A 72,089-nucleotide genomic window follows, 5' to 3' on the forward strand; every position below is an offset into this window, starting at 1 on the left:
ACAAGTTTGAAAACAGAGGTTCTGAAGTGCCTGAGTTTGTGGGATTCATCACAAGTTGTTCTATGCAGGAAGCTGAACTTGAGAAAGAGAGAGACAAAGCACACACTGGGCCTATTAAATATGTAGATGCTTTTCTCATTTGCAAATGGAAAAGTAGCATATTTCTATAAATACAAAGGATTGGCACAACATTTTAATGCCAAGTCAAACATCAGACAGCTGGTCCTGCCTTGGGGGAAAGGGTGGCATAGGGTGGCTTCTTTAGGTACCTCTGTTTGATTTCCTATGATTCAGGAAAGCCTCACAAAACTGACTTTAGCATGTTAATCTCTTGCTAAGCAGCAAATGAGTGGACACAGCAAGGTGAACCGTGGACATGACTTTTTCCACAGTATGCAAAGTTTCTAAATATTTAGGGTAATGACTGAAAGAAGCAAAACTCCACATTACCTGATTTTTAGAACGCTACCGATTTACCACAACAAACCCATTATTATCTCAGTGTTGCTCAACTTGTAATGATTTTGAAAAATACTGCTTTTAAGATACTAATCAAGTTGTTAAGGAGGTAGAATTAACTATACAGAACATTTCTGCAATGGTAGAGTAACATGAAGCCTTGTTGGCCACACAAAGCCCTTTTCTATTTTTCTCCCTTCGTGCCAGCAGCTGTACATTGTGATATCCTCCTGGCCAGAGGGAAACTTGGAAGAGCATTTCACAGCTCTGCAGAAAACCCTCCTTCTGGCACTTTTCTGACTCTTAGTACACCCAGCTACAGATTATCTGAAAGAATTTAATGAATATTCCAGTTTCTGCAATTAGATATTGTTATTCACACCTAGGGAATCCAGAGTGCATACGTATTGAGCAGAAATTAATATTTATGCTTGTAAGGATAATTATTCTGAAACATGAAGAAAAAGATATGAAGATATTATTTGATTATTGACCCAACAAGACCCAACTCAAAAGCTAACCACTTCACATATTTCAGGGCATGGACTTAATTTGTGAGAAAAATAGGATTTGTCATCTCATATTATAAACCAGACAATTTGGCTTAAGTGTTGTTCAAAATGCCCCAGCCTTTAAAGCGTGGAAAGCATTTCAGCCTCAGCACTGACAAGTGTTCCTCCTCAGGGTAGACCTTTTATTAGTTTAGTCCTTCCCAGGCACTCATCTCAGAGAATTTTACCTGTTTACAACAGACTCATTTCTTTTTGGCTCGGGGAATAACTGCCCAATGTTTTCCAGCTTTTTATCCATCTCTGGCTGGAGGGATTCAGCCCCTCAACTTCCATGCAGGGATGCACAGGGAAATGGTGTCAGGGCTTGCTAATCCTGTGCTACTGCAGTGGGTAGCACAGCAGCAGAGCCACCACCCTGTGCCTTTCTCATTCCTCTTTCCTAGGAGAATACAGTCATTCCTGCCAGGGAGTCCTGAGCACCCCCAAATTCAACCCTGTTTGACAAAAAGCCTTGGTCAGTGGAGCTTTTGGTACTTGTAGCAAGTTATCCATTGTGGGAAACGCTGGGAAAGGGTCACAAGACTATTTGGAGAAGCTGAGGAGGCCACCTGTGAGCCAGGAAATCACTCCCTCAGTCCTGATGTGGTTTCTCCTCTTTCAGCCAGCCAAGCCAGCCTCCCTCCATCCCACTGCAACAGCTGGATGTCAGCATCCCCTTTTCAAACCCTGCTTTAAGTTTTTATTAGCAACCTGCACAGGGCAAGGCTGACAGAAAGGGACAGCCAGAAGCCTCGCTGCAAAACTGTGAGAACACAAAGCACCTGCACGCCCACGGCTGCAGAACACAGGGGCTGCCCTGCAGGCAGAATTACAGAGTGCTCTGGCTCTGCACCTCGTGGACAGCTGTCCTGAGGGCTGATAAGGAGCCAGCTCCAATTGCAGGCTCTCCCTGCTTTTGGAGCCTTCCTAACATCTCTGTCTGTGCTGATTCTTTTATAGTGGAAAAGGGTCTGAGCTCTCCATAAAGCCTCATCCTCAAGAGTGCTCACAGGGACTTTTACCTGGCCACCTACTCTTGTGAGATCCACAGTTAATTGTCTCTGAGACCCTTCTGCCAGCTGGGCTGAACTCACTCAGTGGACTCAGATCATTGAGGAGTGAGGGATAAAGGAAATATACCTTCAGTGTTGGTTCTTTAGGAGATAAGGCTAAAAATGGAACCCTTGCCATAATAGGAAGAAATAGATTTTCTACTCTTGTAATAAATAAAGTCTCACAGGATGAAGAATAGCAGTATCAATTCCTATTTTAACAAATTCAGTTCCAGGAGATTTAATTTTTTATCCAAAGACACATCAGAGAAAATTAAAAGTCATTGATCTTGTTCCTCTACCTCCCTTTTCTCCCTCCCTCCCAGTTTCAGATTTCAAGCACTTACCAAGAAAATTAAACACAGTCATTAAGGCAGCGCTAGAAATCGCTTGCCTCTCAGCATCTTATTTCCTAGAAAGAAGCCCATCAAAGAACCCTTTGAAAAGCAACAAAACACCCACCTCCCAGCCCCCAGAGCTTTCATTGTTCTGGGAAAGTTGTGGCCGGTGCCTCCCCCTGTGCCCTCTTTAACTCCAGGATTCACAAGTGTGCTGACCCTCAATTATTCCCCAGGGCCTCCTGTGTCATGTTGTTTAATTTGATTTTGTTACCCACTTATGGCACAGATAACAGGGCTGAGGATTTCTTTTTAATCTCTCTCACTCAACGGACTCAATCTGGAGAAAAACAATTATTTGTTTCTGACCCGTTTTTTATGAGTTGATCAAAAGAAGGGCGGTTTTCAGCTTTTTAAAGTTAAAAAATAAAAGAAACGAGGAAGAGTGTCTTCTCTTCTCCAAGCAAAAATCAGACTGATTTAAGCACTAATGTGAATTTAGAGTCAAACCTATAAGGGAACCATTTTCAGTTCTATCTCTTGAATTGCACAAGAATGCACTTTTAATAGCTTCTATTAAAAATTTCTTTACCAAAAAGAAATATTGTTGTCATCGAATATCTGCTCATTTAGATAACTTCTGTGTGTACATTCCATTTTTTTTTTCCTGTCCCTAACAAAAAACTCAATTACAGCACTGAACATTTGGGCAAGATCTCAAATTACCTGGAATACACATCCTTGGAGAAATCAGCTGTGCATAATGAACTTCAGGACAACACTGAAAAAGCATCTTCCAGCTGAGTAAGCTTTTGCATTTCGAGGTGGTTTTTCTTTTTTTTACCCCTACTTGTTCCTCTGAACGTGTCAAGGTGTTCCTGTGTCAGATAAGGGGGAAAATGGGCCAGGTTGCTGAGAAACACCTTACAAAGCAAGTTGGTAATAAAAATGGAACAAGAGAATTCTGAGGATCAGATTTTTTTCTTGGAAATTGAGCTGGATCCTGTTAGATCCAGGTGATTGAATATGAACCTGAGAAACTTCTGCAATGCCATCAAATCAAGTTATTCCAGCTTCTGGCAACAGCAACCAAAAATAGAAGCCTTATACACAATAAAGTGAAGAAAGGGATGATGTGGAGGGTCTGTTCTGCCTTTTACAGATGGGATTTTTATCGAGGGCAGAACACCAGGAGATCCTGTGATTAAAACAGCAAAAGGTTTTTAAACTCTAAGCTAAAACAGAAGAATTCCATTTGCACATTTGCCCTAGAAAGCTTTTTGTAATCAACCTAAAATTATTTTATTTTCGATTACTCTGAATAGAGTATTTTGAATATTTTTAACTGCAAAGGTAAAATGTTTCTTTAATGCATGTTCATTTTGCAGCTAGATGCTAGGAAAAGTATCGTTTTATTTCACTGTGAAAAGTGAATATAAAATTGTATTTGAGATTTAAAATTACTTTTTTATTTTTACTAAATTATATTGCCAGAATATGGCTGGAAACCCTTTGCATATTCAGTAGAAGGCTATGTAAGGTCACAGCTACTCACTGAAATAACAAAAATACCACATGAAAATCCACAGAATATGTTAAAAACCTAAAAACTAGTACCAGGAGTGTGGCAATCACTAGTTTGTAGCTAAATAGATGACTGAGGAAAATCAGCATTATACTTTTGTCTCAGCAGCAATGCTGAGAAGAGGTTAAAGGTTGTGGAAAGCATTAGGTAGAGATCCATTAGGTTGAGCAAATATCCAGAGCTTTTCCAACGAAACAAAACAGGGAAAATGTTAGTAATTACTTTTTTTTCCAAATTAAGAACACCTACAGCTTATCTGCAAAGGGAAATTAAGACTCAACATTTATTACAGCTAAAAATATGAAGGATACAAATAGCAAAGCATCCCATAAATCCAGGAAGGATGGCCAGGTGTTATCAGAGGTGAAAACATCCACTCTGCCCTTCTGGAGACTCAGCAAGAAGGAGGGACATGACCCAGGAAAATCCTCTGTGTCATTACAGAGTCACCAATTTTAGAATTAATGAATCACAATATTAAAAAAAATAATTAACTTCCTAATTAACCATGTCACAAAGCAGCATGTTCAGTCTTCCATCTCCAGGACATACTCTCTGCAGATGGAAGACTCCCAAAGATCTCTTTGATGCTGAAGCTACATTGACTTCAGTGGGAGTTTGGTTCTTAAATTCAGCTGTATCCAGGCCTGAGTCATGAAGGACTTTGCATCCTTTAGGCAGAGGCATGTGCTGGCTTGTCTGACAGCACAAGCACAGAGCACACAGTCCAGGGAAGTAAAAAATGCTCTTTTGCATGCAGGAGTCATACAGAAGAACTGGGAGAGAAATTCTGTAAAAAATTTATCAAAAGTGTCGAAAAATCACTCTCTCAAGTGAGGCTGGGCTGCTCGCCTCCCTTCTCACTGAGGGTGAATTGGTGGAGAAATGAACACATATTATCTGTTTTATCTTCAGGTTGGTTTTCCCCTTCCCCCAGAAGGGCAGTGTTCTACTGACAAAAAAAAATTAAATCAAAGAGAAACGAGTCGTCAATGCAGCCATAGCTTGAAGCCAGGTTTGATGGTCCTCAGAAGAATAACAGTCCATTTTTTCCCACCAAATACCTGAAGGACAAGTATTCCAGTATTTTTGTGGCAGTCTGTCCCTGGGAGAGATGTCCCCCACATCTGCTCATCCTTGGCCTAGACCCAGGCTGACCATGGGGTACTGGCAGGACCCTGAACATGAAGATTCCTTGGAGAAACCTCCTGACAGTCCTGCAAGCCCCACTGCTGAGGGTCCTTCTACAGGGCAGGAGTGATGGAGAGATGTGTTCCAGGAGACTCTTTAGGTCCACTCAGTTAGTTTGGGGTTACCTCATTAAGGTACCATTGTGAAGAAGCACCTCACCTACAAGTTCCTTCACTAGCCCTGGCCAAGGACCAGCCCACACGAGCATCCCAAAACCTTTTGGCTGATTCTCTTTGGCAGTGGAAGCAAATGAGAACAGCCCATGTGATGGCTGACCCTTTGTGATATGGTTTAGTGGCCATGGTCGGGTTCGGTCAAAGGTTGGACTTGATGATGTTCAAGGTCTATTCTTAATGATTCCATGATTCTGTTCTATGTCTGGTGAGAGTTCCTGTGTGTGCCCTCATTGCAGCTCCTCCAGTTTAAGTCCATGTTGCTCTCAGCCATGGCACTGGGTATGGGCACGTCAGGCCACACGGAGAAGATGCAGCTGCCCCAGCACCTTCTGTATGGTTTGTGGATGTGCTGCTCAGCACAGCTGAGAACTGTGTGAGAACACAACGTTCTCACTGCAAAACCCACTCAAGAAACAGCAAATTAGTGCAGGACCAAACCCACAACCCTGTACATACAAGTGCTGTGCAGAAAACAATCAGCAAAGGACGATGCACCGTAACATAAGTGGGAAACTGCCCTGCTGTTAAATAGGGGTTTGCATTCACTTTTTAAAATTAGCCTCAATTCCCATCACTGGATAACAGAGAATGAGCATGGGAGCAGTACGATTTTGTTATAATACCTGGGTTTTGATAGTACATGTATTCAGAATTATTCCTTTGGAGGAAAAGGGCCTCTAAACACGTAACTGTTCAGCTTTATTAACTAACAGATAATTATGTATCAAAATGCACTGAGATTGCATTGTAATTTTTACATAAACTACAATGTAATTACAGCCTTTGTAGTGTAAAGTATGACTATAACACAATAATGAATTAAAGATGAGAAATAAGCATATAGACTAGTTTGTGTTTAGAGTAGACATCTCCACAGTATTCCCCTTGTGGATTCACTTTCAGGAATGTGGTCTAACTTTCCTTTACGCCTACTGGGCTAAGCTTTGGGAACCACCAATCTGTAAATGAGGGACAGAAGAAGACTGGTGCTCTGGGCAGCCAAACACCATGTGTTTGTCCTGTTACCAGTTTCCTGAACAGCCCTAACAGGGGTAATGTCTCCCTGCTCTGCATTTCCCCTTTGGAAACAGCTTCCCAGATAATTTGAGGCTGGCAGTTCTCCCCACCACAGTGCAAGCATGAATGGAAACTGCTGGTGTAACAGTGCTACTTGTTAGGCAAATGTGTCAAATTATATTTTTTAAGTGGAAGAGACATTATATAAAAAGTTGGGCTTTTTTCCCCCCCATTTGGTACAAATATTCCAGTGTATCCCAACTAACTCTTCAGCTAAATTCAAAAAATGTGCTTTGCCAAGAATTTTAACTGCCTGTGCAAATCTTTGCCATCTGTTGCACCCTCTAACTGCAGAGACAAACCCAGCATAATTTGCCACTGTAGCATAATAACATTAGATGGATGATTTATGGGGCCCTGAACGTTCTTTCCTCAGAGCTGTGTGCTTTTGTTGGCCTTTGCACCTCTTCCAAATACAAACTCCAACACAGAGCTGCTCTCTCCCTCTGCTGCAGGCTCCTCATGTCAAACACAAATCCTCTAATATCAGATACCATATCACTGTGCATGCAATCCCCAGCTCACAGTGTAACAAATCCAGGGAAAGGATCTTATTAAACTCTGCTATCTTGGAACACATATAAATAATTCACACCTTTCTTATAAATATTTATCCCTGTAACCTCAATAGTCATTCAAATAAAGGTTACATCTTCATCCATGTCCATTTTCCACATGCAAACCTAATAATCTGAATGTTTCAACTATCTTCTCTACTTAATTTATATTTTCTTAAAATTCAGGTGTAAAAGTTTTCTCATAGCAGTTAAAAAAAAGTCTCCTAATTTTTTCTCTGTCTTTTTCCTTTTCACTAGTGTTTATTCTTTGGCTTCAATGGAACTGCTGTGGGTTTACATGAAAATGAGAGCCAAGTCTGGGATTGCATCCTTCTCTTAGCATCCCATGGCTTTAAATAAAAACATCACGTTATTATAATTATGGCTGCATGGTACAAACATATCTGAACGGCAACCTAGGAGATGGAAAATATCCATGAACTTTCCACATCTCCCCTAAATGCTAAACTGACACAAACTTGTTTTTTATTTCACCTGCAGTCTCTTCCCTTATCTCTTGAAAAAGAGAACACTCACAAAAAAAAACAAAACAAACAACACCAAACCCAAAAACAAGAACAACAACAACAAAAAATACCACCAAGAAAGAAAATCTCCCAAACAAACCATCCTTAAATGTGGCAGCTTTAGCAGCCAAAATTAGACATTTATCTATTTTCATCACCTTGGGAAGAAGGAAGGGGAAACAGGGAAGAGAAGCAATGCTCATAAGCAAGAAGAGAGCAGTCAATCAGTTACAAAATGACTCCCTGCAGGCTGCAGCAGTTTGGTTTTGCCAAAAAGTCATCACCAAAAAAGCATCCTGGGAGAGGAAAATTCCTCTAAGTGGCCAGCTTTTCGCTGAGGAGAGATATTATGAACCATAAAAATTATGTGCTGCTTCTGTTTCATGAACATTACATAATGGCAGGACTAAATAGCCAGAATAAACAGAGAACAGGCATTTTTACTAGGCTTCAGAAGAGTAAAGCCATAAAGAAAATAACTCCATGAAATTTACAGGAGAGACCCATTTCAGACCATATGTTGGGAAGGAGCTTCATCCAAATGTGTGAGTCAATGTGCTGGAGAAGTGTTGCATGTGGAGTTCATGGGCTTGGGAATGTGGAGGTTTGGGTTTCTCAGTGTTTTCATGCTGATCTGCTTTTATCCTCCAAAACATGACACATCCACTTGTCTTTCTGCAGCAGGAATTTTTCCCCACTCTGCACTGTGGGTCTGAAGAGAGGAGAAAAATTAAAAGTATTTAACTTGCCCATGGTATGGACATTTCAGCATGAGTGTAATTCTTTTTTCAGCTCCAGAGTCTTAACTGGTTGATTTAGGCTTGACAGGCATGACAGGCTGAGAAAGTTGGGGTTGCTCAGCCTGGAGAAGGTTGCATGGAGATCTCACAGCACCTTCCAGTATCTGAGGGGGTTACAAGGAAGCTGGAGAGGGACTGTGCACCAGGAACAGTAGTGACAGGAAAAGGAGTAATGGGTACAAATTGGAAGAGGGGAAATTTGGGTTAGGTACAGGAGAAATTCTTCCTCTTGAGGGTGGGGGGGCCCTGGCACAGCTTGCCCAGAGGAGCTGTGGCTGCCCCATCCCTGGAAGTGTCCAAGGCCAGGTTGGACAGGGCTTGGAGCAACCTGAGCTAGTGGAAGGTGTCCCTGCCCATGGCAGGGGGTTGGAACTGAGTGAGATTTAAGGTCCCTGCCAACCCAAAGCATTCTATGGTTCTATTTTGCAATCCTGTAAGTATGTAGCACAGTTATAGTCAGGGCTGACTGCAGTCTGAGTCTATCCAGGTATTCTGTAATCCAGATGCCTAACTTTTTTTCTCTGTTGTTTTCTGACTAGACACTTGTCTCTTCATTTATTTTTATGGTGTGATTTATACACCGTATAAAAATATTATTTCAAACCTGCCTGTAAGCAACAGCTGTATGACTGTATAATTACCACTAAAAGATGGCAATGCTAGGAGAAGATACTCTCACACAAAAAACCTCATCTGGCATAATCAGCCATTTATTTGTTTAATAGATGAAATTAGTGAGAGAACAGAACACGGACAATAATGAGGATGTTACAGACTTTGCCAAGTGCTGCCCCCCAGCTCAGCATCCCCCAACTTGAACAGAAACTGCCAAGTACAGCTGGCCCAAAAATGACTGTTCTGTTTTACAAGCTAAAATCTGCTTTTCTTCCATACTGAATAGTGGAACTTTTCAGATATATTCTTTTGTGAAACAGTAAATGCAGGAATGTTCATTAGATATGGAGAAAGAAACACTGTCAGGGGGTTGATTTGGGAAACGTTTCTTTCAGCAATTTAAAATCTAGGATAAACCTCCAAACCTCATCATTAAATTGGGAGCTGGGGGGTAAAGGATGAGCTCACTTGGGTTATGTGGTCATTGATAGCAGTCACTTAAGTGCCCTCTCACACCACTGGTGGCTCCTGCCACCAAATCATTGGTGTCCTCACAGGAGCTGTGAGTCCAACCACTGGAGCTCAGATGGCCAGAGAAGGCTGAGGGCCAGAGGTACCAAGAGGGCAAAGATGACCTGGAGGCAGCAAGGTCTGTCCCTTCATTGAATGCACCAAACGTGGTTAAAGGGAGCACATTACACTGAGAACAGTCCCACAGCTCATCCCACTGCCCCAACCAGAAATACAGATTTTTTTTCTACCTTTCCCAGCATCCTATGGGATGTTTCAGGTGCCATTTCCAGCTGCCCTCCACTCTTTGAGGTTGGCTGATTCTGTGGCTGGAAAAGTGGGCTCTAGTTTTTCTATTTGCACAGAAAGGCAAGTTTTTAATAAATAATAACTCAAAAATGTGTGCACTTGTTCTATAGCTTGTGTGACTAAATGCTGAGGATGACAGACATAAGCAGAGTACTTGACTTGCCTAATTTGGGCATTAAGCCTTTTATCTCAAAACTGAGTATCAAGAGAAAGAGAAAACACTCAGTCTTGTTTTCTAATGTGAAGTCATTTCACTGACAAATAATTCCAGCTTTGTCTGTGTCTCTGTTTCAGCTCCTTGAAATCCTTACATTCAGTCTGGATTAAGGGAATTTTATTTGCAAAACTGAAAATACCACTTGAAACATCCTAACATGTTTTCCATCCACACTTACCAACAGAAAGCAAGTAAAACCTTCCTTACAATGGACCAAAAGCTTCCTGAAGCCACTGCACATCAGGTGACTGTGGTAGTTAACTAATGGGGGCTTTTCCAAATTATTTTGACTGTTGCAAATATTCACAGCATCAATGACAAAAACACCCCAAAGTGTTACTTGGAAGCCAAGCTTTTACTGACAAGGTAGAGCACAGGATCTGGCAAATATGCTGAGGAAGAAAACATGCCAGAATCACAGTCCCCTCCTGCCTGTGTGGCTCCAAGCTCTGGTTCACTCCATCAATATTGTGCTCCCTCCTGTTAATTACTTCTCGGGTTAACAAGCCAGGTACTGAGCTGGAAGAGACAGATTCATCTCCCAGCACCTGAATTAGAAACACAAGGGTTTACCCACCTGAAACTTAGACAGGTGGATATGAAAGAATTATTCAGGACTGACATTGCATGAAGGTGGAAAGGCTGCAAAGGAAATGATGGGAAGGGCTGACCAGAGCTGTTCAAATCCCCAGCAAAGAGCTCCTGTAGTGGCCCTGGGACTTAAATAAGTCACTCAGCATCTGATGATACGGGGATATTTTTAATTCTAACCCAAAAAGTAAAGGAAAGATTCACTTGCTGAAAGGAATGGTGAGAGCCAATGTTTGCCAGCTGCCCCTGCTGGCCCAGGAGAGGGACTGTGGACTGGAGGAGAGTGTGGCAAGAGGAAACCTGGGCAGGGCTGAGGTGGTGCAGGCAGGGAAGGAAGGATGCACGGGGCCCTCAGGCAGAAAGGGTGTCAAACACTGGATCCTCGGGTCCAGCAGCACTTTCCAGATTGGTGTTTTCAGATCTGCTCAGAATTAATGAATTAGCAACCAAAGCACATCACCTGGCCCACACATCCTACCTTTCCAAAATGCTGCTATCACCTCCAAGTGGGACACTGCTTATTGTGGTTCCCAATATAGTTCCACTGATCTACTCCATTCAAAAAAAAAAAAAACAAAACAAAACAAAGAAAACAAAGCCAGCCAGACCCGGAACTCAGCTTTTTCTCCCACTCAGACTGCTCTCAAAGCAGTGTTACTGCTCTCAAAGAGCAGTTCTTGCAACCATGACTTCCACAGTGCTTCAGTTTGAGCCATGCCAGGCTGTACCTGTGGGACAGGTGTTCTACTTCCTCCTGACAAAATGTGCTTTATGGCAAGTCATCCCAATCAAGATAAAATCTTATGCCTGGAGGGTGCTGTTGGATCAGTCATTACTGAAGCACATCCAGAAATGACAATACATCTTGTCAAAGGAAGTGCCCTTTCCTAAATGGGTGGAAAAGTTTCTGTTCAGAAATAAGATGAATGTTTGCTCTTCAAACTCACATTTCAGAATTTGTGAGAGTTCAGGAATATTTTTTTTTCTCAGAAAGGGCATTGCTTATCTCATCTTTCTTGTTTTTAAGGTTTTGCTTCAGCAGGCTTCAAGGCAAAAAAAGAAAAAAAAAAAAGTATTGGAAACAGTACTGCAAGAAAACAATAAACATGAATAAAGCACTACTCCTTCAAAGAAGGACATGTGTGGTTTATCTAACCTGAATACTGAGTCAATCTGGAGCCTGGCAGCTGAAAGAAAATATAGGAAGCAAAAGGGAAAATCCAGCAGGAGAAAATAAGAAATATATTTGGGGCACTTAGTCCCTGATGTCAGATGTGTGACACAGTTACGTTTTATTCCAAGCAAAAATTCACATCTGTGAAGTTCTTAGAGCGACAGAAAGTGCCGTGAAAAGCAGAGTAAACTCAATTCCTGCCCGCCCTCGTCTCCTCACAGCTGCACGTGGTGAGATCAATGCTCTGCTCTCTGCTGGGGCAGGAAACCAAGGGAAGTTTCCTGGATCCCCAGCAGAGCCAGGAGCCCCTGGCTGGGGAAGCTGCAGGAGCCAGGCAAGTTTGCACCTGCCTGTGGAACCTGAAATCAGGAACCATCCCGGGATCTGTGAGCACAAAACACTGCAGGTGTTTTCCAGGACAGCATCCATGGAAGGCAAAGTGCAATGCCTGCTATCCCATGAGCTGGGGCCACTCTCCTGCCTTGGAGGGACCCAATCCTTGAAAAAGTTCCATGCTGAGGCAGGTCTCACATACTCTTATCGACTTAAACAGGTTGTTCTTTTTCTATAGCAAGCATAATGCCACAGTTGTGCTATATTTTGCCATTTTTGTCCATTTTCAGTTCTTTTTTTAACCTTTAACTTAATGACACAGTGTGTGTTACCACACACGTAGCACTGTGGGAGATAAAAGGGTCTTTTGTTTGTTTCTAGTTTGCCTTAATCCAATTTATAGGCAAAAATCAGCAGATAAATGTTCTGTTAAATCCCCCCTCATCTGTGCTAAAGTTGAACTTGTGAACATGACAAAATAAAAGCAATTTCTAAATTTGTGCATTCATACACTGCGGTAGTTTTAAATAGCACGATCTTTATCGTATTTGATACAAGTCTACAGTTTGTGGGATTTTTCTTTCATTTTTAACATTGGGGGAAATTCACGTTTATGTTCCTGAATGGCTTGAAATGTCTCAGTGTTTTCAGAATCTCTGCTGCCCAGGGAAAAAAAAATATCTGCAAGCATTTGGTGCTATTTCCTTTTGAAAGGGCATAACACTGAGTGCCCTTCTGGCAGAAGGATGGGGTGTGTACCAGCACTCAGTTACCTTCATGAATGATTGAGAGAGGAGCACAAACTTGGGCAACAGTGACCAAGGAAAACAAATTAAGTAGCAGCAACATTACATAGCAAACGATAGGAGAGACAGAAAACCTTTCCTGCCTCCCTGAGACAAGTGTAAATTAAGATTGTGTGGAAAACATGGCAAATAGACAAATTGCCCATTCTCAAGGCACCACCAGGCTTGGCCCACGGTCCAGTACAACAAACCCTGAAGGCAGCAGATACAAACAGTTTTCCCAGCAAGCCTGACACGCAGTCTATCCATCATCCATAGCACCTTGTTTCCCAGGGAAAGCTGCTGATGAAGAAACCCCACCTTTAAGTAAGGAGAAAGGGCAGAATTAATTGCTGCTGCTGCTGCAAACCCCTCTGTACAGATCACAGGGGGTGTTCTGCAACCTCAGGGCCTGGATCACCACACAGGGTGGTGATCAAAGGACAGGACCTCAGCTGCATGAATTACAACTATCAATGTACAGTTTCTATACATTTCTCACCAGTCAACTACTATTCTACAAGGGATTTTGGTCATGATTTCTCTGGGGGCAACAGCAAGACTCGTGGTACCAGGAAAAACAAAACTTTGACAAAAATCAGCCAGGAATGTTGTTTGCAGTCTGTCACTAAATAACTGGTTCAGTAGGTGGAGTATTTGCTGTATGGAAATGGATCCAAGTTTGTTTCTTTGAGTCAATAATTAAGGCTTTTTTGAGATGTATTTTGTTGGGTTTTTTTTACCTTCTTCCCTCCTCTCCCCTCTGATCCACTGTCCTCTGGACTAATGGATATTTTTGAGAGAGAAGAGTGGATTTTGGATCTGTTACTTCATGGCAGATGGTATAAAGGACTACCAGCAAGGAGCACTCCTTACTTAGAGGTCAGAGGACACCTTCCCATCCCTTTAAATGGCTTAACAGCTCTGTAAGAATAACAAATCTGCTTAAAATAGGAAATCAGAAGGAAATAAAGCTGTGTCAGGCAACATTAACACTCCCATGAGCAATTTGACCTTGGACAGCTCGTCAGATCTCTTGTTCAGCTCATTCATCATTATTCTGAGCTGTCACCATGAACACCCTTGCTCATTAATTATACATTAACCTCATTCATGACTTTTAATCTATAATGGGTCAGGATGTTTAAAAATAATTAAATAAGAACGTGCAAAGGTAATACAGATAATACCTGTGCTGGAGTTTAGGACATCTGACTGCAAATCAAAAATAGGTGATGCTGAACAATTAAGTGGGAAATGAAACTAAAACAAGAAAGGAGAGAGGTCTCCAAATCTCCAACCTTGCATTTAGAACAGTATTAGTGTTAAAAGACTCCTGAAATATTCAGCTTGTGGACTTAGGGCAATTTTTTTAACTTAAAAAACGAGCATAAATTTTCAAAGTAAGGAAATAGGATCTGCTGTAAGCAGATTAGTGGATCAAACTGTTAGGCACCAGCTCAGATAAAACAGGGGTGTGCTCTTGACAATATTCAGGCCCTCTCCTGCTGCTGAAGTGCCCACCCTCCCAGGGGTGGGTGCCTGCACTGGGTGGGGTGTTCTGGCTGCAGGAGGTGACATTGTTTTCAGAGCACACTGTGTTCCCACAGGCTGACACATCCTCCATCTCCTGGAGGTCGAGCCAGTTCTCAGTGGGTCTTCTAACCTATGCAGTGGCCTGATTTCCCAGCAACCTGGGATTAGAGCAATCCTCTGAATCTGTCAGTCACTCCTCTGCTCTGAATATTGGATTCAACAGAGGATTTACCTCTGTGTTTCCAGCACTGATAATGCTTTAATTCTGAAATTATCATATATTGTTCCTTCCTGTAATTAAATGAGTTTTCACATCACACAGCACTGGGGCACCTTGCTTTCCAATATCACAAAGGACTTTTCATCCTGTGGCAGTTGACTGCAGCAAGCTGAGAGTGCCAAGGTTTCCAAAACAGGCTTGAAGCAGAAATAAAATTTTATACCCAAGGAAGAATTACTACATGCCACACAACACAACATTTCAAGCTAAAATAATGTTTCATCAAAGATTTAGGGAACAAGGATTAGTTTTTTAAACCTGGCTAAGTCAATGAATCTTGTATCCCATATACTGCTATACATTATGTTCTGGAGAGATTTCATGATGCAGCTCGAGGCTGTTCTAGTGAGGTTGATTCAAAGAAAAAAAACCTCTACAGAGAGGACATTTCACTGACCTAGTTTAAAAGAACTTGTGAAACCCACCAGCACAAGGATATCCAAAAAAGTGGTCACAGAATATTACACTGCCTGTGAAGCACTTAGTGAATTGTAGGATGGTAATTTATTGAGGTCACAAATGATAAATTATGGAGCCTGAAATATATACAGAAAGGTTTACCTTAAAGAAAAAACATGTCCCAGTTCTAAGTGGATGCCATTTGAAGTATCCAGTCTACGCTTTTTTATTTCCTGAAAATCTAAAAGGGTTTTATAAATGAGTTTTTACCAGATTCAGGATTTTCAAAGGACTACAAAAAAGTTAGGGCTGGTGTCTGGTGAGCTTCAACAGAGGCTGGGTACCTGACTACCTTGGGGTGCCAGGAAAATCCCTGTCTCTTTGAACAGCTGGATTCTGCTCAGCTCCAGCAAAATACATGTATTTCATATATTTTCCGTAGGATTTTAACCTTAAAAATGTCGAAGTGGAAGGGTAGGTGCTTAGTCTGATTGCCTGCTGAGGACTCTGCAGGACTCTGCCTATGGCATTAATTAGCAACACCTTTGTGTGGTTCACTGGTTCCAGGTCCCTGTTGTGTGACATCCCCGGGAGTGTGTGTGGGTGTTAAAACCCACCCCCACAGCCCTGCCCTTCTCCCTCCACTGCAGCAGCTCAGGCTTTTGACTCCAGCCATCTCCAGGGCAGGTTAGCCAAGGCAGTCATCATCAGTATTTACACCTACAAACTACCTTTTCCTGACGGTCTCAAAGCACTTCACATCCTTTAATTAAACTCTAAGGGCTGGGTATTAGGTTGAGATGAATATTTTCTGCTGTCCCTCAGGTAAAAGAGCTGTTTCACTTAAACATGAGCAGCAATTGGCTTTAAACCTAGAGAATCTGTTTTTATGAGCAATCACTGATTTGGATGTAGTAAAAGGTATGATTAGGTGGGATAGACTGTTTGTGCTGAAATGGGAAAGGAGATTACTTTTCCATTCAAATTACCCTTATGCTAACGTATTTCTTTCTTAAAATGAAGTGAGCATATTGGGCTATTTATTCTCAAATGGAATTCCAGCAATTGAGGTTACTGAGGATTCAGTCCCTGAATTTTATTTTTAACTTATATCTGTTTCAGAAAATCCTATTCCATGTATGATCAGAATCACAGTTAAAGGGCTTGTGAGTATATGTAATACATCCAAGTTGACACTTCAATGTAAAATCAATCCAATACCAGCAAAGCAACAGGAGTATTTTTTTTTAAGGGATATTCCTTTCCTATCCCAAGCCCACACTCAGACCAGCTGTGACCTGTTGAGCACGACCAGTGTAGCCATGGTCAGCATTTCACCTTCTCTGGGTTTACTTCTTCTGTTTGAACACAGAGTGTTTTTTCTTAATTATTTCTGGCTTATCATGCAGCATGCTATAAGCTCCTTATGAAGCAGAGAAAATAAATAATTCAACTTCCACTTATTCCAGGAGGAGCCTGGCTGTTCTAATCTACCCTTGGAGAACAAACAAGCTGGCTGTTCACACACAGCTTGTTAGAGCACGACAAACAAACATGTGCACGATACCGCAATGAAAAAAAGGATGGGGAACACCACAACTGCATTTTGGGCTGGAAGTCTGAGGCTGGGACCATTTCCAGTTCTCTCCCTGGGGCTTGGAAGTTTGGTTACACTTTTGCCTGTAGCTGCAAGCCAGAGACTGGGAACAACTGTCAGTGCAATAAGGAGTGAGGAGGGAAGGACGGAGCCAGGGAGGGTGTCAGAGTGTGGATTAATTCCCCATCATGAGCATGCTCTGGGCTGTGAGCAGTGTTTGGGGAGAGCTCTCCAATGAGCTGCAAGTCTGAGGGAGAAATACGGTTCCCTGGCCACCCAGGAGCAAGACTGTCTGGTTGGAGTTTAGAGGAGTCTGTTGGAAATATTAATGTGTTAGGGCAGCACCTGGGAAAGCTGCACCTGCTTTAGAGAAACCTTTCAAAGCACATATTACTTGCTGCCTCCAGGAATGTTCCTGTTTTACTTGGAAAAAGCGTGGGATGAAACACTTGCAGCAGTTTGGAACCAAAATCTAAGTTTTCCCCCTTTCCTAGGGATGGGGTCTCCGAATCTTTCATGCTTTCTGTCTGGCCTTATGAATCCTGAATTTCAGGATCCTTGCTGAAGGATGATCCTGGAGGAGCCCACAGGCTGATGGATCAGGTGAAAGACAAGAAATGAGCTTGCACCCCTTGAATCCCAAGTAAGAGGACTCATATCTAAGCCCTGGCACACCGACTACAGTGGAACAACACAGAATAACTTCCCTGGCAAAGTCTCCCTGAGGGTTCACTGCACCAGCACCTGGCTGGTGCCTCAGGAGCCTGGCAGAGCTGTGGAGCATCAGCCTTGCAAGGAGGCTGGGTTTGGCACTGAAGGCTGCAGCTCACCTACACCACCACCAGAACAACTGGGGCCATTGTCCTAATTTGAAAACGGTTCAGTAAAACATAAAACCTTTGTATTCTTTCCCCTGAAACAGTAAAATCTGCAGTTGGGTTGGAGTTGACTTTGTCCACAGGAGGTATCTGACAATCTTACTCGATGAGAGAGTTGCATGTGTCACCAGACAGAAAGATTGAATGTCTGAAGAAGAGGAAACCATCCATCTTGCCACCCTGACCTTTCTGATAGCCAGCTGGTAGAATGGGCTGAGCTCCACCGATCACTTCAGAGTTTATTGTTCTGTTACTCCTCTCTGACTGACAGGCAACCTAATGGATAATAAATTACTTCCCTCCACTTGGACTGGGGGCTGCCTGCATGTTGCTAACGCTGGTGTTTCAGAACCTACTATCACTCACTCTCTCTGCTTGTGCCATTTAAAGGGATGCAAGTTCAGAGACAATAAATAAATACAGAGGGCTGGGATCTCGAGGGTACGTGTGGGGAATTAACAGCACGGTGCCCTCTGAATTTCAGTGTGACACAGGCTCCCACATCCCTTGGGTCCTTTTAAAAACCTTGCAGCTTTACTTCTGTGCCTGCTGCAAACCCAGAGTCCTCTCCCCCAGGCACCTGGGGGTGGGAGAGCAAAGCCACTTTCCTTGGCTTCTCCACAGATCCCTATAGCCACCATTGGATTTCTTAGTTCTTCACCCACAAATCTGTCAATTTTTGGAAGGGATGTTTTTCCTTGCTTTTGTGAATATTTGCATCTCAGAAAATGTGGCCCAGTGGGGTTTGGTGCCTGTCTGCATCTCCAGCCCCTGCAACACTGCACATACTCAGAGCTTTCATTACATGCTCTCCTTTTCCCTCTCGGCTGAGGGAACAGTCAGATTTCCAGAACATGCTTATTTATGAAATCTGTGTTACTGGCTCCTATAACATTTATTTTTCTCTCTTTTTGGAAAGGACAGAAGTTCAACACAGGCCCTTAGAAATGCAGCTGCTGTTTCTTTTCAGCTGGGTGCTGCTATGTGGAGAGCATCTGAAAAAAGAGGCTGGAATGGAGGAAATTAGAAGCAAGTTTACATCACTTTGGAGAACAATACATGAAAGACTGTAGATTTTAATCCAAGATTTTTAATATGAATCTTTCATCCTGCAGCCTTTACAGTTGAATAGAGGTTTGGAAAAGTCTGTTTATGTACAGATCCATGGAGGAGAAGACAGTATTTACTCTTCTGATGGAAAGTCTGGCGGGTTACACAACAGCCCAACTTTATTTCCTCAGTTTAGGAATGTGCTGCGGCTGTTCATGAGGGCATTTATGTACCCCAGTGAACTCTAAGTGTAAGCCCAATGTTTAGCACATATTTCAGTGCTATTTTCACAGCAGGGTCTATAGGCAATGTGTTCCTTTTACCCATCCTTCTTACAATTCTGCATCCTTATATTACAGCTTATGGCTTAAAGAGAAGGCAACTATCTTGCTTTGTTTGCCAGTATCAAATATTTTTACTGAGAATAATTGTTTATCCAGGGTTTGCTTTTGTAAGAATTAAACACGGTATTCCATTAAAATTATTAAAAGTATCTTTCTATAGCTCTGCTCTCTCTGCTTCTCTTCTAATGTTCAGAATCACATAAAATAGTAATGAGCGTACATAGCCTTCTGCTGTTTTCATAGACAAGGCAGTAAAAGAGACAGTTGCTGTTCCCTTGAGTGCCAGCCCACGAATCAGAAAGTCTAATCAGCCACAGAGTCTGACACACTAGATAGTCCCTGTATTTCATTACTGCTATATTAAAATCTTTCCTATCTGAATTCGCTATTCTCTATTAAAAGAAGAGAGAAATAGAAGAGATAATCAAAAGAGGGCAATAAGAGAGGACTTAAAGAAAAGTAACTCTCTCTTAACTCTCTCAGCCTGATGCTTTGGAATTCTGCTTCCAGTGCAAGAGCTGGTCTGAAAAATACCTGGAGCAAGCACCTGGCATGCTGTGGCCCTAATATACCCCTGGGGCTGGCTTGTGAGGGTTCAGGTGTGGGTAGGACCCAGTGCTGGCTTGTGGCTGTGCCTTGCAGCAGCTGCTCAGTGAAGTCAAGGAGCAATGGGGTGTTCCCTGCTTGCCCTCCCCTCTTTCCCACTGTGCCTGTCCCTGCAACTCAATATTCGGGGTTCCCTTGGTTTGGCCTGAGCATGGCAGGGGGCAGATGTTCTGCACTGTGGGGCAAGGCAGAGGCAGTTTTCCTGGGAGAATCCACTGCTGGGCACTGCCAGCCTCTGGCTGTGCCCAGGGTGGGAGATGAGCATGGCTGCAGCCTCACCAGCAGCGTGGCTGGTGTGCAGGTGACATAAAAACAACATCTGCCAACACTCTGAAACAGGAGACACCTCTCTCTGTGCATCAGTCCACACTAATCTGTAAATTAGGCTGTGACAAAACAAATTAGATTTAATTTTGCATAGCTGTCCAATGGCATTACTACACGTGTCATTACCTAATTCTTTGAATCAATGATTTGACTTTGCCTGCTTGCACCTTATGAAACTGAGAAAGATGGTTCAATACCTGCAGGCAGTTGCTAAGAGTGGCACAGATGTTTATAATATCAAACAATAGATGTCACTGTTATGCCAATAAAAATGGGTTATATTTACAGTTATTGGTAGTTTCAACCTCCATTGCACAAAGCTGCTAAGTCAAAAGAGTAAAGCCAGGGCACTCACTGACACACAGTGCTTTTCTAAACATGAATTCTGCACCTCCTTGTGTTTTTTTCACCTATCATATTACACACAAAAATACTAAAATATTTTAAAAGCCAGTTTAAATAAAACAAAAAATATATTTCCCTATGCCTTTATGCAAATTGGTCACGCAAGAATAGCACCACTGCCCATAGGGTGCCATGAGTGGGAGAAAAAGGAAAAGGGATGTGGGAAGCTTAGAGGAGGAAACACAGAGTTGGAAACAGTTCTGCTTAGACTCCTTTCTTTCAAAAAAGGTGGGTGGTGTGTTTACTGTCCTCTCTTTGGAATGAGGATGGCACATAGGAGCTCTCCCAAAGGGAAGGACCAGGTTATAAGCAGTGATTTGCTGAGAGACAAGAAATGAGGGAGAGGCATCACAGGCAACATCCCACAGCAGCAGAAGACAGGGACAGTCTGCAGGAGGAGGGAATAAGTACCCAAGCAAAGTTTGGGCTCTAATGTCCTATTTCAAGAGGTCCCTAATAATGCTTGAATTTACATAAAAATATGAAAATTAGACTGTGGGCAATATAAGAAGCTCCAGACCAGCCTGGCACCCTTTTGCTCAGCTGTACAAGACCTGTGCAGAGTCAGCTCTCGGGTGATGAACAAAACCAGTGAAGTCTAACAAATGAGAATGAATTTAAACATCAACCTCAGGATGAGACACAGAGGAAACCAGACAGGTTATTACACAGCAGCTGTTCACCAGCCACCGTTCTACTCCTTAATATCAAGAACACAGCTCGTGGAGAGAAAATGTCTGTGCTCAGTAGTAGGAGCTCATTTGTAGCCACAGCAGAAGAAACAAAAATGCTTTTTTGTGATGAGCTGATTCAGGCAGAAAAGGTGGACAAGCATTTTGATGCATGGTCCTGTCACCAGCCAGTCCCCAGGAGGAGCAGGAGGTTTCTGATGTTTTGCTTCTAACTGTGAGTTTGGGAAACAGAAATTAATTCAAGCAAAACTGAAGTCTATTAAAAAAAAAAAAAAAAGAAAAAAGCCATATGGTAGTTTTTCATTAAACCTCTTTCCTCCAAAATGTGAGAGAGACCAATTATCATTTCTGGATAGAGCACCTGAACTGCACACACAAATGTGTGTTATTTCAAACAAACCCACTGATGTTCTGGACATAAATGCCAAATGTTTACCATGCAGATTTGATCACACCTACTCTGTAAAAACCCCATGAAGAGGGCAGCTCCTTCCCTCCAGTGTCTGAGGGAATCACCAGGAATTTTCTAGGCTACAGACAAGATTGTGCTTGCTATGTGGATAATACTACAATGCACATTTAAACATTTCTGTGCTTATTTAGCCAAGAACAGCAAGTTTAGCATGTAACCAGGTTCCTCACATCTAAGATTTTGTTTTTACTTGAAATCATGTCTTTCAATGTCACCTTCCAGGCTGTGGCTGAGGAAATGATTAGGAGGTCACAAGAAGAATAACTCAATAAAAAAAGTAGAAACAAGAGGAAACTTCAAGGAATAATCTGAGGAATAAGAGCATTGCCTTGTCACACATTTCTTCTAGTGCTGAAGGAGTGAGAGAGGCAGAAGAGCAGGTGAATTTACTACAAAACATAAAGTCTTTCAACATACCCTGTGAGGTATTGCCTGCTTCTGTAGAAAAATAAAAGGAAAATGATACAAATACCTCATAAATCATAGCTGAGGTGCATATTTCAAAGATTCAGGGGATTCTGGTACAAAGTGGGAAATGGGATGGTTTGCAATGTGACACTGCCTGATAGCACAGAGGAATCTCAGCCACTGGGAAAGGTAGGTATGAAAATCCAGTATTTTCCATGTACTTTTAAAGCACTGAGATAAAGCATGCTCGTGGACACAATGACATCGAGAATGCAGAATCTTAGCATCTGTGAAAGCACAGATATTGATGTGCATCACTAAACATATGCTGCTGACTGAAGCTATTATTAGTGACAAGTCATTCTCTACGCTGGAAAATCCCAGTTGCCTTGGGCTTTGTCTGAGCAGAAACCAGAGAAAAAATCTGAATAAAACCTTGTTAGCTAGCCTCGTGTTAACAGGCTGGGCTGTAATAGTCAGACAGTAATAAAGCCAAAAATACAGGGCTAAATTCAGCCATACTTGATGCTAAATTGAGCAAACTGCACAGTGCCTGCCGCAGAGGCACGACCAGAAGGTGTCTTGTTCTCCCAGATTGTCTTTGCAGGGTACAGATTATTTTGATCTGTTCATCACAGCTCCCATTTTGACTGACACCTCAGAAACTCCTGATGCTGCAGTTTGGGAAGTTGGGGGCTTTCTCATGGGTTGAACCTCACTTATTTCAGCTGCCTGTGGCACCCAGCTCTGCCCTTCCACCCTCCTGCAGCATCGTGGGCCCACCTCCCATCCCAGCTGCTTTGTGCCCCAGGTGAGCTCTTACACCACATCAAGATGTGGGTTTTCTGGGCCCTGAGCCCAGAAATATGTTGTTCTGTTGGACTTTCACAGAAACAGAGCCAAATAATGTCTTCAAACAGTCACCAAACTTCCTGGTTATCAGAGATATGAGGAAAGGGGTTATCCCTGCACAGGCTTGATCACAAGTGCCTGGGACAGCAAGGTTTAAGCAGAGTTGTACTGCCAAAGTCAAGCTTCTAAATGTCCTATTTCTGCTGCTAAAATTCACAAGACTGACTTTTTGTAAATATTTTTTCCACACCTAAATATTTCTTACAAGCTTTTAAATTGTATCTTTCCAAGTTTTTCTTCTGCTACCAGGAAGTCTAAAAGATTAATCAACCCCCACGCCTAAAAGTATGATTCTGACAACTGAATAATTCTAGAAGGTACAGTGGGAATGAAAAATCTTGTATTTTGCGAGACATGAGAGCTGGCAATGCTGGGAGAAATTTTGAAATGAAAGATTCTAAGATACATGGAACAATATTGCTGCTGATTGTCTGGTGTTGAGAGTCACAGCCAGAAAGGCAGTTTGAATGGGAGCAGAAGATGGGAAGGCAAATGGATGTGAGAGCAGAGGGTAAAGCCATTAAAAGCTTCAAAAATCTGGTGGATGAATCAATTTTTCTTTTTCAGCTGACACACATGTTATGGGTTGAACTGTCCTTCAGTTCAACCTTTGAGGACTGCATGAGGAGAACATGCAAGAGCTGGAACCAGTGATGAGGAAACCTAACCAGGATTTCAGCAGAGCCTGAATCAGGCTATGGAAGCACTGCAGACTGCTCTGGCAAAATTAAGTGGCAAAAGCTAGAGAATTGTGGAAAATAAGAATATATTTTACAGTCAAAGCTGTTCCCAGGTCAGAACTAGGAATTAGACCCACATATATTTGTCTGTCTGTCTGTCTATATATATAGTTGTTATGACTTGTTGGCAGAGAAGGTTCTGTGTTCAGGTCTTATGAAACACTGAAGTCAAGGAGAGGCATGTGAAGTAGGGGGGTTGTAGAACTCCTAAGTATAATGTCTCACTAGCAATAAAATCTTCCCTAGAAATGACACAGGCAGGAAGAGAATGGAGTATAACAGAACAGCAGTATTTATGGTTAATTATCAGGCATTAAATGATTAGATTAACCAGGTTCTATTTATACCATGGTTGCTTCTCTCGTTCATTCAGCTCCTTTGAGTTAGAAACAAAAACACATCCCATAAAAGTGCTTCAGTTGTTTAACAGGCTAAGTGAATGACCTCACTATAATTAATTAGGGATCTTTACCTAACTGAATATTTATGTGATGCAAACCTATACCCCAGTACCCTTCTCTGATGCTGGTTTCATTCCAAGGGCAAGCCTTGGCCACTAAAAATTAGAAGGAATTTTGATTGAATCTGTGAACCTTTATGGGTTGGGCCCTGTGGACACAAGTAAACTGCATTTTCAAACCCAAAATACAAGGGGGTATTCTGTGTCTACAGACTGGTGGAAACCGGGCAGAAATTGTTCTTAAAGTCCAGGTAAGGGAAAAAAATCCTCTCTACATACATAGGATATATGTTTAGAAAGCAAAGAAAAATCTGTAAATGCAGTTAATCAAAGAAGGAAAAGAGGTTAATCAACACTACATGTAACCACAAAAATCGGGGAGGGGGGGAAAGCTAATTTAATTAATTCCTTTTGCATGTGCTGTAAGAAGCAGTAGGGTGTGCTCATGAGTCACCTTCGGAGCTCAGTTGCAAGCAGGCTCCTGGATGTGTGACTGTGAACAAGGAGAGAATAAAATCCATTTTCCTACTCACTGCAAACCATCCCACCCTGGTATGACTTTGTTCCAGCTCATTAAAACTGTGTTTCTAGAGCTGTGCCCAACTCAATTAATTCATAGCCCCTTTTTGCCAAAGCAGTTCATGCCCATGATTTATAGCTAAGGCATGGCAACAGTGAGAACTTAGACCTGGAGTAAGGACCAGATCATGGGCAGCCAAAGGAGTGGAAAACACTTCCTACACCCAGATAAAAGGGTGTTGGCTTGGTAATCCCAGGCAAGGGATGATGGAGCCCATGTGGTTCTACTGTACCCCATGGTGGGGTACCAGGGCTTTACAACCTGCTGCCCTGTTACATCCAGCACCTCAAACACAAGAAGCCAAGAGAAATGCTAAGGAAGGAACTTCAAAGGGGGTTGTTTTCAGAAAGGAGAAAACCCTTTCACGGTAAATCCCCTGCTGGAAGCAACACATTTTTATCTTAATCTGGCAAGTGGCACCTGTGTCTCATTGCTGCTCCGAACACTCGGAGCTGCTGAAGCGAGGAGAACACCAAAGCAAGCAAGATGCCAATAAATGAATGCCTGTAAAGTGCACTGGAGCTGAAAAGCACAGCATATTATTACTAGGAGATGACCAACATTTAAACAGTATTTGGTGTCCCATAATTTCATCACTGAAAACAGATCTCTGGTTTGGTTCAAAGGCCGCTGAAGGTCTATCATTGGTTTCATCAGACTTCAGATGAGATATTTAAAATGTTTGCTGGCATAAACTGGTGACTGGGGCCAACAGCCAGAGTGAGCTCAGACAGCATGAGGAAATGGAGGGAGATTAGAATCAGTTAATTAGATATGATTTATACAGTTTAATTTCTTCCACTTCTTTGTTATCCTTTCTATGTTTTATACTAATTAATTTCCAAATGGAATAATAATCATAAATATGTGCCTGATGCTTTGACCTCACTGCTCAGAGCAGTTTTTGCAGGGTTTCCCATCAGGGATGATGCACCAGCCTGGGCAGTGCTGCTCTCACATGGATTCACGCTATCAGATGGTGCTTTGTTGGATGCAGCTTTTCTGACCCTTTGATCTGACAAATCTCCTCTCATCAGGCCTCTGATACAGGGCACTGACTCCCCTGCTTCCCTCAGCAAACCATGCAGGCACATCCTCTCCCCACTGGCCAGGCAATTGCCATCATCTCTAGTCTCATTTTTCTAAAGACAGGTTCCAGCATCCTTTAATGTTTCATAAGAAAATAGTTAAGACAGAAAGATAGCGAAGGAGAGATGGAATAACGTGAGCTGATGCTGTAAAAAACCCACTGCTTATGCTATGGCAAAATAACCCTCATTTCTCAAATGTATCCTGCTCTGAGATGACAGTGCTTTGCACTCTAACACCTTCTTAAATCACTCCAAATGCCTCCTGCCCTGAGAATAGCTTTGATTTCGGTGCAGTTTGACACAACCCTGGAGCAGGACCTGTCTGGGGAGCTTTGGGGGGAGTGGGGGTGTGTGCATCTTACAGGCAAGGGGAGGAAACCTGCTTAGATCAGGTGAGATACATTTTCTGTAAATTCTTGCCTTTTCCTGCAAGTTAGATCCTCACAACAGCCCAATTTTACTTTCTGCAGTGAAAAAATAACTGGAAACAACACTGTGCTATTTTCCTACATGTCTAACCTACTCCTTTCAAGTGCCAAGAAGGTTTTATTAATACCAGGCCCCTCCAGCCTGGTTTGCCTGTCTGCAGTGGAGATGTCAGTGCCTTGCTCATTCCCAGCCAAATCAATCATGGAAAACTTGGATACAAAATGCCCTCTCTTCTTGAGTATGGTCATGGCATAGCTCTGGGAGAACTGATTGTTGGCAGAGAGGTCTTGCCTGACATGTGACACTTACTACCCATTTCAATTAGCTTGATGACACCTTCCACACTGGTGACTTCTTTCTCCTGCAGCCCCACCACTTTGATCTGCTGTTTATCACCTTCAAGCACTCTCATCTGCTTCTTCCATTCCAGAGGGTCATACACTTCACTCCCATAAGTCTTGGTCATCAAAAGCATGGTCAAAGTGGAAGATCTGGTTGTCCAGGTACCACGTGAGGTCCATGTACCATCACTGTGTCCTTGCCAGGGCACTGTCACTGCATCCGAGTGGCTCTGATGCTGGTCATGGATGTGCTCTTTGGGGCCAGGTGAGGACTGAGGGCAAAGGCAAGCTGCACATCCACCTGTTTGCTCCTGTTGGCCCCTTTCTCAAGCCGCTCCACAGTGATGCTGGAAGTGCTTCCATGGGGCTCCACCACCAGTGCCAGGATGAGCCATCACTGTCTGATCTCCATGTAGGTGTCCAACTGGATGCCCCCAAACCGCCCAGCCAGGCTATCCCTGTGCCCTGCCCACAGATGTGGGGTGGAAGAGACCCCCTGGCTGAGGCAGGCAGGGCTGGAGCTTGCCCCTGGAGCAGTGGGCATCCCATGGGGCTCAGCACTGCCTATGCCCAGCACTGCCTGTGCCCAGCACTGTGTCACCGTGGGTCCCCGGGGGGCTGTGGAAAGAGTTCAGCTTCAAGGTTGAACACAGATGTGTTTTTAATCAGCTGCTGTGGGTGGAAGGAACACATAAAGCTGCCATCACCTGAAAAGGCCTCTCCAAGCTCCCAGACTGGCGTGCAGCTGCTGTGACACATCGTGTCTAATTAGATCAGTCACGTTGTGTTAAGCTAATGCTGGTGACACAAGAATTTATAGCAGTGACACAAGCACAGAGACTCAAGAGAGCCTCTTTGTCCTGCAGTGACCACACAAAAATGCCAAAAACACCACGTTGTTTTCACTTAGTTTGAACATAAGTTTGAAGTCTTTTAAAGGGTTTTTCATGCCTTGAAATTCTGCTTGGGAGAAAAGGGGCACAATAGAAAATGAATGAAAAATTCAGTTGCAGTGGGTACATCTGCATCCACGAGGAAGAACTTAATATCACTTTGATAACTGGAACAGCTGATGACATTTTTAATCCATTTCTGGAATGCTCTTCAGTCATCTGGCTCTCTGAATAGAGAATTTCAAAGTTCTGGCTACAGGAAATTTTATTTTAATATCTTGGCTTCCATAAGATTTTTGGTTCATTTTGGCAGGTAGATTTAGACCTCCAGGGATGAGGACTGCTATTTACAAAAATATTTAAGTGCTACAATAGCCCTAAGAATGCTTGCAGAAATCATGGTGAACTTACATAAACTTGAAGAAAATAAAACCAACTTAGAAGGTTTTTTTAGAAGATAATTAATTATCTCCATTTGCCTTTTGAATGCTAACTTCAGATGATGAGTTCACACAGTCTGAGACCACCAAAACTTAAAAATACAGAGAATCTTGGATGTCCTTATTTACCAACCCTCCTGTGGAGCCAAAACACTAATTAAGGTGTGTTATAATTTCCTGAAGGAGAGCAATTAATATTCACATTTTCTGTCTGGTGGTGAAGACATCATGACTACTCTTGCTTTCAACTATTTGTGCTTGAGTAAGTCCTCATGTGTTTGAATGAGCATTAAACGTAATTTCAAACATTTTTATATGGAGAAATTATGCCAGCAGAGAGATAGAGAGATCTAGTTCTTGGGTCCCCATCTGAAAATGCCAGCCAGATGAAGGATGCAGAGCAGTAAAACAGCATCTTGCTGGGCAGCTTTTGGAGCTAAAGGCCTGCCATGCACGCTGCTGGATAAGCTTGAAGAAATACAGAGGGCCAGGGATGCAGGATAGAGCAAAGCTGTGATTGCAAAAGCTTGTTCAGCTTTCCATGGCAACACTGTCAGTACAAGCCTTTGCTTGAATTCTTTCTTCAGATCCAGAGGTCAGGACACCTCAGAGTAGCAGGATGAGGCCGCGTCCCCGACCTGAAATCAATCCTCGTGGCAAACTGCCTCTTCTGCTCAACGTTTGGAGGCCTTTTTAGACTCTCAGGTGGGCACCACAGATCGGTCAAGCTCTTGCTTGAGGAATTTGACATTTGCTCTTGGGCAGCCTTGCAGCTTCTCTTCCTCTGCTGTTCCTGGAGGACACATATGCTGCAGCATGTGCTCGAGGAACCCCGCAGCCGTAGCCACCAAGCTGTGGAAGCAGTTGCTCATCTTGGTTTTAATTAGCGATATCGTCGGAAAAGATGACTCAATTTCATAAAAGTATTGAAATAGACCCAAATAACTGTAACAGAAACCTAATTTGGGGCTTGTAACTGGGCTTATTACAGCACTGCTCGGGGAAGGATGGCTTTTTAAAGGAGCTGGAGGGGTTGGGGGTTGCCACTGAATTTCAGTTACATGGAGATAATTTTTCCAGTGCTCTTAGAATAGACATTTTCAGCCCAAATAAATACTGAATTAAAACAAGGGACTTCCAAATACTGTCTGTTGTACATTTCCTATATAGAATGACAGAATGGTTTGGGTTGGAAGGGACCCTAAAGATCATCTAGTTCCAAACCCCCCGCAATGAGCAGGGACACCTTCCACTAGACCAGGTTGCTCTGAGTCCCATCCAAGCTCCCCTTGAACACTCCCAGGGATGGGGCAGCCACAGCTTCTCTGGGCAACCTGTGGCAATGTCTCATCACCATTACAGTAAAGAACTTCTTGCTAACATCTAACCTAAACCTACTCTCTTTCAGTGTGAAGCCATTCCCTCCTGTCCTGTCACTACAATTCCTGATAACAGTCCCTCTCCAGCTTCCTTCTAGGCCCCTTCAGAAACTGGAAGGTTGCTACGAGATCTCCACACAACCTTCTCTTCTCCAGGCTGAAGAATTCCAACTTCCTCAGCCTGAAAATGTAATATAACCCCAGTGTGGGGCTGGGGTCATTTTGGATCTATGATAATATACCTAGTAAAGAAGACAACCACATTTCAATCCCTCTGATCCAAAAAGGAGCCAAAGATGCCAGTATTTCCCATGGCTGGACCATATGCTAAGTAAACAAAAAGACAAAATTGTTACATATTGGTTTATTTACAAAACCTGCAAGTTGCCAATGGTGTAACTTGCCAAAAAATAAACTCAGAAAACAGGCACAATTTTTTGACCTTCTTAAGAGAAACAGTCTGGAGAACATAAATATCCAAATATGTGTTTTAAATATGACTCTCCCATGAGACAAAACATCAAATCGGCTTTTTTACAGCATTGTTGCAAACTGACACCCAGCAGCTGTTGAGCTCATTAGATCACACCGGGCTGCTCTGCTTGCCTGACAAAACCCGAAATCTGATTTAGTTCTTGGTGAGCTCAGCCTACACCCCAGCCCCTCTTTCACAGGAAGCACTCATCAATTCTCCTTTCTTAAACAAACCACTCTTTACGGAGAGCCCATCTGTTGAATTTGGGTATTTTTATAACAATAAGAATGTACTTGCATCTATCAGCATGTTTGTTTTTAGAGGGCATGGCTTCGATTTTCAGGTTGTAGATGTACTGATAATGGCTGAGCTGCCCTTAGCCCACAGATTTAACATTTCAACTGGAAATGGAGCAGTCTGATTTTTGGAGGCTACAGAGAGTTGGAGATCTCAGTGGGTTCTGCTTCAGGTACAGATATAAACTCATCACAGTGAGTATTAATGGCAGATACTCAGAACTAGAGCACACCTTTCAAAACAGGAATGCTGTGCATCTGCTTCAGTCCTTTGCAGAATGGATTAATCCTTGTGAGAAACCTCCTAAAGCGTGGATGATCAGAAGCTTATTTTTTACGGGGACTTTGGCTGCCTCTGCACTGGACAGAGGAGAAAAGTGAACAGGGGCATTCTGCAGAGATTGTAGCAGGCAAATGCAGTGCCTGACTGACAAAGCAAGTAGGAACAAACATTTCAAATGCACTTATATTTAATTATTTTAACCAATTAAAAATAACCCATTTCTCCCCTTTATTTTTCTGATGCAATACCTCGTTGCCGTTTAAGACTTTGGGACCCTCAGATAAGGTGTGGGCTCAGGTCTGATTACTTTGTAGAAAACATTTGCACAGGGCTATTATATAATTCTAATAAGACACATGAGCCTGTGAATTATAGTGCAGCAATTCACACCTGCTGCATTTCACAGCTCTCAGCCCTCAGCCTTGCTCCAACAGCACCATCTCAAGAAGTATTTCACTGTAAGTCACCCCCAGGAGTGCCTTGCTGCTCACTCTTCATGTGGGCATCTAATTCCTGCAGTAATCATGTGTGATTCTGTACACAGGAGGCCTGATATTTATGGCAGTGCCTCTTTTATAAATAATATGCTTTTGAAAAGAGACAAGGCTGTACTTGACTTGAGATTACATGGTTTTAAACTCTGACAATATTAATAGTTTTGAGGGGTGTGCATTTACAAGCAGCTTTTATCACACGACATGGGTGGGGAAAATGAGACATTAAATGAGCACTATGATCAATTAACCTGTAATTTAAAAGGGAAGGGTGAGAAATCCTCTTCATAAAGGACAAGGTGCCTGTGTGCATGTTACCTCAGGGAGGTGCTTAAGTCCTTGACAAATGTTGGGTTTAAGAAAAATTCCTGTCCATGGGTAATTTTAGGGATGGTTATTTATTGACCAGCATAAATTTGGCACCTAAAAATGTTATGTTAAAATCAGGACTCTGTTGTGCTAAACACATGTAAATATTTCTAGAACAAGACAGTTTTTCTTGGGTGAGTTTTCTGCTTGGGTTATAGACAGCAATTATAGACTGGAGAGGAGAGGAAAGGGGATGAAAGTGCCTCCAGAGAAGTACAGGGCCAATCTTTTTCCAGAGTCTTTAAAGCTTTTGTTTATCCACAAAGAAATCCTAAACCAAACTCTAAAATATACAATGCAAGAGGCTAAAACCTTGCAACTTATTCAAACCCCCTTCAAATAATTTTTTTGTTTGCACTTTTAAACATACCACCATATCAAGGAAGAAAGTAAAGGATTTGCCATCAAGCCATGAGTCATCAGAGAATAAATGCAACGTGCAGCAGCAAAGATATAACACATGGTCTGCTAAAAGAAGATGCTTTACTATTACAGGATGTTAAAAAAAATAAATAAATAAAAAATTAAAAATCCCACATTTCTTCTGTTGCTTTTCCACTGCTACCCAGCCAACTGCCAGCTCACCCTACAAAAAGCTGTGGTTGCAACCCACAACATTAATAGAGACAACCAGTCCCTCCTGCCAAAAACTGGGATGTGGTGAGGCAAAGAGCAGTTTGCATTTCACACTTCATGGGAGCTGTGTGGATGCACAGCTCTGCCCACACACGAGCTCCTTGCAAGACCAAGATCCCCGATCACAGTTTGTGAAAATAAAAATAAAGGAAAAAAAAAACAAACCACAAAAAACCAAACACAACATAAACCCCCCCCCCCAAACAAAGCACATGCTCGGATAAGGGAAACAACTGCTGTTGTGTAAGTAGGAATGCACAGATGGGTTCTCCCATACTGAGGGGTCGACAGGACTTGTGCAATGTGGAGAGAAGTGGGACCATTGCCAACTCCACAGACATCTATTAGAGCTAAACTGTGCTTCTCTAGGCAGTGGAAACAACTCTCGTTCCTATTATGAAGCAATAAAAAAAACCAAAGCAAAATAATTATGGGTGCTGTTATGAAAGAGGATAAATCCCAGCAAACTCAGTGATAAGTTGTGGATTACAACGAGTTACCAAAAAAAAATAAATTAAAAAATGCAAAAAGTAAATTCATTTCTCAGTGTTTTAATGAAACACGGCCAATTTTTATTATTATGTATTTACTAGTCTCTTCCTGGCAAAAAGCAGTATTTAAAATTAATGTAACTAATCTGGAAATCAGAGAGTGAATACTGCTAATTCCTACAACGGTTTAGTTAGGTCTAATTCATTTCATAGTTAGAAACATTCTGTTAATGTTTAATACATGGAGAAGCTTTTAGTAACAAACCCTTTCTAATTATGGAGTCTTTCCTACTATCCTCTTCTGGCTGAACGTGTAAATAGAACTGTTCTCTAAATGCTCCAAGATCCCTTTTACAAGACTTTGATTATCAAAATTACGGAGCTGTGCAGTCACATAATTGTTTTAAGCCTTAACACATTTCAAAGGACATTACAAATGTTAATTAAAATCTGATCCTACTCATAGAGCCATGAAGATATCGCTGGTTTTAACCAGGAACTACAACTCTGAAACCTCTCCTTGCACTCAGGTGCCCAACAACCAGTGTCCAGCTCCAGCACCCCACCTTTCCAGGCCCTTCTACTAAGTATTGGATAACCCTCATGATCTTTGAAGTGGTGGAGAATGCAGGCTTTTTGCAGTTCTGAAAGTCGAGCTGCCTGTCTGACTGCTCACACGTGGATTTTAGGTGACTCAATTTAGATTTGGAAATTTGAAACCCGAGACAGAGAATAATTTGTGTTAAAAAAAAACAACCCAACCCCAACCTGTTGAAGGCTATTATCCTCTCCTGGTCTGCACAAGCAGGAGCTTGTTTCCCAATTACCTGTCTGCCACTATGATGATTGATTTCAGTGCTTTATGAACAGCATATGCAGCTCTTCTATGTTTAGATAAGAGATTATAAGGACTATCAATCCTCATGCTCTTGTGTACAATATTAACACTGTCTAGAATTAATCTACTTCTACCATGGACTAGCATTTTGTAAGTATATCAGTGGTAATTCCAACCTGCAGAAGGGATGAAGCACTGGGAGGGATCCAGCCTGCCTGCTATGGTTTAGAAATGTTTGTGGCTGGTTAAGTTTATTTCTCCTGCCACGTTAAGGATGTAACATTTGAGGATAAAGAGTCACAGGAACCTATTGGGACCTGAATGAGACCTCACACAAGACACTGTTCAGTTCTTTCTTTGTTAGGAGGGGCAGCATGGTCTGGAAACATGAATTTTGGGAAAGGAGTAATATTCTGAGTTCTGTATTTAACCCTGCCAAAGGGAATCAGTGAGAGGTATTTGATGTCTCTACCTATCTTATTCAAATCATAGAAAAATATCCTGTCATAGCCTTCATAAGACTTAAATTTTATAAAGTTTGTAAAATTTGTGCTCAGTATTACAACAGTCTTATGTGAAGGAGTGGACTGTAAGTATCAGGTGATGTTAGGTGTTAAAGCATACTCTAAAAATATTATAGATATTTAGGCTACATCATGTGCTATGAGACATACTCCTGCCTGGAGAAGCAGCTTTGCTATCTTGCATTGTGCTGGCTGTCGGGTCCCTTTCATTCTCTTCCATGAAATATGTCTCTGACTCCTGTGCCATGGCAGTGCTCAGTAGTTAACTTGTTTCAGAACTAACAAACAACAACGTGCCCGTGTTCACACAGTCTCCCTGGAAAATCACAGATATTGCCATTGGATTTCAAATCCAGACACAGAATGTCTAAATATTAGCTCTGGTTTGCAATGTGCCTGTCCCTCCTTTTGCTCTCCATGACAGCTCATCCAGGAAAACTGTAATGACCTTCAGTTCTGCAGAGCATTTGGGAGATTAAAAGAAATAGGAATGAACCCTTCCAAGTTAGGTGATACTCTGAAAGCCAAGGGACTGCACTGACAGAATGCCAGTGTCTTGTGGTCAACACAGTGGTGATTCCCAGCTACGTGGGTGCCAAGTTCCAAGGCAGCAACCTAACTAGTCATAAAGAGCCAAATTCTGACACCTTTCCTGCTTGAAGTGGTAATTTATTCTGATTAGTCCTCTTGCAGTGCCAGACTGAAGCTCTGTGCTCTCCCCTGGGTGAGCCATGACTTCCATCGGCCCTTCCCCTCCCATGGACACCACCCCGGGAATGAGCTGCTGGAACGCAGCCCCACCGGGCCAGCTCAGTGGAATGTGCAGCCAGCCCGGGAGAATCCAGCTCTGCCAGGTGTTCCCATCTCCTGTGAGTGCCCACAGACAGAACAGCACAGTCATTTGACTACCTAGAGGGTGGCTCAGTAGGATTTGCCAATAAATCCCTGAGCAGAGCGTTCCCTAATGCCTGTTGGAAATCAATGCCTGGTGGGGGATTTTTAGACATTTGGCATTTCTTACTCACTACACCTACATCTTAACAGTTTGAACAGCAGGCTTACAAATGGGCTTAGTGCCTAAATTCCCCTTAAAGCAATGAGAAATGGAAGAGCATAGCTCTTTTTTTTAGGATGTGACCCCACGTTTTCAGTGCAGGCTGTTGGGATTGTTGTTGTCCTATAGCAGCAGTGTAGTAGCTATAAACTAATTCCAACAGAAGGAGGAGTTGCTTCACGGTAAAGCTACCATGTTCTCTGCTAAGAATGCAGTAAATAACCCATTTCGGAACTGCAGTTCCAAAATATTTGCACACGAGCGTTTAAAAGTTTTCTAAATTATTCCTAACAGTTGTAGATTGGACAGCACACGAACCTGCTTTCTTGTGTTTTTCTTCCCTCCCCCCTTTTGTGTTTATGGCTCCGCTGGCAAAACCACCTCATACATAATGCAGTGCAATAAATGGCACATGGAGCAGCTGTGCAGCCTTGCCCACGTGTAAATAGCAGGAGAATCCATTACTCACAATGTATCCTTCAAACACAATTCAAGCCTGACAAATATTAAACAATCTGAGCCCGCTGCAGCACGCGGTGCTTCCTTTGAGTGCCTTTTAGGAAGCTCATCATCACGCCATTCCTCAAAAACGCTGGGCAGAATTAATGATTTCCGTTAGGTAAATGACTGTGTGCTGGAACAATGCTGAGGTGCACCATTAAGCATTGTCTTTGCTAAGAGGGAATGTTGTTTCCCAGCTCCGGCGTTTGTCTTCTTGGCTTGTTTTAAAACTCTCCCTCTTTGTGCTGTGAGGGTGCACCTGGCTGGGTGTGTTATCTGGCACACGTCACCCTTTGATTAGAATTTAAAACACAGCTTTTCCTTCCGTGAGGTAGCACAGCCTCATTTGTTTGTGCTTCATTTACATAACTGCAGAGCAAGTCCATTTGCTGTTAAAATAGATGTCTTCTTTGGAGCATTTAAAACAATCAGCACCAGATCACAGTATGCCTAATGCAAAGCATTTTTCTCCCCCCACACAGCATAGGTCACTGTATTAAAACCAGGCTATGTCCAGATAAAGTTAATTTAGAAACAGGATCACTACATTTAAATAAAATCTTCCCTCCATTTCCATTGACTAAAGAGTAGACACTGCACAGGAAAAAGTGATTCATGTTCTAGCCTACCACAATTTAAGTAGTTTGCAGGAGTAAGACATGAATTACACTACTTTTGAGACACTGCATGATGAGCACAGGGTATTTTTCCCTTTAGCTGTGATTAGTCCCATGAATGCTGCTCTGCAGATTTACACTGATATAGTAGTACAAATGGAACTTTATCCCCTTGGCAGTCCCAGTCAAGGTCCTGCTGTTGGGAACTCCAATGAGTTCATGTGGCTCAGAGTAGTGGAGATTCCAGCAAGAGATCCTGAATACTGGCTTTCCTTTTTTAATTTGGAATATGGAAAATTTGCCCTCAAACTTAAAACACCTCATATAGTTCTACACAGTGCTGAGCAAGGGGTGTTTCCCAAAAGTGCTGCTCTGGGCCCCAGAGCTGTGAGGACACATCCTCTGACAAACACACCCCACTGCCCATGGTGAGGTTGATGGCATTTCAGAGAGATTCTCATAGTTCCTACACAACAGGCTACAAAAGGCCAGCTGGAGATGTTCTTTAGAAAGAGCCAAAGACTGTCTCACAATGCCCCAAGTACCAGTCAGTCCACAGAGAGGCAGGTGGGTCTAGATGGGGCAGAGGAGATGAAACCAGAGAAGGAAGAAACATTACTGGGCTGAAGAGGTGAGATTAATTCTGCTTTCTGCTTGCATTTAGCTGTGAATATGTTGATCTGTGCTAGGGATCAAACCTCCCACTGCTTGTGCATGGTGGGAGCATCTCTCAGGTAGCACAGAGGAGACACATCATAAAGTGCTTTATGGAGTACAAAGCCTGGCATTCTAGTAAAGGGATCTCTAGTAAATGACAAATAAAGGATTAACTCCCTGGAGCACTAGCCCCTCTACCTCAATATTTATAGCTTTTCAAGTTATTAGCTTTTTAATTAACACTGAAAGATTTGAAAGCACCTAACTGTATTGCATGGTAATTATATTAACAAATTACAGACACGAAAATTAAAATTCAGTTGCTTCAACATTCTATTTAGAAATGTGCAAACAGAGTTGATATTTTGCTAATAAATGCTCCTCAGATGTTATGTTTCTAAATGAAAAGAGAAAATGTACCTTTATAGTATTCCTTTAAGTGCTTCTGCCCTCATTAGGAATTAATTGGCAAATACAAACAGCACTCCAAGCTTTGGAAATATCCCTTCTTTAACCTCACTCCCATTATAACAGTTCCCTAAATTACAAACTACATACATATTCACATAGCAGTTTTACACCAGTGTTCTGGATGGAGTCAGCTCCATTTCCTCTCTCTTTCTCTCCCTGTCTGTGTTGATATGTGCTGTACCCACACATGCACAAGGAGGAGGCTGAAAGTCTGTATAACACTAATGGAGCTTCAGTTATACACATATTAAGAAATGAGTGTTTTCTCTTTCTAGCCGGCCAAATACGCAAATTTGCTTTCTCACACAAAAAAATCTATCCAAGGCAAGCAGGAATGGCATTTGACAATCCCTGAGAATAAGATGCCAAAGCACATGTACCCCATTTCCCAACAGGACCTACCAAGCTTCCCCAGTTTTGCCAGTGGGGCAGTTCAGGATCTGCAGGAAGGGGGAACAAAGAGAAGAGCCTGTGCTGGATGGAAACAAAAACTCCAGGTGAGACACTGGAGAAGGGGTGCTGGGAGAGCTCCACATAGGGAGCTACTTGATTTAATACCAACTTGATGATTGGTGATAAGTGAGTGGGAAATGTATGGTGTCCAACCACCTCATGGAACTTGCCATTAACAGTTTTGCAGCGGCCCAGAAAAGGCTCATCTATCATTTATATCAAAATAAGGACAGCCCTGCTGATTAATGAGCTGCTGTTTAAAGTTTCCAAGACCTATTCTCTGCCTGAGGTAACCACAAAGAGCTCAATATTAGCATTTATTTAGTTTCACCACCTACGTGATGATACTTAGCTATGTGAGAAGATTAAGGAGATTATATATAAAGTCTCATAACTTCATTAAAGTTATCATTAGGTTACTTCAGTGCAACAGCAAAAGCAGACACAGACACATATTCTGTCATATAATGCAGATTTCCTGCTAAATCTTTCCATATTGAAGTGGCTGAAAACCCCCACACAGCCAAAACTGTTTCAGGAGTCTCCAAATCGTCTGTTCATTTGTTGTATCTCACACATAGTGGAAGTAACAGTATGAAGATTATGCTGTAACCAGATTACTTGAAGATTTATTATTAAGTACTGCATAAAGAGACAGTGGTATGTGTGGGGCTGAATAAAGCACAGTGGGGAGAGGTAATCCTGCCTGAAGTATTTTATACTATAAATACATCAGCAGTGTAACTGGCATAAGGGCCCACCAAGGAGAGCTTCTGTTTTAGAGATTACACTATGTGTTGTCCCCTATTCCCTGTTCCTAAAACCCATGGCTGGCCCTATTTCTAACCCTTACTATAGCTGTATGGCATATTCTAGTGACCATTGTCCAGAAATATTTTACTCTTCTCCTGTTTCTTCAGGTCTAAGACGATAAAGGAATAAATGGAGCCCTTGAGTTACTACCACATCAAAATTTTAGCTTGCCCAGAAGCTGTTAGACCACTGACCTCCATCTATCCTGGAAAAAACTGAAGACATTCACCTGCAACAGTCTTAATCTGCATTTAAGATACTTTAACAATCCTCTCTGAAAAGCGTGGCTGCGAATGAATATGAATTATGTCGACTGAGATCTTGGTATTTAGAATATCACATCAGCACTTCCCTTCCCTTATGGAATCAGTAGATTCATTACAGGGGTTTTATGTCCTCTTTAAATGGCTGGAATTAGTCATTGATGTAGGCATGATACCAGACTTCCTGGGTTTATGTTCTCATTAGGAACAGTCAATCCTGATCATTCCACTGGGAAGGTGATCCACGTGGTGAGCAGCATGCAAACTGCAGAGCCACTTCCTGAGAACCTGATCAAGACTGTTTCAATCCCTCTGCTTTTCCCAGCTCCTTCTTTCAACCCACATCTTTCAGTTTACTGGCAGACTCATAAACTGCATCCTCAAATAAAGCTCAGCTGGCTGCTACTGAGAGCCATTAGTGCCCATTTAGAATCCAGACGGCTGGTAAGTAACAGGCACAAGATGAAGACCTTAAATCTTAACAAATGAAATTCAAGCACAACTGACTGAAAAATAAAAACCAAGGTAAAAAGACAGCTGTGAACTCTGCTCAAGAGCCCATCCACCCCCAAACACACCACCAGCAGTGGCTGAAATGAGTTTTGAAATTTTTCCCTTTGGATCTGAATGCTACTGTAGCTGCTTTTAATTATTACAGTTAAATGTAGAAAAGTTCTAACTGTAAGCTTTAAACATCTTTTTAGAGATAACTTGAGGGAGTTGAGATCAGGAAAAGAAAGAATTAAATAAGCTTTCTGTCTTTTCCAATCTGCATTGCTTTTCCACCCAGTGCCCTGGCCTTTCATCCTCCTCTGTGACTGTTCAAGAGGGTTCATTAACAAGCATCTTCAGAAAGAATAAGAAAAAAGGACAGAGCTCATGATTGCTGGCAGACTGAAATGCATTTCAGGCTGGCCTGGCATGCAGCAGAAAAGGGATTCTGGCAAACTTGGGATTTCTATGTTGTTCATGAAGAATAACTATTCTGAAGGTGTTTTGTTTGTATTTCATTAAAGAGCCAACATAGAGATATATTCAGGATATTCTCTTTGATAACTATGGGAAAGAACTTTGCAAAACTGTGCTGGCATTTGCCTTCCTGATGAGAAGGTTCCCAAATGATACACAAATATATGGAGGAGTGAGTCAGGCATGGGTTTCCATAAACTCTGGAAGATCCTCCATGTGGATACACGTGGAACTCAATCCACAGGCTGCACTGTAAATCAGTTAAAACAAATGGTGTCACTACACCTAAAGATCTGTACAGGTTTATGCCAATGAATCAGTCTTTTAATTTCCTTTCTTTGCATTTTTTCTGACGTTAAAAAAAGAAAAGGGGAAAATAAAATAAAAGAAAGAAAATCTGCAGCTCTGCCCTCTCAGCAATGACACTCAGCTCTACAGGCACTGCCTGAGCCCTTCTGTGCATCCTTCTCCTCCAGCATGTCCAGTATTTCATTCTGTGGATCCATTTTTCCGTGGCAGGCTTTCTCAGGTGAGCCTTAGGGAAGGCCATTATTTCCTCCCTTAACTTTTCCAGCGTGTGCAGCAGGAGAAGCTGAAAGCAGCCTTGTAATCCCCCAGGCTGGCCCTGTTCCCCTGCTTTATCCTTCAGCCAAACTAAGAATCCAGGAGTGAACGTGGCACCACAGTGGGGCAGGAGAGGAGGGACACACAACCAGTCAGAAAATCAATATTGGACATATACACGGCCACATGTGAAAAAAGTCAATATATTATCAACTGCAAAAAGTCTGTCATTGAGGACTTGCCATTTTCATTCCTTTTGCATAGTCCCAGACCAGAAATTCCCATGTCTGTCTTCAAAGGATGCCATTACAGATCTGCCAGGTGGTAGTCAGCATACACCCCTGAGCCATGAAGGAGTAAGAATATTATGAAAGATTTAACCAAAGTCATCAAAACTTTAACTGACATTTCTGTTGGTAGAAGGTTTCCAAATGACAGCATCCACTGAATATTGCAAATGGGCCTATTGTTCTGGGAAAAGGAATATATTAGCAGGCATGTGGGTTAGCATTTGGATTACCATTCTGCCATCCATTAGTGAAGCCAGAAATATTGAGAAGAGTTTAAGCTATTACATGTTCAGGGGACATAAACATTCTAAAGAATCCAGCTTGCACTGCAATCATTAGGATTGTAATATTTTTAGCAAAACAACTGTGTTTTCACCTAAATAGCAAAGAAAGCAGCAGTAGGATATCTGCTTACCCTTCCAATTAGGGAGAAAATAGTTATGAGGTAGAAAATATTGTTTGGATCATACTCTGTCTGACTTTTTAAGGTTGCCCACATTCTTATTTGCAGCTTCTTGGCTTTACACAAATTAATATATTTATCTTTGCTAGAAAGATAAACAAAGCCAAATTCATAAATATAGATTTATTTTCCCTGGCTCCATCCGAAAGTGAAACATTTGCTGTTTCACTCATGTCACTTAATGCCTGTCTAACAAATGTATTTGCAGTAGGAAACACACACACACATAAATAAACAAAATTTAGTCCCTTGGGCACCTGTGTGGATCCTGATTTGGGACAACAATTTGTTGTGCTGAGCATGTTAAGAGACTGAGCACTGATAAAACCAGGTCAAGGGCCTCAAAAAATGTATTTGCCTTAGCAAAATTACAAAAGGGTCCTATAATTAGATTGAATTAGACTAAGTTAAAATTCTCAGTACAATGATCAGCAGTCACTCATGACCTCTCACTGCATCAAATTCCAGCTTTCTTTCAGTATATTCTTTTCATTCACCCCAGCCTTCTTAAATTATAAGCTCTTCTAGGCCCTCAGGAATTTCTAACCCAGCTTTCCTGGTAGCAGTAGTTATATGTTGGGAACCACATAACATTACCCAAACTCAAGGAAAGTGCCATCATCTCCATTCCACTGGAAACAGATTCTAAGCTGTCACTTCAGCAAATAATTTTTTTCTCAATGCTATAAGTGCACTAGACAGTATTTTTAGGTCAGTGGTGGAAAGGACAACAAAGATGACTCAGCATAACATTTTTTCCAATTTAGCTGCCAGAGAAGTGCATTCTCAACTGGGCTCTCACAGACTTCATCCAACTTTCATGCCTCACCAGGTGCTTGTACCAGAAATGAGTCTGTTCTTTGCCATTTTATACCAGCTCATCTACTCAGAATTTATAAGGCAGGGAGAAAAAAGTCTCACCTACCACAGTGGGGTCCTGTATCATTGCCAGGGATTCTTACGTGCCAGATAATGCACATTTAATAGGTATTAAACACACGGAAAAAAGAGAGCAGAGAAACTTAATTAACTCTACCTAAAGCAGTAGGGTGCCTGCTGCGTTTTAGGCCTCTAAGGTGCTACTAAAATAATAACTACACACAACTAGGGGAAAGAATTTAGGTGGGGAGGAACAAAAGAAGATGTACAGACGCAGGAAATAAGATACTTAATCACATGGTGAAATAGTGGCTTTATCATCACAGCTGCTGGAAGGATGGGAATGCCTTTACTGACATGCACCTGCCTCCTGTCATTTGTCCAGTTGCCTATTTTGCAATTGGTGATACCCATCAGGAAGGGGTCCTCAGGTCAATTCAGAGCTCCAGGGAAAGCCTGAGACTTGTTCCCAGTGAGGGTTGCCATGGGGAGCCAGAGCAGAAATCAGCCAAGGACACAGACACATCAGTGTCCCGTGTTCTACCGTGGGGACGCAATAAAACTAAACCAAGTATGTCTGTCACTGATGTGAGGAAGGAAACCATGTAATTACATGGTGTGATTCTTCAAGAAACTACACCTTTGTGGCTGTTTAAAGGCAAGACACATTTCTGAGACGTGCTGCAGGCAGCTGAAAATCCCAGTTGCCATTATTTCCCACCACAACAGGACAGGCATTGCCACGGTGCCTAAGTCATAATTTACAGCGTGGAGTTACTGAAAAGTCTAGGCTCAAGGTTGTCATGGCAAAACTTCATCCACACTTGAATCCTATTTTTTAAAGAGACAAATAAAATCTAAATACTGAGGATGAACTCTGAATCTGAGCTGTAAGACAGGCAAAGGGAAGAGGCTTTATGAGTTTTCACAGCATTTGTTATTAATGAGGTCTATGAGCTCCCAAGCAGTTGGATTTGAACTGATAAAACTCCAGGGTCTGATTCTCTCCATGGCAAGTCAGAGAACAGCACCATAGATTTACATATTCATTGCTAATGTAAAGATTCTTCATGGACCAAAGACCTGGGATGCCCTGAATTGCCACCAAAGGCTGCTGTGTGTGGCAATCCCAGCTCCCACATCCTTCTCCCACACTTGAGGAATCACACGTACTACACCTCGCGCTTGCTGCCTGAACAGAACAAGCACATGAGCTGGACTTGGAACAAAAAAATGACTAGGCATGAGATTTGTGAAGCACATTTGCAGGTAGGACCATTTGGGAACTCCCCACGCATTGAAAATAGGCACTGACTGGCTGCAGGCAAAGGCTCAGGCGCTCACTCCAGACCCACACACACGGTGTAATGTGGCCAATTAGTTTCAGATGGTTGTTTTGCAGCAAAATACACTTACAGACGGGAGTATATATCTGCTACCCTGGCTAGTGTGACTAAATCTGTGCCAACGGCTCTATCTCTGGCCACAGTTCTTTCTTCTTTTCACAATTCTTTTTGGTGTGTCCGCTTCTTTTTGATTAAAAGTATCACAAAAAAATACACTGCATTGTGGGTATTTTTACTCAGAGAGGTACAGTGAGTTAGAGGAAAACGTTATTCTCTGATATGTCGGTTGATAATTGATTTAAAACATTGTTAAATAATTCATTTCTAAACAACATTCAGGCATGCATAGCTGCAGTAGTAGAAAATTGAACCCGGAGAATTATTCAGAACCAGCTGTCTAAAGTCACAGCAGTTGTAATACATAAGGAATATATACAAAGACAGTAGTTTATTGGGGTTTTCAAACACTATATTTTTAACGATTTTTCAGCCTCGTGTTTTCCCTTAGCACAACTGCTGTGTTGCATTAGCTGCCACATATTCCAAATATGATAACAGATGTCTTATTTTAAATTGATAAGAGGTTGCTTAATGTGTTACTATGAATATGCAGAGAGACACCTCTTCCCAATGACACATGCTTTAATGGAAAGTCTGATTAGTCACCAAAAGCTATTAAAACTCACCAAAAGAATGGTGTAAGTAACAAAAGTAAAATTAATCAAACAATGAACTCAGCTTTATAATTTGAAATCCAAAATAATCTGATTTCTGTATGTTTATACCTAGGTTTCATAGCATAAAAATGCTCAGAGTATTTATTACTCCATCTTTTTTTTTCCTCGGGGAGACAATAAAATCCTAAAATATCAGAATTATAACAGGCAACAACAAAAAATCCAAGTATTAGTTTTCTGAAACAAAGGAGCTTTCTACAAAATTGAAAAATTCTGGAGGATATATCAATTTTGACAAATTTCATTTCAAGACAAAGCAATAAGACAGAAACATTTTGATTTTAAGAGTAAAATAAGTCCTCTGTGTCTCTAAATGATGTCTCCATTTGCTTTTTATGCTATTTATTGCATATCTTAATTTCAAAGCTAAAGGAGATGTTTCACTGTGAAACAATGGTTTTCAAAAGTAGCATTTTCTGGTTTGAGTGATGCTGACCAAACACTCTGTCACGTCCTACTACTCATCTGCCTGACTCTGCCTGTTGTCTCTTTTCTTGTAAACTTGTAGGCTTCTGGGTAGAGAAAAAATGACTCATTTCTTCTTTTACACATATAAAGTGCCTCTGATGAAGGGCCAGAGCTGGGAAATGAGTAACTGCCCCTGTACAAATAAACAAGTACACTTCTGCTTTCCAAACTGTTAGTGAATCTTGGCAAGCAGGTCTGCTAAGGAACCTGTTGCACAGTACAGTGATGATATAGATATCAGCTTAGTCCAAAAGAGAGTCCAAAATTCTCCCAGTACAGCAGGACTATGGCAGCACCTACAGAGGGATGTGGTTTCAGAAAACCCCTCATTATGTTGCTTCTGACGAGCTTTCTGCAAGAAGGATTCAGTGAGCTGTTTCACTCACCCCCTGCACTCCACAGGACATTGATTTCTGAAATACTCTGGCTTCTGGACCAGACTCCAAAGGGCCACACAACTTTTGGTAGGGAAATCTGTGTCTCTGCTGTCCTGTTTTAATTTTTGCACCCTTCACCCCTCTTCAGATAAGAATCTCATCCATTTACCTTATTTAACGGGATATGTTAAATATATTTAATACATTCTTTGGAGTGACAGATTTGCAAGATGGCCTTTCTTTTTTTTTCCTTCCTTGCTGTGGAATTAATTCTGTTTTTCTCTGTCAGAGCCACAGCACTAGGAGAGTATCTTAATGGGGTTTTAGAATGAACAGTGTTCATAAGCATCAAGCAGATTTGCACAAAAGGGAATATATGCCCCTTTCTCGTCAAACCCTTGAAGTGTGCTGCTTCAGAATCTTAAAGGATGAGAGAAAGGAAAGGAAAGCCACAACCACTGTGAACTTTGATGATGCACATTTGGTACCACAGCTTCTCTCAACTTGGCTTTAAAAACTGCACATTTTTAGAGAGGTTTTTTTTTTTTTCTTTCCCCATACATATCTGCATAGAATTTCACTGCAACTGTTACAGAAAGTTTTAGATTGTCCTGACTGGATGTAATCCCAGATGAGAAAACAAAGTTGTACATTAAAAAGGATCTGATAAAATATTCCCCGTGTCATGAAAGCAGCAGCAGTGTGCAATGGCTGGCTTCTGTTTCAAAAGCACACCATGAGCAGACTTATCAAAGCAGTCTCTTTGAGGGCTGGGGAAGATTATTCTGTGAGCATTTCGGGTGACCTATTCCTGCAGAGTTACAGGAATTGCAGAAATTAGAGCAAGTGTATTAAGAGATTCCCTGCAGAATTGATAGTCACTATAGAAAAACTACAGAGATGGTCTAATGTCATTCGTTTATCCAGCTAAAATTACTTTAATTTTAATAAAATACAACTCCAAATTCACCAGCAGGTGAAGTGGTTGAAACCCCAGCTGTTACTCAGCTGTTATTGTTTCACCACTGCCCAGACCTTGTTTGCAGTCTAGGGAACACCCAGTTCCTTAGAAGCTTCCAAAGTTAATAAGCTGGAAAACTCAAAAACTTAATTATGGACACAAACTGGTCACAGACACCATCCATTATCCACATGTGGTATCAGCCAGTATGCTGTCAAATCCAGCTTGGTTGTGGGCAGGCACTAAACACCTCGGTGCTGTACTGCCATTCCTCTACTGTGCATTTGATTTGTGAGGATCTACAGGGCAATTTACAGCTTCCAAAATCTTAATAACAAGCAGCACCTTTGGGAACAGCAATCCCAAAGCTGCACAGGCCGAGCTGAGAGAATCAGCCTTGGCTGACTGGGGAAAAACATCTGTGGTGGGGAAACAAAGTACCTCAAGGAGTGCAGAGCCAGGTCAGGCCCCCACCTGATTGATACCTTCCTAAATTCTGCAGTCATCTCTTGATAGTCTCAGTTCCTGGAGGACTCCACTATGAGAAACTCAGTGAAAAAAAGGATGGCAGGATCACTCTGTCACACACAACTAAAGTGTTAACTGCTTTTCTTTCCTAAAAATGATTTCATGGGTTTTTTTCCTTACTCATTTGATTAAAATCGTCACATTGATCAGAACAGAGCATTAACTACCAGCTGGTCTCAACAGGAACAAATATCTTTTGAAAACATCACTGATGTTAGGGCTTTGCACAACCGTCTGTCTGTCCTTGGTGTGTTTAACAAATGCTTATTCAGACTGATACTGACTTTATATTTCTGCTTTACTGCTGCTTTTGATTTGACAGTCGCTGGCAATTCTGCTGCTGGTTTATTTATCTGTTGTATCCCTGCTGTTTTTCCAAAAGCACTGCTTCCACAGCGTTCCAGGCTGTTCAATACAACCTGCCTCAATCAACTTTCCTATTTCCTTTTCTTCCTTTCAATAGTTCTTAAGTCCAAGGCACCCATTTTTCAACTTACAACATTCTTTCCAAGGGTAATATATATTATTTTTAAAGAACACTACCCTGCTTTACGTGTGCAGGAGAGTCAGGAGGGACAGGAGCTCGTGACACAGCCACTGCCCTTGCTCAGAAGGGAGGCAGAAGCAGCTCACGTGTGAGGACATTTGTTACTCTCTTCTACACCCTCATGTCTCTGCAGCCATTGATGTTCAGAGAAGGGAATACCAAAAATTCTGCCACTTAGAAACCCAAGCAAAGCAAGCAAACCCCAACCCAATCAAGTATTTATAGCAGGACTGTGGCATGACAACAGCTCATCTCTGCAGTGCCTTCACTCTCTCCTGCATATCCTAAAGCTGTTCAGAAGAACCACAGGAAAACAACAATATGGCTGCTCATGAGTTTCCACTAAAACAATTGGAAAAAAAAAAAAAAAGAAATTAGATTTTCACAGTAATCCACCACAGTGATTTCAGCATAATGGTAATTAAAATTGTACCATTTAGCTTGCACAAACAAAAGTTGCAGACTATCAGGGACTATTATCCCACAACAATATCCATTCATCTGAGACCAGTTTGTTTTTCCTGTTGTTTCTTACAAGATCAATGTTTTTTTTCAGCAAATGAGTAACAGTTTTACAGACAATAATTTCTACACTTGTGAGCTTTGACTTAATTCCTATTAAATCCATAAGATTTAAGAACAAGTTTAGGTCAAAGACCAAAAGAGGCATCCATGTGCACAAGTTCCTGTGAGAATGCAATTCTCAGTCTGTATATAAAGTGGGGCATTTTGGTACCCTGGGATTCAAAGCCATTTTAAGTCTTTTTTTTTTATGTTGATATGAATGTGACACGAATGTGGCACAGTGATATTCAGGGCTGCATAAGGATAAAATTCTTCTCCACAGTTGCATTCAGTCTGTCTTTTGCTGTCCTGGCCTTCTCTACCTGCAGGGACACTTTGGGTGTAAGACAGTTTGCTTGGGCTAAGTAAAATCATGAAAAAATAATACTTTAACCTATTTTCAGTACTGTGATACCACACTTGTTTTCAAGTTTAGAATCACAGAATCATCAAGATTTGGAAAGGCCTCCAAGATCATCAAGTCCAACCTTTGACCAAATATCACCTTGTAAACTAAACCATTAAACGTTACTCTGAGACATAAATGGCACGTTGAAAAAAACAGTCCCCAAAGTCCAGGGTGTCCTCAGCTGCAATTTGTTTTGTTCCCCAAGCCTGGATGCCTTTCTCTGCCCCAGGGCAGCAGGACACACACCGACTGCTCCAGCCCTCTCCACACTGTCAGCTGGAACAGCCACCTGGGGATGCATTTTTAATACAGACCCAATTCTTCCTGTTCCCCACAGCCAGGCCTTGAAAGCTCCAGCTCCATCATCCTTAATGGCTGCTGACAGTTCCATCAGCTGAACCTTAGGACCACGTACTTCATATGCACTGGGTATGTTTGCCACCAAATCCTACAGCTGATTATGTCCCATTTATCTGATTTACATGCATTTGCTCTAATTATATAATTACACCTAAACACAGCCATTGCCCAAAGGATAATCTGTCCTAAGCTATTACAGAGAAAACAAAGACCATCATAAAGCTGATCTGTTCTGGCTTGTGCTGTTTTAGAAATTAGGGACTGAAATCTGTTTTCGGAGGAATTGAAAGAAGCACGAGTGAGAGTTTTTCTGTACCCTGGTGGGCTTCAGTTCCAGGCTTTGTGTTTTCACTGTATGCACATGACAGAGCCATGGGACAACAGCAGAATGCCCAGCCCTCGGCAGTAAGGCAAAAATGCTGATTTCCACCAGTTGCTGATGCTCCCCCCAGCACCATCCTTGTGTCCACAGTGATCAAAATGACCCAGTTTCCACATTCCCAGATTTGGACCTTATAGTTTAGAAGTTCTGTTTTCACTACTGTTAGAAATTTCAGCCAATCATCTGAAAAATCCATTCAACCCTCCGAATATTATGTGACTTTTTTTTTTTCCTCTCTAAAGCAAAATGTAAAAATATTTCAAAATAACGAAAGGGTAGACAACTGCTCCCCCTGCCACCCTTTAAAAAGTGTTAAAGAACACTCTAATCTGCATATGAACAGGGGTAGAATCTCACACAACCAAAATGGTTCCACTTGACCCACGTGGTCCTCCTTCTAGAACTTGCTGAGAGGCAGCCTCAGCCTCTTGCCTTTAATGACACAAATCTCCATTCACAAGACACCAATTTTGCAGCAAGAAGTAGTGATGTTAAAGAGCTGCTACTCAACCCTGGTATTCTATAACGCTTAATCAAAATCACTGAAATCAAGAAGAAAAAAAAGCTCTATAAACTTTCTTGGTCTTTGGATCTATCACTTACACGATGAAGTATCAAACCTGATGAAAATAAATGAACATTTTGTTATGTGGCTGATTTTTTCTTTTTTTTTTTTCTTTTGCTCTCTCAAAGCCACACACATCTGACATTTCTATTAGGCTGCTGAATATTTGTGAAGTCAGAAGCATCAATTTTTCAGACTTGACAGTTCAGTATATGATATTTTTCAGTGTAAACAAATAGAAAATATTTTTATTGCCTCTTTATCCAGGCACCTCAAATACCACTCTGGTTCCAGTCATTTATCAGATACAGACTCTGGAAAGAGTGTTTGTCTGAGATCCAGAGTTTGACAATGAAAGCAGGATGCTCAGTTCCTCATTTCATGCCTACCAGGATTTCTGTGCAAAGACATATTGCTAATAAAAATCTGAATGTAGCCACTTTTCCCTTCAATCAATCCTGACTTGAGTAACACCTTCCTTGCAAAAATTTGCAAACATTTGCTAATTTGTTTGTTCACAAGATCACATGAAATAACTGAAAGGCAGAAATGGGGATTTCAGGGTAATTCACCCACATGGGCAATGTTTTGTTTGTTCAGCTTTGTAATGAACTCGCCAAAATTAAGCTGCAGATGAGCTTAATTAAAGCCAATGGAGCAAAGAGATTAAGCCCTTCAGTGTGCTATCTTTGTGGCTTACTAAGCTTGAATAAGTCAAATCATTAAACATTAATTTGCCTGAGATTATGCAACACTGGCGTGGAAATACTCGGGCCTCACCTCATCCTATCTGTGTATCAGATTTTTCAATCCCCCTACAGCACACTTTTATAGAACCTCCTTTTTACACCACCTCTCGCTGCCGTAAAAAGCTGCACAAAACAAAGTCCAAACTTCCAGAGGAAACATGGAGGCAGAGGATGGCACTGCAGGGATCCAGCCTCCCTGACTCTCCAGTGTCCTCTGCAGAGCATCAGTACAGAAATGCCAGTAACATTTCATTTGAGGCTCATATATTGTGCCAGAGCCTTAATTTTAGAAGGCATTTCAGTAATTTTCAGATCATTTGAAAATAAGATTGTCATTTTTGGTTCTTCCTGTGGCCTCCATCCAGTCTCCACCCAAACAGGGTGATCAGAGCTTGAGCCAGGGGCAGTTTATTCCCCACAAAGGCTGGAGGTTACTCTACCTGCCCTCACTCATGATGTGTACACACTGTGCACAGTCATTTTTCACTGCTGCAAGCCATGCTGGAGCATTTGGTCCTTGGTTTTGCCAGTGCTGTGCCTCCCGTTCTGCCTCACAGTGGTTATTTCAGTGCAGACACAGACAACCCCCTCCTTTTGCTGTGCTCTGGTGTGAGCAGGCACCTCCTCCTCTCCCAAAACAGCAAAATCCCGCCACGTTCAGTCCTGCCTGGGAGCAGCAGGCCATGGGGAAGGCTGCAAAGACTGTCCATGAGCTACAGCCTTCCCAGGAGGAAAGGCAGTTTGCTTCTGGGCAGGCTGTGTGCAAGAATTGCAGTGACAGCCCGTCTCTGGCCCAAAAGACCACACCTCATGCTCCGGCATTTCCATGACAACGGTTCCTCCCAAACCAGCCGCTGGATTTCAGCCTTGGACATTCTGCCAGACATCAGCTGGGATAAATGCAATACAAACTGGGATACCCACCAGTGACCCAGCCATTCAAAATGTGATCCCTACATGCTGCCAGTATCTTATATCCTGGCAAAAAGGATTATGGTTTAGTCCCGTTCTTTGTTAAAACTCACCCACCTTGCTCTGAGCTGGATTAATTTTCTCTAGGTTTTGCTTTTGTGCAGGTATTCCCCCCCACTTCCCTTTGCTGTTATTCGTTCAGGTTTCTGAAATGAGAGAAAGGAGCAGCCAATTTCACCGTGGTTCATTTCTAACCTTTTAAAACACTCCTGTTTAAAGTATTTATAGACTTTTATAGTTGCCAGCAACCTTCCGAGCGAGACTAAGAAGTATTATTTCTTCTTCGGAGGAAGTTGCTGAGCCTGGGAGCCCCAAAATTCATTTCATTACAGAGCATGTTGACAAAATTACTTCAAAATTTCCCCGGTGGTTTTGAGCAAAATTAACTGTATTTTATATGACAAAAACATATTGTGTTTGCAAACTTCATACGCAAAATATCACTCACTGATGAGATAAAAATTCTGCACTGTCATATCAAATCAACGGAGTCTCCAGAAGATTAGTTACTTTATGTCACACCTTGAAAGTTAATATTTCTACATTCAGGCCTCAAAATCATATTTGCTTAACACAGTTGGGTATTTTTATGTGCTGCTTTGAGAGACCAACACGAGTGCTATCGATCTCTGCGTTTTTGTTAAATTCTGACTTGGGTGTGAGTAGTCACATATCAGGTACCATAAAAAGCCTAAGACCATGGTGTTTTGAGTGAATGCAAGCACTGTTCTGATGTTCAACTAACCAGAAATACCCCCATCTACTTCCCTGAAAACTACATTAAGAACTTAGGGGAAAACTGTCCTTACTGCAGAGCCTCAATTTTAGCCGTTCCTTCATACACAATAAAAGACAATCTCCTTATATATCCTTACTGTTATTTCCATCTTCTACTGTAAGCAAGTAGTTCCAGCAAAAAGGAATTGGATTATAGCAAAAGAACTGGTTCAAAATATTAGGACAGTTTCTATTTGTGCAGGGTCTTTCATCCCAGAACTAAGAGCCTTTTTTTCAGATATGAGTTAATTCTCACAATATTCTTCTGAGACAAAAATTATTGTTAGTTGGTTCTACCAATATCCTGGATGTGACTGCAGAGATCCTCTTTTTATATATTCTCTATTTTTCTGTAGTTTTTCACTTAATTGGAAAATAAGCACTGGGGAAACTCCAGCCACACAGAGAACATACTATAGTGTTCCTTTTTAAGCAATCTAACATTCATTGCACATAACCTGTTTGTTTGCTGTAAAGAACTTGTTTCCTTAAATTAATGAATATGCAAAAATACCCATAAAAGGATCTTAATTTTTAGCTGCACATTTGGGCTTTGCTGCATGGAGACCCTAAGAAATCCCCTAATTCATGCTACAGGAACATTCCTGTAGAGACCAGTCAGGAACCTCCAGGGATGGGCTGAGCTTTCTCACCCCTTTTTAACTAAATTGAAATTGTAGCAGTGGGGGCTTCACAGGAGCCTCGAATTACCAAAACTCCAACATGTAGAGAAGTGTTTTGTTAAAGAGAGCTGGATCCAAATACATGCTTAAAACTCAGGGTGTGCACATGTACTGAACACAGGGAAAGGGCAATTAGCCCAGAGCTGACAACATTCCCACTGATTTAAGTCATGCTAGGCTTTCTTGCAGTGACCTCTTAGTTCTTCCTGGGGAATCCCTTCTCCCTGCTTCCCAGGTTTTAATTTAGTTGAATGCTGTTAGTGCCAGTTGAATTTTCCATTTGGTTCTCCTCTGCTTAGTCACAACTCACGAAAAAAAACCCCAAACCTACAGAGAGTCATTGAGTCCGTGAGGTTGTGACTCCCTGGAGGTGACACTGAGCCTTCCTGTGCTGACTCTGCTGCTTCACTGTGCCTGTGTCACTGCACAGTTGAAAGATCAGTGATGAAAACACAGTTTTGATCAGCACAAACATCCCACTTGTCTTGCTGGAGCCCAACTCCATGCTGTGGGATACCCCACCTTTGGCAACAGCAATACACTAAATACAACTTCTGACAACAGCACCCTTCACCCCATAGATTTACAGGAGCCAGTCACACTCGGGGGGGTGAGAATTCACACCCAGACTAAGAAAACGTGTGGAAGACTCTTGAAAAGAGCAGCAGAAGGTGAGTGTAGGAGAAATCTTTCCAGAGCCCAGCACAGAGGCAGTTCAGACAGCCATTTACAGGCTGTTCACCCACATGCCATGCATATTTATAACACCAAAGATCATTAACACCTAATCTCTTCAGATGACTAACGAGCTTCACAGAATCCCGACTCTCCCCCAGATGATGCCTCAGGCAAAGCTATTTACAACCCAAAGAAGCAGTTTTGCTACCTGAATGCTGCATCCTACCTGCTGTCTCTCCCAGATTTGGGTTCCTGGGAGCTCTCCTGCTCATCACCACTGTGACTGTACAGATAACCTCAGCTAAACAACCAACCCCAGCCACCCGAGAGAGGCACCAAGAGCTTTTTTCCTTAGTAGCAATAAAACTGCAGCTGAGTGACACCTGAGGGTGCCCTGCACTGCAAATGTAGAAGCCACTGCCCAAAATGCAAAGCATTGCTTTGGTTCTCTCCAGCGTCAAAGTAGCACATTGCTGTGATTGCTTCTTCTACAAAATGGGCTGGGAATAGAAGTAAACCTAGTTGATAAATAGAAAGAAAACATGAGAAAACTCATGGTCCTGATCCTGACCTTGTTTACTCTGCTTTTCCATCAACATCACTCCATTGAATCTCCATTAACTCTTTACACCACTGCAAACTGGAGCCATAGGTAGTTCCAGGGACATGGAAGAGCACAGCTCAGTCCTGTCCCCATCCTGTTCCACAAATCACTGTGTGATTTCCATGCATCAGGACTTCCATACTGATGTTCTTGCTGGTCTCATGTTGCAGTGATTGCTTTTTATGAGAAAACAAATCCTTTCCATGAGATTTTTTTTTTTAATTCCTTATTCAAATATTAAATGGCAACTTGTTTCTATCAGTTTTATTTCCTAACATCTCTGATTAGCAAAAAATGAGTGTACCCTCACAGCAGATACTTTTCTAGAAGTAGGATCACAATTTAATTAACCACTCTGCTAACACATTCTGAGCAGAAACTAAGAGTGGTCCAGATTAATGATTCTGTATTCACCGCTCTGGGGATTTCTTATGCCCTGCTGGTTTTAACTTCAAGTTTGTTATTTAAAAACCTCAATCAGGAACTTGTATGGCACCTGATTAAGACTTTATTTAAATTGTCCTGCAGTAATTTCCGTCTGAAAAGGACATGGCCACACATCTCATGCACTTAACCCAAGGTTTGGAATCAAGTAAAGAGCTGCAATGTCAACAACCACAGCTGGAATCAGAATCAAACCTATACTAAGACAAATTTTCCTGCTTCCATTTATAATAGTTAAGTCTGGACTATCTCCCTTGAAGCTGCTCCAAATTAAAAGCTGTGCAAGTGAGAGCAGAATTCAATCTTTTGGTCATTCTATGAAGTTTGAGGAACACTCATCCTGCTGTGAAAATTAAAAGAGAAATTAAAACACATCTCTCTCTCTTTCAAATTTAGGTCACTGAAGATGGTATGAAGAAATAAATGAACCCCCTGTAAACTCCATCAGAAAAATGTCTTAGTTCTGCTGAAGATCTGAGATCACTCACATGCATCATATAAAGCTTTTCAGACACTTCTCTAAATCAGAATACTGGAAAAACAGGCAGGTTTCCCAATAAGCCCAAATGTTGCTGCTAAGAGATGCAAAAGCTGCATCTCTTTGATAAGAGATGTTTCCAAGTGTCCTAAAACTTCTTATTTTTTTAAACTATTCTACTTTAAAGCACCTTATAAATTGGCTATGGATCAATAAGGGAAAAAGTCTATTCAGCAAATACTACTTCATGCATTTACAACTTGGTTAGTTCTTTTTAAAGATATTAAAAATGAATGCTTTCCAACTTGACTTGAATCTCATTCAGCAGTGACTTCTAACATTAACCCTGAACTTAAATAATCTGTGCTCTCTGTGGGGCAGTGACAGAGAACACAGATCTTTTGAGTGGCTGATAATAGTTTGAAGCAATCTTGGTCAGAGCCTTTGTGCTAAGAAGCCAGAATGACAGACAAAATACCTGTGGTTATTCCAAGCTTTATAATAACCCAGCTAAATTTGGCTATTGCAAGGGCCAACTAATTACTTAAAAGGTAATTATAAACTGCCATGAACCCAGTAATTTTTGTGTCCATAGAAGATGAGTGTGTCATGGTGGTAAAAGGATACAGGGAAAAAAATTGTTAATGGATTTATTGGCCTAGATTTCCTTGGTGCTGGTGAAAGTGTGAAGCAGCTCTGCAGTGTGAACAGAAACTCAGCTGGGTTACTGCTGCTGCAGGTTTGTCTGAAATACAATTTACCTTATTTCTTCTGGGTAAACACAAGAATTGGTTAAAAAATTTCCTACAGATCTTTGTTCCATCAAGTAACACTGATTTCAAAAATCAAAACATATGATAACATATTGGATTTCTCAGTCTGCTGTATGGAAAGTTATCAATGCATTTCATTTCTACTATCCAATGAAAACACTGCAGTCGCTGAAGTGAAACAAAATTTGAGACTATGAAATCAAAATATCTCATTAAACTCTGCTTCCCTCAACTCTGTTACATTTGGTGTGGTTTCTAAATCAAAAGGATACACCCCGTGGGATGAAAACTCTATTTTCAATCTATTCTAGTAACTCTCAGATTTACCTGGAGTGAAAAAGGGCAGCATTTACTCTACCTGCTCTTTATTTTTACCTCTACTTGAACCAGAGTCTGGTCTGCTGTGCAAGAGGCAAGGAAAAGGAAATCACACAATGGAAGAGAAATAGCTAAGTCTGAAATAACGTGAAGAATTTCTATATGGACTTGTCACAGTAAACTGGGGGAAGAAAGGAGAACCACTAGATGAAATACAGAACTTTGGAAATTCATTAGATTAATCTAGTTCTCCCCACATTAATGTCCAGGGATAAGACAGAGCTTAGTGCAATTTTTACTACTCAACTAAACTGCTACCTGACTCAGTGCTCCATTTCATTCCTTGGTGGGAAAGATAAAAACAAAAAGATTTGGGTACTGGTCTGTGATGCAAATCTACATCATCTTTCTATTCATAGTGGAGAGGTTCTCAGATGTTGTTTTTATCTTTCCCCCTGCTCATGTTCAGCTCTGTGAAGCTCACTTTGACTTATCATGTCTCTCAGACAGCACAGTCTGAAGTGAAGGAGGCACACACAGAATGCCCATGAATACAATGTCCTTCACCTGGAAAACATAATTCACAGAGCTGAGGAAAGACCATGACAGGTCTAGATCAGCAGTTTTCCAGTTAGCCAATTTATGCAGCTGAAGCTGATGACTGGGGCATAAACCACAGAGGAATGTACACAAGTGGATTGCCTACTGACTGCAGTAAAGGAGGGGGACAATTAAACTACTGGCAACAGAGGAAGAAAATGATGAAATAATACCATATCAAAAATATATCTTTTTTTCTCCCCATTGTACCAATAAGTATAGGCAAGTCAAGGAAAGGTCCCATGATTTTATGAAATACCAGCACATATTTACTTCTTTTTTTTTTCAGATTCTGACTGAATCTGGCTCTCCAGACCAGACAAGAGACCCCCAAACAGCTTTTTCCTTCATGAGAGAAAAAGCAGACAAAACCACTACTTGTTTCAGCATTTAAACAGGAAGGTTGTCCAAAGGAAGGAAGGAGGGAACACTCAGCAGAAAGCCCAAGAGAGCAGTGACCTCACACAGCAAGGAAGGGTCAGAAAGGACCCTGTGTGTCCAACAGTGAGCAAGGAAGCCCCTCACAGATGTTGGGCTGGACCAAAACTGCTCTGCAGGAGATTTCTGCCACTTAATAAGATGTTTGGCAAATCTCTACGAAAAGGAAAACAGCCTGGAGGAGTTGTTGGCCTTTTTTTTCAGCTCTGCTTGTAAACCAACTGCTTGTAACAATACATATTTACTTGTAAGTTGGCCTGGCTTTGGCTGTCTGTGCCAGCTGATCCTGCATCAGCTTCCAACTCATGCCCCAGACCCCCCAGATTTAGTTTTCTGGGGAATGATGACTCCTTGGTTGTCTCAAGTTGGCTCATCAAAAACAGACTCACTGGCAATAAGTTTTTCAGGCACTTCTGACATTTTAGTCCATAATCCCTGGGCAATATCTGTCTCATGTAGGAATTCTTCAGTCCAATGCCTTTAGGGAAACACAAGAGCAAAAGGTCAATGTTTGCTAATGTGAATTTTGGTTTCAGGTGTCTCCATTTGTGGATGCTGAACTTTTGACACTCGGTGTTCAGTATTTGAGAAGGGAGATAACTCAGCATCTTCTGGTAGTAAAGCTTTTAATGTTACCTCTAGAAACACACTGAAAGTATGAACGACCTAAAATCGTTAATCAAAACCCTCAAAATAATAAATAAGGTGCATTTTAAAGAGAGACTGTTTCCACTCCCAAATTTTGTTTAAATTATGAATGTACTCCTCAAACTTATCAGTTTGACAATGCTTGACTTCTTTTAAACAAGCAAAATAAGTTTATAAAGAAAAAGTACAATAATTTTCAACTATGTTCAATTACTAAAGTATCTCTCCACTTCCTGGTAATAACCATCTTTAATTATGCTTATGAATATGCTGAATTTCTGATACACCTGTTTAATTGAAGGCAGATGTTCATTTGGCAGTGGGTTATTTTCATGTTATGCATCACTGTTAGTTTGCTATTGCTTTCACAACACACTGGGAAAAGTAATGTACAAATAATGCAGAATAGTTGGTGTGGTTATAAAGCTAACTGCCTTTTTATTCTGTTTTTTTAATACTCCTCTTCTTTTACCATCAGCCATTTCATAGAGCACCGCATTTTTATTGCTGTTATTTTCGTTACATTATTGTTGTTATTATTACTGATCAACATTTTCTTTGGCTTGTTCCAAAGTTCCAGTTCGGGTTATTCACTGATTTGTTGGTTTAGATAACAAGCAACAAGTGTTGTGACCTCCTCAGTTCTGTGGGGAAGACACTTCATATCTGTCAAAGACAGGGCAGATAATCCAATATTACAGGGGCAATCTCTTTCAGCACAAGAATAAAAAAGACCTAAAGATGCAAGGCCTGTGTATCCTCATTAACTGCCTAAGACTGTATGTTAATAAGGAATTACAGCTCAAGGGAGTAAAGCAACAGCAGAAATGAGCAAGACATGTTGAATGTATTCCTTTGGAGAGGTGCAAAACACACATTACAAAAGAGAAAAGCATATGATTCAAGTTTTTAACCCATATTTTCTCTTATTAATGAATATAATGAGCTTTAAGTTTTGAAAGTAAGCATATGTGCTATCAAACAACGGCACAAAAAGAGAGCTCTAATAGAAACAATCAAATGGAATCAAATCAAATGCCATTTGGGAGAGGATCCATTAAAAAAGGAGTAATTTTTTAACATCCTCTTATTTAATTATTACCAGCAGTAAAAGCCCCTCTGTGCAGTGACCCCAGACACTGCACTACCAGACCCCTGCAAAATGAGGGGCCCCACTCACCAAACTTAAATACAAAGCAAAGAACATTCCAAGTGGCAAGAAGCACCACGGGTATTTTAATAAGACAAAGTGAACTCAGTTGACCAACACAAAAATTCCCACACAGAAAATTCCCCTGGGGTAGAACCAAGGAATTAAATTCACAGCATTATCTACACTTTATGGACACTTTTTAGATTTGGTGAAGGATCATGGCACAAAGCATCAATAAACAGACCCAAAGCCAGTTTAAATGCCTGTCCTGCTGTAAATGAACATTGAGCAGAGGAGCAGCAGTTTGCATGTTGATGGATTTTGATTTTTACCTCTGTACATAGTACATGGAAAGCCACATAAAGAGTGAGGAACCTCTGCTGTGTGCCTGACTCCAAAGCAGGAAAGCAAGACAGGCTGCCAACCAGAAAAAGAGACTTCTTTTCAAGAGAGAGACTTCAAAACTCATGATCTGGTCCACAGGGAATATACAATATGAAATATAACATGAGTAGCTGGAATGAACTTTGATTTGATTTTCTTTGGTGATAATGATTTCAGATAACCAATTTATGATAAATGCACTCGAGACCTGCTACCCAGGGTACAAATTAATAGATGTAAAGAAAAAAGAAGGAGGAGTTGAATTTTTTTAAAAATTCTGAAATAAAAATTGAGGAGAAAAAAGCATAGCTAATTTAACTTTCTGTGTATTTTTAAAGAATAATTAATAAAAATTCTTCTCAGGTCTGTTGATTTCTTTCTGAATACTTTACTCCTAACTAGTGATGCCAGAATCTAATGAGAAATAAATTAGAGGATGGCTGTAGTATAGGAACAGTGGGAAAAGTTGACTTTATTAGAAGATTATGCATTAGATCTGAATTTCTAATTATATTTTCTCTAATCACAAGCACAAGAAATGACATTTTACTGGGTATAAACATTCTCAAGGAAAAGAAAAATTCAACCGTGCCATTAACTGTGTGGTAGCAGGAACACTAAATTTGCTATTGATCTGATTTTTTTTCTAATTTTTTTACTGTCATAAGTCTTCATTTTTTCCCACTGTTAAATGGTGCCCTATACTGGAAACATGGAAATTACAAAGGGAAAACATGGCTATCTGTGTTCCCTTCGCAGTGTCAGATTATTCCATTCCTTCACCTTCCTGTGTTCTTCACAACAGCTTCAAAAAATGGAGCTCAACAAATGTGAGGATTCCCACAAATCTCCCTATGATTTTTTTTTTACATTCTACCCGTTAACTAAGAAACTGAGTTAGTTTAAGGTAATTAAGTAACATTTGTTATCTCAAAAGCCCACTTTGTGTGTGGCAGTGTGAGAACCTGCTCCAGGATGTGTTTGCTGTTCTCCCCATCCACGTCTGCAGACTCCAATACTGAGCCAGACTGAACCATGAAAACCAAATGAAAAAACAGGCACTGGGGGAAAGGGAAATGCTGGGGCAGAGACAGACATTGCTAAATGCTATGTAGCTGTTAAAAATGAATGTGCAATTGCAGTTTATCCAAAGTCAGAGGAAATGATTGAATTCCCGCCATCGCCGAGCAGAGATTTGCCCAGAGACAGATGTTAAATGTTAGGGCATTTTAAAGCTCCAGAAAGAAATTTCCAGCCCTTTGTCTGGTGTTATTTGGTGTTTTGAGAACTACCCTGGAATTACACAGCTTTGCAGGTCTGGTTGGTCACAGCAGGGTTGAAAGCTTGGTGACTGGCAACACTTAAGGTTTGTGTATCACAGAATCACACACACACGATATTCTGAGTTGGAAGGGACCAAGATCATGGAGTCCAACTCTCCATGTGGGGATCAAACCCACAGCCTTGGCATTATTAGCACCTTGCTCTAACCATCTGAGCTGAGCTCGGGGTCAATGACTCTGCTTTCCAGAATTTTGATAATTTTTTCAAACTTAGCTGCTCAGTTTTGTGGCGAGGTCCCTTTGCCCTTAAAAGTCAATGAAAGTTTACTTCTGGCTCATTCAAATGTTGTGAGGGGGAAGATCACGTACCAAGCATGTTCTTACTGGGTGTCTCTCACGTGGAGCCATGAGGATAAGCTGACTGGGTTAATTCCTGGTTTCAGCATCTTTGCAGGCCCAAGAACAGTTCTATAAGCAGAGCTTAATAATTGTCCCTTTTCAGCAAAATCCACCATTGCCCCCAAACTCACTTACAGGTTTTATTCCATAGGTCTTTTTGTGCAGTAGCTAAAGAGGGATTTTGAATTTAAGAGTTTTGGATATAGATACATCAAGCCTGTTTTAGGCATCAAAATAATCCTGTGGATCTGGCTTTCCCAGAGGAGTCAGCCAACAGATGACCAACTGTACCTGATTTTCCAGGTTCAGAGTTGTTAGTTGAACCCTAATTCTCACGAATCAAAGCTGTAACCATTGCATTCCTAACTGCATGCAGTCCAATGCCTGCTCCATGCAGAAATTACCTCTAACAGATTCAGTTTTCAAATGGTTAAAATATAATTTATTACAGGATTTTTACAGCACATGAGTCATGTAAGTGATCCAGACCTTTCTGCCGTGGTCCAAATATTAACTGTGTCAGCACGGTGTTTTCTTTCCCTCCTGGAATAAAAATTTAGCAATAAACTCCAGAGGCAAAGTGGCATCAAACTAATGGCATTCAATCTAAGCTTATTGCAGATCGACCTTGAATGCTGCCAAGTCCCCAACATGTGCTGACAATACAGCATCGTTGCTAAGCTACCTATTATTAATCTTTGCAATGAAAAATGAAGAGGTCAGAATATGTTGAAGGTGTGTTTATTACAGAACTTGCACAGAGGGTCTCATTTGAAAGCTTGGATATTTCACCATTTTTATTGCCGTGAAAATATTTTAATTTTTTGGTAAAGATTTGAATCTGGCTGACAGACCATGACCACTTAATTAAACAGCAGAAAAAGAAATGTATATATATTTTGTGAATATTCATCTGTCTACATTCAAGGCAACAGAAAAGGAAGATCCAGTCATTTGTAATTGAAACAGAAATTATTTAGTACTTTATCTCATGGTCAAAGTTGCATTACATTGGGTCTAGGAAAGCCTCATCTAAATGCACAAGACAACAGTGCTTTAAAAAAATTATTATTAGAACATTCTCCATTCTTGTTGTCTGCTCCTATCTCCTGGCTTTTTTTCTTGTGGCTTGGATTTTTATTGAGCTTTGTGGTGTTTTGGTAGAGGATCGAGATTGTATAGAGAAACAGGACACGTTCTATTTATCAATAAATCATCAAACACAAAAACAAAGACCAATGAATGGGATGAGGACACAAAGAAGAGAAAAGGGGGAAACTCCAAATCCTTTGAAGGAAGAAAAGGCCAGGATGAGAGCAAAAGGGGGCCTGGTGTTATTCTGTCACAAAGGAGATTGATGTAGAAGGTGAGAAAGAGAGGGAATATATATTTTCAAAGGAGAAGTGCATAGGTTGTCAAATCCTGTAGTCAGGAGCTGCTGATACACACAGGAACACCTCCCCAAAAAGTACCCAGTGCTTTCCAGGAAGGAACACGGCTCCTTGAAAAAGCAGAAGTCAAAAGCTAACCAACCAAACTTTCCAAAGACTTGTTTGAAAGGGCAGGTTCTATCAGCAAAAGCTGAAGTGTGTATTTCAGGACATGGCTGCACGGAGATTTTCTCTACCATGGATATAATTTTGACATGGTTTATGATAATTTGGAGGGTTGTGAGACTTTGCCCAAGGATGGGAAAGGGAAGTTGTCCTGAGGTGGACAAGTACTTTTGTAACTCTCAGTTCAACTTGTCTTGGGAGTTATGCAGTTGTGCATGTCACTGGCAAAGCTTCATCACGTAGAACTTGTACTCGCTTCCCTGAACACTGATCACACGAGGACACTGGAGGAACAGAGCTGACTGCCACCCCCAGCAGCCTGGCTGCCTTCTAAGGCTGAGCTGAGGTTGCTGGAGGGCTGTTGGGGCTCTGCCACCCCAGCAGCAGGTCATGAAAGGAGCAGTCATGCTCCAGAAGGATGATTTGCTCTGTCCTTCCTCACCCTACCTACCCTACCCTGTGAGGGCTCCCAGCTCTGTCTGTGCCCGTGTTTTGTCACAGCTGCTGTGCCCACATGGACACCAAGTCACCCTGAACTACAGCACTGCTGACAGAGCTCAACAAAGACACTTTGAAACAAGTGCTTTTTGATCAAATTCTGGAAAGAGATTATACATCCTCAGTGCTTCCCAGGAGAGTGTGTTTCCAAGCAGGGTGAGGATTTAGGAACGAGCTCACACACAGGAGGTTCATCCAGTTTAGCTGCACTGATCTCTTTGACTGCTTCAGTCACAGCAATAGGAACCCTCAGGTTCCAGATTTGGAGAAAGCCACTCTGCAGTAAGAATCCTTCTAGCACCTCAAGATACACTCAGCAAATACCAGTGAACCTTTTTTCCAAGTGTTTGAAGGATGGGTTTAAATCCTATGCTTAAAAAAATGGCTGGAAATACTCTTGGGAAAGATGAGCAATAGCATTCTGGTTCCTGCTGGAAGAGCTTTGTCCTAAGTGACAGAGGAGTCTCAGACACATTATCAAGCACTGCACAAGCTGAGATTCTCAAAAACAAACCAGTGTGAAACCTCTCATGAGAAGCCTGATAGTGCAAGTGGATATGGGATATAATCCCAACTTTCCTTCCTCTTCTATTTGTCCCTGTAGCTGTTTTATTTATACTGCAGCACTTAGAGAAGCAGGATGAATGGAGCTGCCTCTGTGAAGAACATTTCTGTTCAGCTGGAATAGGATCTTGCAATTGCAGCAGAGAACTTATCACCCAGCATACAGAAGGTTAAACTACATGAGGATCATCAAAGATGCCCTGTGGCCTGACTAGACATATATGCTAAAGATGTAGCTTTGTCTTTTGTGTTTCTTGTCATCATTGCTCTGTTTTCTCATGCCTTTAGTAAAAACTTTTGAGTGTGGCACACTTGGAAATGTGCTGCTTTCTTTCTGCACAATTTAAATTTAGCAACAGTCATGCAGATTTCCTGAGCTTCTGTAAGTCCTAACTTGACACGGGTGTCTTAGAAAGTGCTACAGTACAGCTCTGCTTCAGCTAGTTCTAAATGTTAAAGCTGCTTTCAAAAACAGATATATTAATCAGGAAAGTGCTGCTTGTGCTGTGGCTGTGAGGGGGGTCTGAAAAATAGGAGATGTTTTGTAAAAATGTGAACCTGGAAATTTAGCTTTGTTCCAAGCTGAAAAACAGAAGAGACCTTTCAGGATTTTTCTTGAGGTAATGCAACAGATAGTCATACAAGAAAGGCTTAGCAGCCATGGGTTAAGAAGTTCTTCTGCTATGTGGTGTGTTTAGTTCCTGTCCTGTTTGGACAAATTTGAACTGGATTTGCACATATCCCACTGGAACATATCATTCCTCTGTCATCATGGTGTCAGAATGGTGCCCTCAGTAGGTTAGTCAGATCTTACAGGGACTTATCAAAATGCATAGGAAGAAACAGTTTGTATCTCTCACTCAGATCTATAAGCAGGTAAAATTTTTCAGGGGCAAACTGTGGATTTTTCTGCATTTGGCCCGGTTAAAAATTTTGAATCTCAATAGCTAATGTTATTTTATTTGGGTTGCACATGCAATTTCCATGAAAAGTGGGAATCAATAAAATAACTGACTTCTTTATAGAATGGCACAGCTGGAGTACAGTGCTATTTTTCCATGCAGGTTAGTAAATCCCATAGCTGAAGGCAAATATGCAGCATCATTCCATGATACATATGCAAAAGGTGCAGGAGGAGCTCAGCTCCAGCTGTGAGTCTGCAGGATCACATCCCGCTGTCGCTGTCGGAATCGGAGAGGCACAGAAAGAAAGGCAGTGACTGAGAGGGTCGTGTACCCAACAGGTGAGCAACTACATAAGGAGGGTCTGAAATATTTTACTTCAGCTGAGCAGCTCCAGCTCCCAGCAGCAGAGGAGGTGCCCTCTGTGCTCAGAGTGGTGCCCAAAGTCTGGGCTCTCCTGACGTCACCGACCAGATTTGCACGTCCCCTCTCGCCAGAGACCAGAAACATTTTGTCTTACAGACTATTCCAGGCAGCCAAACAGAATTCAAACCGCAAAATACTCAGTTATATTTATCCTCAGGTGACACAGGTCACATCAGAAGCACGTGTGAAGTGTTGAATTCATACTTGCAATATTTGTTAGATGGCACACACTGAGATGGAAAAACTTGCCACCTAAACTGTAGCTTTTCACCTATAAATGAGTTTCACGGTGCTGCTTTGCTGCAGTGGGGTTTTATTAATTTATATTACTAATTTAGATTAATGTAGATTAATCATACTCATGATTAATATAAACAGGGTGAAGCCAACTATCAGTAATTCAAGTCATGGGAGAAGCTATGTGATAAAGCATAATCTGAAAAAGCTGCTGAATCTGGACAAAAACCACGAGGATCCTGTAACTGTAGTTTTATACCTGCTGTTTGGAGTGTGCTGTGATAACCAGCTGTAGATTCTGCAATATGTTAGTCCAAAAAGCTTCTTAAAATGTAAACTTATCTGCATGACCCTGTATTATCATGTATTTAGATCCATAGTCCTAGGATCAAAAGCACTCTAAGCCTAAACTTCCAAGCCTTGGTTATATGACTTGTGCATTTCTTCAGAGTTTGTAGACTAAGAGTCTCCTGATAAGGAGAACAGAATAAATAATTTAATACAGCACACTGCCTGAAGTTGTTACTGTTCGTTTTTAAAGCACAGAACTACTGAAACTGATGGATAACTGGGAAAAAAATGACACTACAACAGAAGGGAAAAGAAGCCATTTAGCAACTTAAACTACCAGCAAATTGCTATGAAAATTTAGGATTGGGGTCAGATGCGGAAGGATTCCGTCAAAACTCTTTAATGTTGTGAGTAAAATCAGAGTTTTCAGCCAGAAGAAACACTGGGGGAAAAGGAAAAAAATCCTAGGAAAAAAAGTTTAAACAAAGGTGACTGAGCCTGGGATGAAATACAGAGAGAAAGAATAGGCAGAATACAAGTAGTAGAACTGCAAATAGAAAATTAAAGGTGAAAAACCAGCACATGTATAGGTATTACTTACATCTTCTACCAATGCACAATATAAGGTCTCTTTTAGCTGGGGGAATACCAGAGACTTCCTCTGGTTTAAATTTAATTTTTTCTTTAAATATGTTTCCCTGTTTTCCACTTTGCTCAAACTACAGGAAACACAAATATGAAAACTTTGCAACTTCCCCTTTCTGGAAAGAAAGAAGAAAGAGGAAAGGGGGAAGAAAGGTTGTTGAATCAGAGGGATAAAATGTGATCCTCAAAAACCTACCTGATAATCAGGTATCTTAGCAAGAAAAAACCCCATCTATTGACCAAAATATTGCATAAGGAAAATAGATCTTAACTAGTATTTCATAATACTGCTGGAAAAGTTTGAAATTGGAGTGATACAACTAGCAGATTGCAGAGTTATGGTGATGTTTCAGTACTATTTCAAAGTCACAGCTCTACTAAAAATGACACTGTGCTGATGAATTTCCCAGTAAAAACACTTCTGTCCTACACATCGATGGTATAAACAGACTGAGCACAGACAAGTAGCACTGGGCTAATAAAGCAACTAAACATGCTCTGGACCCTCAGCATGGCCATGAAAACAACCTGACTCTGGACAGCTTCAAGTTCAGCATGGTTTAGCAAAGAGTCACAGAGGACAGTGCTGTTCACTTAGCACTGCCAGTCTCCCTGTCTTTGAGGTGACTGATCATCACATTTTGCATGAAGACAGCCTAAAAACTTCTAAAGAGCTTTTTCAGGCCTTGTGAAAGCTCCCAGGGCAGCTTCCACAACAATCCCAGCAGCAACCCAAAGAAAAGGGGGCAGGACCCTGAAAACCCAAGTGGTTAAACTCATAGAAAGGCAGGCGAAGCTGTGAGGTTCCAGCAGAACGGTGCCAAAGGCCTTTTCATCCTCCTAATGCGTCATTTTCTGCTGATTAAATTTTCCACTGGAAAAAAAACCCCGACAAGCTGCTATTTCCCCTCACACCAAATCATAGTAATGAAAGTTTATAAAGTAGCCATTCATTCAATCCAAACTTATTACTCCAAGCGTGCTTCTGCTTCTTTCCCCCTGTACTCCACATTAAGCATCCCTATTCAGTGGCTGTTATTATGGGAATTGTTCTGTAATGAAAACATAAATCCTCACAACAGGAGTGCATTTCCACAAACAATGTAAGAGGGGGCACGTTCCCGGTACCTCCTATGGCTCTAATCTGTGCTACCCATTCATATGCTGTAGTTAATGCCACACGTAATGGCTTCATGATGGAAAAAGCCTGCTAGCCTGGAGATACATGGTGCTCCAGAGGTCTCCCTCGCAGTTTACTGTGTCCATGAGGAATCTTGTTCTTTTTGTCATAAAAAATACAGTCACCTAATGCAGCTTTGGCAGGTCCCTGCTCTGGCTGGGTACAGTCAGACGTGATTCTGCTGAGCAGAAGCTTGAATAACTGTAATGTTCTTGTGAATGTGCCACGTAGTTCAGTGAAACAGGAATAGAGTGTGCCGGGTAAATATGTAGAATTTGTTACCTGACAGTCCCACTGATGAACAAGTAGGAGTCAAATTCACCCCACTTTAGAGTACAAGAGGCAATGTTTCTAATTTCCTTATCGATGGGACTACTGGAAATGGCTTCTCTTCAAGTGCAGGGCAAGGGAATGAAGCCTGAATATTGTGCTCTCTCCATTTCCCCACTCTATTTCCACATGAAGTGCCATGCTGGAAATGAGTTGGCTCCCTCAGGTACCTGAAACAAGAAACTAAAGTCACCAGGGCTGTTTGGCTGCTGCTGGGCTGGGCTGAGGGAATCTGTGCTCTCTGCTCCTGGAGAGGGAAATGGGCTGGGGAGGAAGAGTATGACAGAAGTGGGGCAGGAAATAAGAGATCCCAACCCATCTAATATTATTACCTGATGCAGTGCTACTGCTCTTATTGGGACCAACACTCTGCAGCTCCTGAGCCAGGCAAGGCTGGCAAGAAAGCTGAGAGAAACTAAAGGGAAGGAAAAGCCTCCAGTTACCAGCTGCCTCGTGGTTAACAATCCCTTAATGAAGCAGCCCTTAAACGTCTGAAAGTCAAAGTACTTGATACTACCAAGGTATCTTTTACTCCTACAGATATTGCAAAAGTCTCAAACAGTCCTAAGAGGTTTTTATACACCTACAACTTTTACGTTATACGAGATCCTGATTTTTATTTTCAAAGATGCCAAAGATCAAACCCAAACTGTCTCTTTGATGGTGTTTCCTCTCCTGATCTCACTGTGGCAGCTGAGACACACACAGTACTGCAGAGGGTGGCCTTCAGGGTGCCAAGCACTTTCTTCTCAGAGCACCAAGAACAGCCTTTTACCGACTGTTTCTTATGGGATGCAGAAAATACAGGTGTCACCTTCATTCTTCTTTTTCATCCGTGTTTTTGGAGAGATTCATCGCACATCTGCACACATTTGGGCCCTCTTTAATCGAGAGGAAAGTCAGGTGATGATTTACTGTTGGTGTGAGGGAAAAGAGAATATAACCCTTCCCTCCCTCAGATGACCTCAGTAAAGGATTCTGCAGGGAGACACGGATTCTGCAGGACTTGTTGTGGTGGACACATTTCTCTCTCCTTTTCTTTTCTTGGCACACCCCTAAGCTTCATTCTAACAGGCACAGTCTGCTGAGAACATCAGACCTTTAATAATACAGCAAAGAACTGCAGTGTGGGTCCTTGAAGAACAATTCTGCATCAGCACAAGACGGAATAAAGCTTTATATATCCCAAATTTTTGCCTCCACATTACACTTTAATTTTTATCCATATGATAAAACCAAGAAATGCAGTTATTGAATGAATCAGGTGTAAAAGAAACTGAAAATGCTGGAAGAAATTGAAAAGCTGAGCAGACCTGCCAGTGCTTTGCTACAGCTGAATCAAAATCTGAGTGTTCAAACCTTCGTCTGACCCGCAGGCCAAACAGAGCTTGGATCCACCACAGAAGTTCCTGGCAGGATCTATTTCCCATGTTGACTATAAAGCACTATTTTAAATATGCTCATGTTAACATAATTAAAAAATTGTGCTGTGCATATACTTTCCATGAAGGAGCTGTTTGTGTACTATATGTCAGCGATCAGCTTTGCTCTTTCAATAGTTTAATAGCACACTTCAGATGTTATATTTTAATATTCTCAATTAACTAAGTAGTACATGTTTGCTACTTAATGAATAAATGCACCTGACTGTGCTGCATTTTGTGCTGATACTGTTAATAATTTTTTCTGATTTTCTGACATATCTTAGTGATTTAGTCAAAGGTAATATGCAAATATTCAGTGAGATAGACTGACAATTGCTCTTTATGCTTTCCTGATAATGCTATAGACTTCACTGAGCTGCAAAGAGTTGATAAAATTGCACACACTTTACTTATTGCTCCATTATTCTTTGCTAATTGAGCCACATAGTTTAGTCAAGTGTTTACAAGCTTTGCTAATAGACTTGCATACAAATTTTGTTCAATTTGTTACACTGAAGAGAATGTTTACTACCTGCTGAGCTGCAGGAATCATGATGATAACAGTTCCGAAGTTGTCAACCAGTCAATAAACACAGACAGCAGCGTAACCAGTTGATTTGGGGAGCTTATTGCTTTTGCAATGCTCATGTAAATGATCTGGATTAACCCATATAATAACTAAGGTGGAAAGTCAATGGGGGCCAGATGCACTACTCTGCCTTTCTCTGAAACACCGGCTACATGGTCCATTAGGCAAGAACTTATTATTTTGCAGAGAGTGAAGTAAAACGGTGAGAAGCTTAATGGGAATGTCTGAGTTCACACAGCACACTTGGAAAGATGTCCTTAATCAAGGACCTTCAGGGCTCCAAAGATCATCGATTGCTAGAGGGGAATAATTGCTCTGAGGATGCTGGGTGGTCTCAGAGTGAGACAAAAGCGTTTTCTGCATGAGGATGGCAACTTGGGACAGTGTGTGGCTTATCCCACAACACTATTCTTGGCTTTCCCTCATTTTCACATGCTTTGTTTTCACCACACAAAAATGGGAAGCATCTACTACCAGTTCTGTGGAGCCATTTCTCCTCTCTGTCCAAATATGGACTTGTCAAAATGCATTTAGTGCAGTTCCTCTCAAAGAGGTTCTTGGAAAGTGGTTTTAGATCACACTGGTCATTTCCCTTTGCAGTGGAAGGAGGAATTCTGTGGCAAATCAATAGCATTTAGTTAAAAAGAAATCATCATCCTACGACAAAATACCTTGTAATAATAATAGTAATAAAAAAAAATCTACCATTATAGGAAGGTGAATTTTTTTGGCTTGTAGAAAACAACAGAAATCCACAGACTTCACAACTGCAGCACTACAGCAGTTAGACAGAATCAGACACCTGAGAATACAGCCCTGCCAGCCTCTATCCTGGGGGATAAATAATGCCAATTATGAAGTTTAATTTAATTGTTATAATGCATCAGTAAAAGAGGGACTATTGGGAAAGGCAACATGCAAAGCTCAGAATGTACATTCAGCTACTTTCTAAACTCTGCAAAGTGCAACAAAAGAAGCTGGTGCAGAAGGTCATGTGACTAAATTCCAGTTCCAGTGTCTCAGGCTCTCTTCTCTCTCCATTCCACACTCCCGTTTTCTAGCAAGGTTACCCTCTCATTCATTTTATGCATGAAACTTCCATAATCAAAGATTTTTCTGCAGCAAGAAGAGAATACAGAAAACTCAAGAGGTACCTATAGAAAGCATCAGAGATAAGAGCTTTGCTAAAGCACCTGCCTTGGTCAGCAAAATACAAGGGGATTAAGTATGGAAAAGGACAATTCAGTCAATAATAATTATAAAACCATTGTGTAGCACCAAAGAAGAGTTCAGTGAGCCAAACACTGAACTGGAGTTCTCGTGTTGGGTGGTGATAAAAATCTGTGCCTTCAGGTTAAAGACATCTGTCCCTCAGCAAAACTGAAAACAAAAAGGGTTCAGTCACCCTGGCAGGAGGTACAACAGGCCCCAGGCAGGGTCTTTGCTGTGCACACCAGCACAGCAGGCAACCTCATTTAGTCTGGAAGACATTCCTAACACAGTTACAAACCTCACTGCAACCACTTTGCTTTGCTTAAACCTACCTGGAGCTGAAATCTATTCTAAGCTGAGGAATAGCATCAACTATGCCACTAAAATCCCTTTCTACAAGGATTTTTCCCATTTCCAGCACCTGCCTCTTCTAGTTGAGTCCACAGACTGGCCTAGGACATTCAGTGGCACAATTCCCATTGCTCCCAGGAGACAGAAGACGTGCCTTCTGCAGTGCCCAGGTGGATTATGCTGTGTTTGTGTGCCTAGGAAGGAGACCATTCCACGTGCTCTGTCCTCTCTGCCCTCCTGGAAACCACGGGCTGAACTCGCAGCACACTGAGAGCCTCACAACGCTGAGTTTCTGGGCTCCTGTTCAGTGCACGGTCCATTGAATCCACCACGTGCCAAAACTCAGAACTGGAGTTTTCAAAAGCAGACCTAATATTACTCCCTTCAGCACAGTACTTTTGGAGGCCCATCCTGCCATCAATTAGCTCTCAGTCCTCCCATCGGTTTAATTAGCCCACGCTTGGTGGAACAAGAGAAAAACCTCCCTGAATGTTGAAAGGAGTCTGCAAAAAAGGCCAGGCCAGTGTTATTGTGCTTTGTATCCAGGCATCCCTTTTTTAATCCATCACAGGGCTCAGAAATGCATACACCAGTGGCACATCTCCTGTGTCCTCATAACACTGGAAATATTAATAATCCCAGGCACTGTAGCATGGGGTAATGACTATATCTGAGCTTTAATGATGTGTTGTGTCGATCTGCAGCGCCGAGACATTAATAAGCCTGTCTTTTATATGAAACAAGGCAGAATCCTTTATAATGGATAACGGGCAGACATTTTAGAGAGCTGAAATAAATACAGAAAAAACCCACACAAATAAAGCTTGGCCTATTTTTCTCCCCTACTAAAAGAAAAAAAAAAAATTAAAAAAAAATATTTTAAACCAAGAGTTTATTTGATAAATTCCTGATGATAAAAAGGATTTTAACATGCCCTGACCATACCATCTTTATACATATTGTTTCATTTTCTGTCCCATGCAAAGCCTGCAGCCAGCTGGGTGGTTAAGTAGCATCTTAGTTGTCAACCAGTATATCAATCAACAAAAGCACATGCTTAATTTTAAGCCACTTAAGTAAGAAGCCATCAGTCCCTGCAAGTTTAATTACATGTTTAGAAATCATTCTGCATCTAAAGCTAACAAACAAGCCTATGCAATTAAAACTACTGAAGTTCTCACTACACACTACTGTATTTTTCTTTCCTGCTGGAAACAGGCTCATGGAAAAGAGGAGATTGTATCAACAGAGGAGTTTACAAATTTCCTGATATTGCTAAGAAATCCACACTGTCCTGTGCAGCAAAAGTTAAATTATCCCTTTTATTCAAAATAAAGTGGGTTTAACTCAATTTGAAAGATGTGTTAATATAATTTGGGCGCAGTTATTAACACTTCATCCTGTCAGGACTGTTTTTATAGTGTCTCAGTCCCCACTAGAAGGAAATAAGGTGAAATACCTACTCCATGTCTGTCCTGCCATAACTAGAACTGCTTTGAATGAGATGGATCTGCTGCAAGGAGACAGTTTTCTGCTACAGCAGAGATATCCAGGCAGCAGGTAGCAATGGCAAGTTAATTTTGGAGATGACTGTGTTCTTGGGGTGTAATTTGGGAATATGTGACTCATTTCCCCACGCACTGAGAGGTGGAAGAGAAATCACATCACTTATTACATTCCATTGCACCCATCACCACACTAAGTGATCTAACAAGGAAGGCAATCTGTCCTCTCCAGCTGAAGAATAAGGGCT

The sequence above is a fragment of the Lepidothrix coronata genome, unplaced genomic scaffold (assembly GCF_001604755.1).
Source record: "Lepidothrix coronata isolate B3197 unplaced genomic scaffold, Lepidothrix_coronata-1.0 Scaffold34, whole genome shotgun sequence".
NCBI classification, from domain to species: Eukaryota; Metazoa; Chordata; class Aves; order Passeriformes; family Pipridae; genus Lepidothrix; species Lepidothrix coronata.